At 26.9% G+C, this 72,089-nt stretch overlaps 4 protein-coding genes across 4 annotated transcripts; all 4 read right to left on the bottom strand.

The window, feature by feature from the left end:
• Positions 1 to 983: 983 nt before the first annotated feature.
• LOC145838927 (kelch-like protein 36) lies at positions 984 to 2,063 on the bottom strand. Its single transcript, XM_082946546.1, has one exon. It carries the CDS (start codon positions 2,061 to 2,063, stop codon positions 984 to 986), a length of 1,080 nt encoding a protein of 359 aa, XP_082802672.1.
• A 21,148-nt stretch (positions 2,064 to 23,211) lies between these two features.
• On the bottom strand, positions 23,212 to 26,511 carry LOC145838926 (uncharacterized). The gene is made up of 5 exons (XM_082946545.1): positions 26,436 to 26,511; positions 25,221 to 25,454; positions 24,757 to 25,005; positions 24,137 to 24,370; positions 23,212 to 23,393 (listed from the first exon to the last, which is right to left on the bottom strand). The coding sequence occupies exons 1-5, from the start codon at positions 26,509 to 26,511 to the stop codon at positions 23,212 to 23,214; spliced, it is 975 nt and encodes a 324-aa protein (XP_082802671.1).
• A 20,239-nt stretch (positions 26,512 to 46,750) lies between these two features.
• On the bottom strand, positions 46,751 to 59,935 carry LOC145839542 (uncharacterized). Its single transcript, XM_082947142.1, has 10 exons — positions 59,849 to 59,935; positions 57,468 to 57,534; positions 54,513 to 54,568; positions 54,116 to 54,256; positions 52,967 to 53,079; positions 52,863 to 52,906; positions 52,681 to 52,799; positions 52,339 to 52,438; positions 47,621 to 47,753; positions 46,751 to 47,178 (listed from the first exon to the last, which is right to left on the bottom strand). Exons 1-10 carry the CDS (start codon positions 59,861 to 59,863, stop codon positions 46,830 to 46,832), a joined length of 1,137 nt encoding a protein of 378 aa, XP_082803268.1. The 5' UTR covers positions 59,864 to 59,935; the 3' UTR covers positions 46,751 to 46,829.
• On the bottom strand, positions 59,934 to 60,354 carry LOC145839545 (transcription elongation factor 1 homolog). Its single transcript, XM_082947145.1, has one exon. The coding sequence runs from the start codon at positions 60,335 to 60,337 to the stop codon at positions 60,086 to 60,088; it is 252 nt and encodes an 83-aa protein (XP_082803271.1). The 5' UTR covers positions 60,338 to 60,354; the 3' UTR covers positions 59,934 to 60,085.
• Between the last annotated feature and the right edge of the window lie 11,735 nt (positions 60,355 to 72,089).

The following is a 72,089-nucleotide window of genomic DNA, read 5'->3' as shown; positions in this document are numbered from 1 at the left end:
ATGAGAATACTGATGCAATTTAAAAAAAGTTTAGATAAAGAAAAAATAAAGAGAAGAGAAAAAACTCCTGATTCAATGTTGAATAGAATTGATAACAGAACTATTTAAACCAGTACAAAGTTTTTACCTATTTCTTAGTGTATACAAATTTTACTATCATTCAAAACTTGCTTGATTTTTTTTTATTTTGTTAAACTTTATCCAACTTTAAAAACATAAAACACAAATCATTTTTAGTACTTATGATAGTTTATTTAGAAGTAAAACGAAAATAATGAAGTAAAAGATTTTAGATAAAAAATAACCACTTTAATCTAACATTTAATCTATTTGTTATTAAAAAGCAATCTGCACTAAAAATTTGAAAATATTAATAGAAAAATTAAGCTTTTTGTAAAATAAACTATAACATATATTAAAAACTGCAATTAAAATTTTAAATCCGGTGCAATATCTTCAAACCTTATTTTAAAAAAAGCTATTAAAACAACTAAAAAAAAGTAAGGACGTGTTTGAGCTATTCGAAAGTAAATGTTAGTTTAAACATTTAAAAACAAAACTTACCCATGACAATCTACATTAAACATGTTAGTTTGATACTATCTGAATTTCGGGTGCAAACTTTTCAAAATCGGTAAATTCAAATTCCGAAGATTCAAATTCTTTAAAAAAAAAATGCTTAAAAGGCAACAACTAACCTGAAAAATAATGTATATTTTTTCTTAATTATAAAATAGTATTTATTTCTCATTAATATCGAAATGCAGTTTTTTGGAAATGGCTAAAATTAGTTTGAAAATTTAGTTATTTTTAGTAACTTTAATTTTTATTTAATATAAAAAATTTAGCAAATAAAAAAAAACGGTTTGTAGATATTAATAAGGCCTGAAAATCTATTTACAGTTTTTTAAAATTATATTATATATTTTAAAATATGGCCTCTTAAATATTTTCTTAATTGAATTATATTGTAACCCCGGATTTTACAACAGCTTGGGTATTTTTAAAATACCATAACCAAGAATACTACTAGTCGCTTCGAATGCTATTCTTGTCCAATCATCCTTGTCCACGTCATATTCAGCCATCATATTTGATGCAGCTTCAAAAAAAAATACTCTACGGCCTACACAAACAACTTTGGGAAACAAACACTTGTAGGAAACACGCTTCGGACGCGAGTGTATTCTTTGAAACTGGTTGCTTAGTCTGTCAAACACTTCTTCGCCTTTCAAACAGCTGAAGATAAACAGCTTGCTCCCGACCGCCACCTGCTGATGTTTGGACTTGCTGATGTTCATTTTTGGCATGCGACACCAAGTGTCTGTAACGTGGTCGTACTCTTGAACCATTTTTGTTGAGAAGTTTTCTCCGACGGGCATTCCCCCCGAAACGACGATTCTGCCTTCAAAAAGCGAGCACGCCGCAAACCACTTCGCCTTGATCATTTGCTTCAGCTTCGTCCATTTGTGAGTTTTCGTGCTGAACTCAACGCAAGAGTTCTCGTTCCCTCCGTATTCGCTGTTGCCTCCCATAATGTAGACTTTGTCCATTAGAGCGCAAATGCAGTAATTGTTGGAGTGGTGATAAGGGCTAGAAATTTTTTCCCACTTGTTATCTGCGATAGAATACTTTTGAACAAGTATTCTATCTCTCCTATGGTAGTCGTCAGTGCCGAACAAGTAAACTTCAGCGTCAATGTAAAACGCTTTCAAACATGTTTCAAGTGCCATTTCGATATCAGCAAGTTTTTTAACATTTTTAAAAGTCACGCCGTCTATTAGGCACACATCTTTTTCAGCTCTATTCGGCTTACATCCCCCACAAACCAGTATGTCAAATATGCCTTGATCACAGTGCCTTGAAGTAAAATATTCGACCGGTCTGTTCTCATAAAAGCCTTTCTCGTCTTGTAAGATCTCTTGCTTTAACAGAGTACCTTCTTTGGTTGTTTGAAAAAACAAAAAAGTGCCTAAAACTTTTTTCAATGCTGGCAAACTAAAAAGAGGATAACGAACTTGAAGAAAAAGACTTCTTGCAAATTTCGTTCTTTCTTTACTCATACAAGTAAACCAAGCATCTGCTGCTTTTAAAACCTCTAACTCTGAAGTAACATTTAAGTTAGAATCAGAAAGAATTTTGTAAACAAAGTTAAAATCTAACTCCAAAAAGTTTTTTGTTTTTGAAATTGTAGTAAAATGACTAACTGTGTAAGAATAAATAAGTTTTAATAAGTTAGGCATTTTGTAAACCTTTGCTATCTGATAGAACACTAATACGTTGTTAAAGTTTATCTTGTCTTTGATAAACTTTACTGATTTTTCTTTCACACTAGAAGGTATAAAAAAATTTAAAATTTTTAAAGCTGGAATGACATTGCATTTGTAAATTGAAACTTCGCCTGAAAAAATAGATAATTGAAATAAGTAAATCAAGCACTGTATTAATTTATGAAAAACTTGTACTTAAATAATTTGTACATAGTTAGAAATAAAAATTGTTTGTTATGACCTTCTGTTAAGATTACAGGTTTTCTTACATGCTATGCAGTTAATTTAATCTTGATATGTACATAATTTTTGTCCAAGTTGTTAAATTTTTATCAAAATAGTTTAAATTAAATAATAAATATTAACTAACTGTTTGTTATAAATAGTCTATATAAATTGGAAATTATTGAATTGAAGCTTACTTTTATATTAATTAGCTTATATTTATTTTATAATTAAAATATCGATTAAAGTAAAATAAGGAGCAATATTTGTGATTTAATTTTCTTTTCATTCGAAAACTAATTTCAAATCAACTTAATTTATAAACAATAAGGTTTTTATTCATTATAGATAGAAATTAATAACATTTTATAGGCTCTGGACTTAAAACATTAACTAGAACTTTTTTTCTAATTCAATATATTATATCAAAATTTTATAAACAATTTATTTTGTGGTATCGCATCTAACTCATTAAAATTTTTAAATTCGTAATCTAGGAAATGAAGTATTACTATTTACATACTAAAACACTGTTGTGGGTTGAAAGTAAATTATATATGCAGTGTTACTTGAATCAATAAGAACTCTATAATAAATTTATTTAATGTTAATAAGTAGTTTATTTTCAAACTACTTTGAAAATGTAGTATAATATATTAAAACAACTTCTTACATATTTTATCGAAGTCTTTAAATTCATCCGAGCGGTTCTTGAAGTTTTTTTCTAAAGCATTTTGTTTACTTGACTTAACAAAATTCAATTTTTCCTTAACATCAAAAGTTTTAATGTTGTTAATTGATTTTTGATATGAAGTTACAACTTCTTCTGCATTAAGATCAATTGTTTTTGGATCTCTTTTTGGCACATTGACAAAGTCATTTTTCAATAAGTTAGTATGCATAGCAAGTTTTTAATTTATCTAAAAACAAGTAAAAATTTTGTTAGTCATATTTTATGATGTTAAATGAAAAACACTTAAATCGGAATAAAATTTTATCTAAAGTAAGCTCTGCGAGAAAGTTAATTTAAATAATTTAAACAATCAGTAAATTAATCAAAGTCTAAGGTCTAAGTTACATTTTTTATTAAGTAAAATATTGAAAAAAAATTATTCTGAATAGTCTCAAAAAGCAAAAGGGTTGATCATGCCAATTCGATCATCAGACTACAAGTTTCGGTAGACTGAGACTGGTTTTGTCCTTATAAGGACTCATCAGTCAGTCAAAACCGAAAAACCTGCAGTCGTCAATCTACAAACGGTTTATAAACGAATGATAGTGGGTAGAAATGTCTGGTTCCCAATAATTAATATGCAGTATTTACTATATACTATAGGTCTTATTTTCAGTATAAAGGTCTTATACAACAACTCTATCTCATAATTATGATAACATTTCCTCATATACTTGTGTTCTGATGACTGGTTTTGTGACACTTAACATTTAAACAATAATCATTAAACATTTAAAAATAAAGGAGCATTTAAAAGATACATTTTATTACAACAACTTTAAATTTAGACAGCTAATATTTGTTAGAAAACAAATATCATTAAACAAATGTTCTACTATAGAAGTTTATTTGCAGCATTAGTAACTGCTATTGTCTTATTGTTAGTTTTTAAGCTCTAAAAAAGTTTAAAACACACTTAGATGTATTTTCTTTAACCACCGTTTTGATATTTCTGGAGGTCTGTTTTACTTGTACTACTCTCATTGTAAGGTTATTAATGTTATAATAGTCATAATTAGATACCTATTTTGTTTAGTTTCTAATTTATAGATTATAATGCTATTTTAGTAATAAAAATCTATTTATACAATTCAGATAGACAGTTTCATTGATGTATCTATTATAAAAAACAACCACAAAACACTACATAAATTCTCTGTTATAAAAATATCAATTATTTTGTAATAACGTTGAATTAAATAAAAATGTATTTCAAATTAAGTTTAAGTAAAAAAATACTTCAAATTTTTAAACTTATCCAAGAGTACTAAAAGAGTCTAACGCAAAAATACTTATAACAATTAAAATATTGTTTAGATAAAAACCCTTAATATTTTAATATTAAACATACAACTAAAATCCAATCCAGCTAAACAAATAGGTCTATTCATAACTTATAGCAAGATCTCAATACAAACACTGTATCATAATAACACTAGTAACTTTTTTTGTTATGTTTTTGTGAAGTTAAGTTAGTATTTAAACGCTTCATTGATCGGCACATTTTGTAAAACTCAGCATTAATTTATTTGTTTTCTTTTTAAATTGCAATTATGATTTTAGGAGTCTCCAGTACGTTTATGAAGAAATACAGTAAAAATATGTAAAAATATTAAAAAAAACATAGGGATTGTTTTATTTGTATACCGATAAATTTTTAAACATTTATGTTCGTATTGTAACCCATAAACGTAGGTCACTCAAATATTAAACTTGTACTTAAGCAAGTTTGTATCAGGGGCGTCGGGTGGGGTTATGCATTGCTGCAATTGCACCATCTTAAAATTTTGTAAGAAAAAAGAATCTATAATGTTTTAGTTTTTTTTTAGAATAAAGTCTCTTATAAAAGTTCCAATTTAGACAAAATTACTCACTAAACTGCTGCAAATTCTTAGCTGACTGCCGCAAACGAACTTAAAAAAGCAATATCTCTTCAAGAATTACTGCAAAATTAATATTTTGCTACTTCAACGGGTTATAGTTAAGTCTATGTACCCACATAAAGTTTTTAAAATAAACAGACCACTTCTATTGAAATAGGATAACAAAAATAGAACAAACTTATTTAAAAATTGAATATTTTACAGAATTAGATAAAAAACCTAGATTTAAGTCTAAAAAATTTAATTAGTTCTTTTTATGTGCGTACATGAACTTAAGTATAACTGATTATTAATATCACAAATTCAATAAAATATTTAAATAAACTACATTTATATGTATACAAACATTACATTTTTTTTTTAATTTAAAATAAACTTTTACTTTACTGTTTAAGAAAAATAACTTAAACTTTTATTATATAAGAATTTATAAAATTGAAAGTGTCACATATTTAAATAAATTAATTAAACTTACTTGTTATAGAATTATTCTTACAGGGTTGCCAAATGTTTTTGACAACGTTTCCCTAGGTTTCCTAAACTACCTCCGGGTTTTCAAACCTACACATTTTTGGGTCTATTTTTAGTTTAAAATTAAGTTTAAGGTTTAAAAACCGTGTTAAACAGTATAAAAGCATTGAAAAAATACTGTAAACCTACTTCAAAGGTGTATTTTAATAAAAAAATTTTGATGATGGCAAAGTATTTTTATCTATACGCTAGATTTTTTGTGTCAAATCTAAATTTTTCTACACTAACATGTAAAAATTATTTCAGGTTTTAAAGTGATTTTTTGTTCAAAATTTCAAGTTTTTCCAGGTTTCTTTTTCAAAATTTCTCAAATTTCAGGTTTTCCAGGTTTTTAAGCCTAAATAGTCAAATTCCAGGTTTTTCATGGTTTTTAAGTTTTATTGGCAACACTTGTTTTTAGTGGTTTTATTTATTCACTGTTTTAGTTTTCCTAATAAGGTTTCTTTTGTACTTTCCTAGTAGGAATTACCACATCTCAAAAGTTAATATGAACTTTCTAATTTGGTAAAAGAAAACTTGTTGCTCAATTAAAGATGTATGAAATAAGTTCATTAAAATTATTCTAAAGTAGATGTTATGAGCGAAGTTTTATCTTCAGGTATAGCAAAAATAAAATTGTTTTTACACTTGGTAAATATCTATTTTTAAAAATAATCATCTAAATACTCTGTAAAGTTAAAGATTAAATTAAACTCTTTGTATATAAAATGATTTTAAACTTCTTTTCGAGCTATATGGTTGCCATGCCACACACTTAGGGTACTCAGGAGAACTTAAGGAATTATTCATTCTAAAAATATCAGGGTGACTCATAAAAACTTTTATTCTTTATAAAAATGTCAGGGTAATTTTAAGATTTTAAAAATAACAGGACAGTTTTTTATACACTTGAAATGAGTTTTAGTTGATTTAGTTTTAATATTTTGTTAAAAGAAGTAATTTTTTATTAATTTTTTTCAAGAATTTAAAAATCTTAAAATGACTCAGTAGAGTTTTTTTGACTCGATGAGTGGCAAACCTGTATATACCAAAAGAGGATTTCTTTTTTAATTTTATGCACCACCTAAGAAAAACACCACGCGATGCGACTGGTGTAGTGTACAGTGTACACTGTACACCACACTATAAACCATAATTATATTCCAGACTTAACATATACTTAATAATACTTAAGCTAATTGATACTACTTATAAAAACTAGGCATGAATTTTGTTAGTATATTTTATATTAAAGACCATATCAAACACTAAAAAATAATGAACACCATACTTTATAAAAACACTTTAGATGTGGTCAAAACATTTACACAAAAACTAAATCTAACAGATTTAGACTTTAATAAAGTATAACAAAATTAAGAATAAACTACTTGGAATTTAAATCAAAAAACTGCTTATAAGAAATAACAATGCTTAAAAAAGAACTTTACAATAAACAACAAATAATAGAAATATCTACAACTACATGTTAGCAGCAGCAAGGTGGTCTAGAAATGAATGTCACTGCCCAACTCGGAAACGGCTCTAAATTTCACTAAGATAAAATTCCACGAAGCCAAATTTGCACAAAGCCAAATTTTTATGAGGGCACAAAATTGTACAAGGGAACAAAATTTCACGAAGACGATTTTGCATTAAGGGTCAATTTTGGACGAGTTACATTTTTGCACGAGAGTAAAAAAAAAAGTAAATAAACAGAAAATTAAAAGTAATAAAAGAAAAAAAAGTTACTATAGAGGGTAAAGGTTAGGGGTAATAGTGATAGTAAAAATAAAAAATAATAAAAATTATAACATAAAAAACTAGTAATAATATATAAAAAAAAGTACTGACTTAGGGTAAGGTTTAGGGGTAACAGTGAAAGAAAAAAAAATAATAGATTAAAAATAATAAAATTAAAATAAAAATCAAAAAAATAAAAAACTTACTGACCAATGGTTAGGGGTAGCAGTGATAGTAAAAAATAAAAAAATAACAAAAAATAAATAAATTGATTAAAAAAAAAAAAAAGTTTAACCCGTGCAAAATTGTCTTCTCGTGCAAAAGTGTGTTCGTGCAAAAGTGACCCTTCGTGCAAAAGTGTCTTCATGCAATTTTGTACGCTCCTACAATTTAGACAGCTACCCGCCTTACTAAAGTATACATATAGCTTAAAATTGTTTAAAAAATATCATACTAATTTTCTCCAACTGTAATTTTATTCTATATTATTCAGTATTGAACTAAGTTGAACAACAGTTAATTAGTATTTCATTACACTATTACAGTATTGATAAAAAACTTTTTTTTGACTAAATTCTGCATTCTATTTAATAATTGAAATAGATAGTAAAGTTCTATGGTTGTTATTAAACTAAGTTGAAAAATACTTTGAAAGACTAAACATACCAGCACATTTAGATTACACTATTTTAACTTAGCCTGTGTTACTCCTAAAATAAGAAAGAAAAAATAAAGAAAAATTTGATTATTAAATAAAAACTTTGCTTAATTAAAAATGTTAATTATTTCTAAGACATGCTTATAAAAATTTTAAATGTTTGATATTAACATATACAACCAAAAAAGGCCATAGCAACATAGATACATAAAAAAGTTTCACTTTTATAGTTTATTAAACGACAAAAAGAGCTTTCGGTTATCGAGTCTTTTGTGATGTTTACTACTTTATAAAGCTGTAGTAAAGTTGAGTAATAATTCTAAAAACTGAGAACGTTAAAATACATTTAACATAACAAATTTATAGTTTAAACTAACTTAAGAAATAAAAAGTAACACAAAAATAGTTATTAACTAAATATATGGAAAGCTGTCTAAATTGCACGAAAACACGAAATTGCACGAAGATAATTTTGCACGAAGACTAACTTGCACGAAGATAAAATTGCACGTAGACAAAATTGTACGAAGGTTCACTTTTGCACGAAGGTACATTTTTTCACGAGCAGACAATTTTGCACGCAGACACTTTTGCACAAAGGATCATATTTGCACGAGTGACAATTTAGCACGGAGGGTCAGTTCTGCACGGATTTTGTTTCTTTCCCAGGGACGGGTCTAAATTGCGCGTAGACATTTTTAAATGAGGGGACAAAATTGCACGAGAAGACTCTTTTGCACAAAAAACTTATAAAAAAAAAAGATTCATAATTAGAAAATCTAATTACTAATTAAAAGAAAAATACGAAAAAAATTATATAATATTTCAAAAATAAAAAAAGATTTAATTATAAAGTTTAATAACTAAAAAAAATATATTAATAAAATATTTTAAGTAATTTAGTAAAAAAAAAATATAAATAAAAATTAAGTAAAAAATAACAAATTAAATAATAATTATACAAAAAATTATAAATACATAAAAATAAATGTATATATAATAATTTTAAGTAAGAACAAAAAAAATTTGAGTAAAAAATAAAAACTAAATGTTAAATAGATTAAAATAAATAATAAAAAAAGTCAGCATTTAAAAAATTAAATAACTAAATAATAAATAAATTTTAAAAAAATTAAAAAAACAAATAAGATTCATAAAATTTAAAAACTAATAGATTAAATAATAAAAATATTAAATAATTCTTGAAATCAAAATTTAATAAAATTAATGAAAAAGTCAAAATAAATGAAATAAATAAATAACTAAGTTTTAAAGAAATAATAATAACTAAAAAAGTCAAAATGAACAAATTAGACAGTAAATAAAAATCAATCAAAAAAAAATACTATAAATAGAAATAAAAACTAAACTATAAAATTAAATTCTAACCGTTATCAAAATATAATTACCAAAAAGAGGTTTTTTATTTTAATAAATTTTTTTTGTTAAAAATATATATATTAACTAATTGTAGCTGTTGTATTATTTCGTTTGTTTCAGTTTAGTCAAAAGCTTGTATCTCCTTTTTCTTCGAAAAACGTAAGAAGAAAATTGCTTCTGTCAGTGCTTTTTTGCAAGTCTGGGTTAGATTAAGAGAAAAAACAGAGCAGGAGAAACTTAAGAGCTAGTTAGAGTAAAACGCGCGCAAATAGTGATGCAACTAAAGTAAAGTTTAGAAAATAATGATAAATAAATTATGTTTAAAACTTTTATTAAAAAAAAAAGTATAATTTATGTAAGAACACAGCCGTAACAAAACTTTCTGTACAATGCACGATAAAAATTTCATCAGACGGATTTTCTCCTTTCTAAATTTATTTAATTGTCTTTTATATTTCGCATGCTCGTTTTTTACTGTGCAAAAGTATCTTCGTGCAATTTTGTACGCTTGTGCAATTTTAACACCTACCCATGTAAATATTATTTATTTATCTTAATTTTTAGTTTTGTTTTGTTTCATATTGAAGTTTAGTATAATGTTAATTTAATTTAAGTTTACACCAATACATGTTTATTCTTTAATAAGGGATATTTTTATTTAATTTAAATTCTAGTTTGATTTTTATTAAAAACTTTTCAAATTTATATTAGTTTGTAAACACAATAATTTAGTTTCAATTAATAAAACTATTTTAATTTAAAAAAAAGAAAAATAAATGAGATTAATATAAACTTAATTAAATTAAAATTAATTACGCTTATACATGCTTATTATTTTTTTTATAAAATATAAAGTTTTTTTTTATTCCTGTTTAGTTATTTTAAGTTAGTATTTTTTTGCGCAAAACTGTCTCTTCCGTTAAATTACCTTCCGTGCAAAATTGAGCTTCCGTGCAAAATAGTCTTCGTGCAATTTTTCCCCCTCGAGCAATTTTGTGCCCGCGTGCAAACTAGTCTTCGTGCACTATTGTACACTCGTGAAATTTTGTACTCGTGAAGTTTAGTACTCGTGAAATTTAGTAACCTCGTGCAATTTTGTCTTCGCGCAATTTAGACCCTTTCCCAAATATATACAGTTAATGAATGAAATTTTTACGAAGAAAAAAAAATGTCGAAGCTCATCTTTCAGGCTTAAATTATAGACTTTTTGTAAAGTTCCAAGATTAAAATTTTTACGTCCATTGATATAATTTTAAAGATTTTACACTGTGATTTCAAAGCAATTCAGATAAATAATGAAATGGTGACTTATTTTTGTTTTTTTGTAAACACTTATTCACTACTTGAGCCTGTTATTTTATCAAATAAAGTACTAAAAGTTTACAGCAACTTATAACTTCTTTCATGTATATTCTAAATATAGTTTATACTTATATTAAAAGTTTGTATATGTGATATTTATGTGATAGTAATCTTTTTTTTAACTATTATGCTTTATCACAGTCAACTTTTTTTTTCGTACTCCAAGTCCTCAGACCAAACTTTTTAAGCGTTTTTAAAGAAGGATGTTTGTTACTAAATCAATGAACTTTTATTTTCGCAGTGTATTGTAAAATTAACTGTTTTTTTAAACTTTAGGTCTGGTTTTATTTTGAAACAAAAAAATACCTTGTTTTAAAAAAAAGGTCAGAATTTGGCTTGATGTCAATTTATGGACGAGTAGATCACTAATTTTAAACAAAATTATGATCTACTTTATCCGGACGTATTCTAATTGTTTTACATACAACTATACATCATTACATCTCTTTTAAAATGTGACCCGTAAACTAATTTGTAGATATCTAAAACAACTTCGTATGTTTTAGGAATTTTAGATCTAATATAAATTAGATATAGTAAACTAGTTGGTTATAGATTTTGTGATGTTATACTTTTATATATATATATATAAAATCAAAATAAACTTTTGCTTGGGACAGCTGTTTCTGCGTTTAATACGCGTCTTCAGCCAAGTTTTATTCAATGAAAAGCAAACTTGTAAGTACAGCAATAAAATTATACAAAATTAGGTATTACAGTAACCTCTCGCTTATTTACGCACATTGTGTCCACAGAAAAAGTGCGTAAAGATATGAGAGATCGTAAAGATACGAGAGGTATTAAATATACTAACTATAATGGCTGTTTTTTGATATTTCTTCTAGTTATAAACAGACTGGAGACTTATCCATTTTAAAAAATTTGTTTACTTGATTTATGAATATGAAAATAAAAGATGAAACTATACATATACTAAAAAAAGTATTTAAATTTATATAAAATAATAATACTTGTATAAAAATTTTACTAATTTCAATAATAATAAACAACTGAGATTTGTGTTAATTGTAAGCTCTACATTTATTAAGTATCACTGCTACCTTATGCTAGGAAGTTTCATTAGATTTCTTTTTTAGATGTTCATTTATATATAGGGCAAAAGTGCTGTATTATTTATTTATGTTTTAAACTCTCATTATTTCATTATACTTTCATTATTTAACAAAGTCATATTTTTTTAAGAATTTTAATTTAATCTCTTGTTGTTAACAAAATTTCTTATATACTGAAGTATTACAAATGTTTATTAGTTAGTCAAGGAACATAATTTTACAAAGTCTAAAGATCTATTGAGGTGAGTTAGCATGTAAAAACATATTTTAAGTTAAAAATATACAATAAACCTAATTTGTGCAATATTAAAGCAAATTAGAATTTTATTTTTAGCATTTTTCTAGAATTGTAAAATGCGTAACTAAACGAGAGTGCGTAACGTCATGAGTGCGTAAAGATGCGAAAGGTTACTGTACGTAATAAAAGATAGTTGATTTTAGACAAATTTATTAACATAGTTTTTAGATAAATTGTTTACGATAATGTATGCAGCCAGTTTGTAATTCGTTTCTTTTGTTTAGAGATTCTGATTTATTAACTTTTAAAATTTTGATTTTTTCCGCATTACACAATTTACATCCGTTTTTTAAACTATATTTATTTTTCGTTCTTGTTAATATTTCCCACTGAATTTTAAAATTAACTTCGTTATTTTTTAGTTTCCAAATGTACTGCGATAAAGTTGTCGTGTTTTTATGTTTTTCGTGTTTGAAGCTGTACTTGTGCTTTGTGTGGCGATTCTTGAACGATAGTCCAGTCGAGCCAACATAAAATTTGGTCTGGTTTTCAGTTTTGACTGTAGCTTTATATATAATATTTTCCATTAAGCAACTTCCATTTACCATAGGGAAGTTTATATATATACATATATTTATAAAATAAGGTTAATGTTCAAACTTGAACACCTTCTACTGAGCCCACTTGAAGGGCTTTTAAATAATTTAATTTTTGATTTTGAAGTATTTTATAGTAAATTAACTGTTGTTTTCGTTAACTTTAGTTATTTGATTAGTTAGATGGTAGATCGATTTTTGTACTGAACATTTGTAATGTACAATGTTCAATTCTTACGTCATATTGTTCTTGTTTTTTTTAAACTTTTGCACCTTTGTTTACCAAAGTGCTTTTTATTTTAAATTTGAACTGGCTGAAGATTAGAGACAATCTTTTTTGTCTTTATGAAACATATAATCCAGCATTTTTAAAATCGTCATTTCAATAAATTATATATATATTATATATATGGTTCACATTATATATATATATATATTGTTTATTGAACAATAAAAAGACGTTCAAAAACTTTGGTCTAAGAAGCTGGTGTACGAAAAAACTTTCGACTATCGAGTCATACACTACATGCTTAAACAATTTCTTACAAGCTAAAAAATTAAAACATTTTAATATAAAATTTAAAATCTAAAAGAAATAAATCAATCAATAAAATGAACGAATAGAAATAAAAATTAAACGAAAATAAACCAAGTTATGTGCTTACCTAAAAAAGTTTTATTCATAATGTTCAAAAAAACTTGTTTATAAGACAAAAATTAAAATACAGTCTAAGCCTAAAACTCAAAAAAATAAAAATAGAAGGTAAATAACATTTCTAGACCTAAAAAACCAACTAAAACTTCTTCATAAAACGAGATAAACACTACTTATAAACATGAAAATAATTGAAAAATAGGCAAAGGTAAAGTTGTAAAAAGATGAATTACTTTTACGTTGAATTATGTCAGTATTTTATGCTGAAAGTTTTTTTTATTGGTTGAAATACTTGAAAATATTAAATTATAGAGTATAGCGTAAGTTTAGTTTTGCTTTCTTTATATAAAAATATACTTCAACCGTTTGACCGAACCCCTGATTATTATCTACTCACTAAATTTGTGCATACAATCTTAAGAAAACTAGTTTGACATGACAAAACGAATGTCAAACTTTTTACATTTGCTAACCGGCTTTTAGATTTTTTATGCCGTACTTTAAAAATAATTAGTTTATTGTGAATGTCAAATTGCCCAACAAGTGTTCGTTTTGCGGCATAAATATTTTTTTTAATTTTCTTAAACGCGGCCAATTAAATCAGAGGTTTGATATTTCTGGTGTAGGCAGATTGTAATAAATATCTGTTGTCTTAGCCACTCACTTTTTAAAAGTGTATCAAACTAATTTAAGTTCCAGCGGTTTATCTTTACCTAAACTTGTTTCTTAAAGAAGTATTTATCTAAGATTCGTGAGCTATAATTATGTTATACAAACAACTAAGAACAAAAAAATTGTGGAACAAGTGTTAAACATTAACTATCCGTAAAAATTATAATGTACCATTATAATATCGTGATTCAAGTTAAAAAAAAAATAGTTAATTTGTTAAAAAAAAAAAAAAATGTTATTTAAGTTTTATTTATTCACCTTTTAGTTTTTTTTTTTCTTTTTTTTTGAGTATTTTTTTTACTCTCGTACAAAAATGACCTTCCATGCAAATTTGACCCTCGGTGCAAATTTGTCTTCGTGCAATTTTGTTCCCTCGTGCAAATTTATCTTCGTGCAATTTTGTTTCCTCGTGCAATTTTGTCTTTGTGCGATTTAGTCCCCTTGTGCAATTTAGTAACCTCGTGCAACTTTGTCTTTGTGCAATTTTGACCCGTTCCCGTAAAATATATACTTCAATTGTTTGACCGAACTCCAGCTTATTATCTACTCGCTAAATTTATGCATACAATCTTAATAGAACTAGTTAGACATGACAAAACGAACATCAAACTATTAATTAGATTTTATTATGTAACACAAAACACCAAGAAAAACAAAATTACTAGTAGAACAAATGTAAAACACTAACTAACCGTAAAAATAATAGTTTACTATTATGCTATTATGGTTTATTGAACGACGAAAAAAAGACGCTGAAAATGTTTGGTCCTAGGACCTGGTGCACAAAAAACCTTTCAGTTATCGAATTGCACACCTATTGGATACCTTTTAACATCTTGTGCAGGACTGTAATAGCGTGGTTCACATTTTTAATAAAAAAAACTATTAGTTAATACATTTTTCAAAAACTCAATATTGTAAGATAAAACTCATAACATGATTTTGTTGTTTTAATAAAAAACATTTAACGATAGACAAATATATTTAAGACGTTATTTTATTTTACAAGTATGAAAAAATTTATTCTAAAGAATACAAAATAACTTCGTTACGTATACGTATTTTTTGACTAAGATGTAATTCAATAGATTAAAATTAGTTTTCTCTAAAGCAAAAAGTAATTTTTTGTTACTATTCAAAGTTTTTCTTTTGTTCTTTCGCAATTTTAGTTTTTTTACTGAAGCTATAAAAGTTAGACTAATTCTTCATAATAGAGTAAAATACTTATTTTGGTATTTCGTGTTATTTAGTATGTATATTCTCGAGATACTTCAAGCTCAATATCTAACATCTTAAGATCTTCTTGAAACTTCTTCAACACGTTTACTACACCTTCTCTAAAGTTAAATCATCGGGAACTTCACTAAGATAGTCTAATTATAAGTGTTTATTAGAAAAAAAATCCTCTTGCTATAAAACAAAAAATGTCTAGCAGAGTTTTTATTTTTAAATCACAAAGTTACACTATTTATGACTAGATGATAAACAAGATTTGTATCAGGTTATAATATACTAAACTAAAGTTTAACAGGTTTTTGAAATATTTAAAAACCTGTTTATAAACTGTGTGAAATGGCAACAATAAGTAATATTTTTCATATTAAATTTTTATTTTTATCATTGATAATCAAATTTCATTAATAGTACTAACTTGTTTATAAGTATCAGTTATCTTATATAGAATAAAACTTTGCTAATATACTAAACTTTTTTACTTATACTATTCAAAAGATAGCGAACAAAATTTTATAAATAGATGTAGTAAAGTAAGTATTTAATTTCGTTTTTTTTTTATCATAAGCTCAGTAACTTTATTTTAATTACTTTTTGTTGTTTTCGCAATAATTTAGAGACTATAAAAATTTATTAAAGTTGTAAAGCAGGTGAATGCAACTTATGAAACTAAACTCTTATAAAAATTTATTTTGAGCTGAAGTATTTTAAGTATAAAAAACATATTCAAAGCATATACACTTTAAAACAATTCTTACAATGATTTATGTTATTCTAGTCAAAAACAAGAAACTTAATCATTTAGTTTAATGTAAATTAAAAACTATATCTACATGTACATATTGAGTTTTATTTGAACTACGACAAAATAGAATATGACTACATGGACCTACACTTGTTCTGCAACCAAGACTTTGTGAAAGTGTCGAAAGGCGTCAAAACGACTTTGTGCTTCGGGGAGCTCGATACAGAGGTGAGCTTTCTGCCAATGAGCTTCTTGGCTGAAGCGTCGAAAATGCACGTTTTGGAAGGTGAATTTGGCGCGTATCATCTCGATGCGTATCTCGTTATAACAGAGACAACATGCAGCAGTAACTGCAGGCTAAATTAGATCAGAGAAAAACTTAAATATTTTGTACTAAAGCAACAATGATTGGCTGTCAGAAAACAATTTGATATTAAAAAAAGATGCTGAATTGTCTAAAGAAAAAGATGGTTATATCAAGATCACTAAGGATTGAGAGAAGAGAAAAAGGAAAGTAGAAAAAAGATACTAAAATTATTGCCAGGAAAGATATGATTTGTTGAAGCAAGGAACACCGACTATTCTTGAAAACAAAACTGTTCAATGACGTCATAATAAAAAACAATGAATAAGATTTAAAAAATGATTTTGAAAGTCATTTTTAGTTTGTTAGTATGTTTGTTATAATAAATTAAAACTAAAAGCTAAAATTATAAGTAAAATAAGTTTAATTTTATCCGGTCTTTAGAATCAAAAGAGGCAGACTGCCTTCATACCAAAATTTTAAAATAAGTTTAAATACAAACTATGATTTGTTTCTTATTGTAAAAGTTTGTAATTAATATTAATAAATTGTAGAAAAGATCATTAATTATAAACTTTTTAATAAACTTCATTATTGCTTTTTGATTTTGAGACTTAACCAAAATTTAAACTTTTTTATAATTAAATCTTAATATTAAAATTTAATTTGTTTTGTTTAAAGTAAAAATTTGTTTTTAAATGAAAGCTTTTATAAAAAACAATCAAGCAAAATTTAAAGTTTTCACAGCTATTACAAATACGAAATGGTTAAAAATTTCAATAGTTACGTCCCTATGAAAATGCATCTCAACTAAAGCACACTTAGTACTTTTCACTAATTTTTTTTTAAGCAATGTTACTTTGAAAACTAACTAGAAGAAAAAAGAAAATTATATACATTTTTTATTATTACTCTTGTTGTTATATTGATTTTGAAACTTAACTAAAATTTAAAATTCACCATAAATTCAATCTTAATATTAAAATTTATTTGTTTTGTTTTCTAATAATAATTTTGAGTAAAAATATATTTTTTTTAATTGTTTAGATGCTACTTTCCATGACTGTCACGTATCTTTTTAGATTTCTTTAAGCACTGACGAGGTCTATGACTGAAACTTAGTTTGTAAAATAAAGTCTTGAAAGAATAAATTCATCAATTCTTCTCTAGTAGTCGAGATCTCTTTATTTTTTTCTATAAGTCAAAACATATAATAAACCTTCTAAATAAGAAAAAAAATCATAGTTTGTATTTAAAACTTATTTTAGTTCAACTATATATCTCAAATACTTTTAAACTTATTACGTTTTAAAAACCCACACATGGTAAATATTTTGTTGCGAATCAAAAGTTCTGAAGGAAACTACAACAATTGTTTTTAATTTATTTAATACTAAGTTTATTAATACTAATAAAAATAGTACTTAATGATAGATTAAACTAACAAAGCATTTCAAATAAAATCAAACCTTGGATGTACCTTTAGGATTTAAAGAACTTTAAAAATTAGCTTAAAAATTTCAATTTAATTTGTAATATAGTTTAATACAAAATAGTTTGTCAAAATAACAAAATTTACTTCTTTCTTTATCTCTTTAATTAAAAGGTGTTTATCAGAAGTAAATTTTCTTTACTGCTTTTTTATTATTAATAATTGTATACTGTTATAAATCCAGTGCTGTACTAACTTCGCATTTAAGATTGTTTGTAACCTCTGAGGGAATTTAAGACTTTTAAACTATTTAAACTTATTTTTTGAGTACTATTCTAAAAATAAAAGTTCCAGTTTACTAAAATTTAGCTTAATTTGAAATATACGCATTGCAAATATCTTTATTACGCATTGCAATTTAAGCATTGCAAAAAAAAAAAACTTTGCAACTCGAAGTATCTTATTTACTTAGTCTGGATTATTAAAATAAATTTTTATGTTAACTAAAAGCTGGTTTAAAAGTAAAATTAATTAGTTTTTGATCTAAGAAAGAGCGTTTTAGTTAGTACTTGTTTAAATAAACATACAAACAGCTAAAATGATATACTTAGTGTAATGTTTTACTATAAAAACATAAATCTAATGCACAAAATTGTTCTAATTTACGTGGATTGTACCATAGTTGCTGTAATAAGAGCTTTAATAAATTTAGCGGTTGTAAGAAGTATGATTTTTCAAATCAGATGGCCTTACGTCTAGCTCTAATAAGTTAAAGGCCGAAAAGTAAAGTTTTGAAATTTCTAGATTTATAAAACCTAAACATTTTTACTGACACTAATTATGTTTTAATAGAAAATTTTACTGTATTTACCAAACAATTATGCTAGTTATTTGCATTGTTAATTGAACACGATAAAATTCATCGATTAAAAATATGGTCACAAGAACTTCTTTCACTCATTTTTGAAATATTTTTGACTAATGTAGCATATCTAGCAGTTCTAACATTATACAATTCATACATGCTTTTTAAAAGAATGATTAGAATAATTGTAGTACAGTTTTTTGAACGACAAAAACAAGTCGCTTAAAATATTTTGTAATAGGACAAGGTGCACGAAAAAACCTTTCAGTTATCGAGTCGCACATTACTTGGATACTTTTTAAAGTCTTGTCATTGACGTAGTTGCATACTAGGAAGTTATATTGCATAATTGCATGACATAGTTGCATAATAAATCCAGCACATAATTGCATAATAATTAGAGTAAATAGCATAATAAGAAATTATATTTGGACAATATTGCTATTACAAAACTTTGATTGAAACTTGATTTAAAATTGATTGGAAACATAAGTAAGTTAATACAGGAAAATTGTATGTTTGTAAATGTTTTTTGACTAATTTTAACACATTTAATCTTTTAAAATCAAAGTTTCAAAATTAATAACCTAAATATGTTAAGAGATTACTAATTTAATCTATTTTGTAGTTTTTAAAATCGAATTAAACAACTTCAGAAAATATCAAACAAAAACTTGAGACACCATCCATTCAAAAACATTCATATTGAGTAACATGTAAAATATATTTCAATTAACTCTTATCAACTACTTCTGTTCGCAACTGATTTTATAATTAATTTTTTAGTAAGTAAGCAGTTTTAGGACTTATCAGAAAATACTCAATTATTTAATTAACCAAAATCAGTTAAATAAGCATACGTAAAAAAAAAACAATAAAAGTAATAAAATAAGCTACAAGTTAGACAAAGAATTTATAAAAACTTATAAATATCAGATATATAAACATTCTGTTGCTTTTGCATTACTTAGGTCTAAAAGTTTTTATAAACAAAAGTTCTAAAACGCCTAGGTTGTAAGTATTATGTGCTTTACTTAATATTTAAAAATTTTATCATTATAGTTGTTTACACAATCAAAATAGTTTTACAAGTGTTTTGCAATCGCCGACGACCTATTAGATGGTCTATTAAAACCCGTGTTCATCCAACTTCAAAGGGTTTTTTAAATATGTTGATCTCTTCTAATAAAAAATATCTGGAAGTTCTGCCGATATACACACTATCTTAGTGGCGTTTTAAGTTATAAATGACTTTACTTTTTCTAGATCACCTGTGAAATCCTAATAAATTCCTTTTAAAGATTTTTAATAAAATGGCTCATTCTTAGCTGTACAGATCTAAATAAGGTAGTTATAAATATATAGGGCATTTTCTTATTCCTAATATTGATGAACTAATTGGCAAAATTTAAAATTTATTGTTAAAATAATTAAAAATAAAAATTTGAATTTTAAATTAAAAGCTTACTACTGAAATAAATAGAGATAATTACTTAACTTTCTTGGATGATTATTAATCAGTTTATAATAATTGTGCACATCTACTTTGTTACTTACTATTGTTTACCGAAAACCAACTTTTGTTGGCCAATATATTCTTTTTCAGTCGTTTTATTCTTTATCCCAGAAAGTTGACTTAATTTCCTGTTTGGTATTTATAGCGCACAAGATTTATAATAAGTAATTGTTTAATGAAAAAATAGAGAACATTAAAAGTATTTACTTAAAGAGCTCTAGGTTATCCGTACATATCATCAGGAACACAATTAACAATACAATCTCTAAACTGGAAAGACTAGGAAAGTGCCTTAAAAAATCTAAGACTGCTATATTTAGGTAAAGAAGCAATAGCTCTTGAAAAGAATGTCAAAAACATTGTGAACTCTACTTTTAGATCTGTACAACTAAGAATAAGCCATTTTACTAGAAAATCTTTGAATTGAATATATAAAGATTTCACTACCGACCTAGAAAAAAGTAAAGTAATTCATAAGTTCAAATGCCACTGTCATAGTGTGTATAACGGCAGAACTTCCCAGAGATTTTATATTAGAAGAGACCAACATATTTCAAAAACCCTTAGAAGTTGGGTGGACACGGGTTTAAATAAACCATCCAGTAGGTCGTCGGCAATTGCTGAGCACTTAATAAAGTGTTTTGATTGTATAAAGCACTATATTGATAATCATTTTAAAATTTCAAGTAAAGCACATAAAACTTATAATCTAAGCGTTTTATATTTAACTATCGACCGACGGAAAGTTATTACTTATATTACGCGAAGCTGGTTATTATCTGACTCCTAGTGCGTTATAAATATATCGGTGATGTTACTTAAATGTTTAGAAATGACTTAGCTAAGTTATTTAGCTAAGTCGACTTAATGAATTGCGAATTAAACTTAGACTATATTTTAATGCTTAGCCTAATTAAATAGTTATATTGTTAGAATGCTTAAACTAATTGTATATAAGAAATCGAGTTGTAGAAATAAAAGCTGTATTATGATGAATATAACCTGCGATAAACACATTAACAAAACATAGCAAACTATACAAATAACTACTTCAATTCAGAGGTTCATACAACAAACAGTCGCCTTCGTACGAGAAGTACGAGGCTAACACAACTTTTTAAGCACGATATGATATTAATACAAAGCTAAAAACTAACTGGCAAAAAAACTAGCGCTTTACTGAACTTAAGCATTTTCGATTTTCAGAGAAAAGGAAGAAAAGAACAGTGCTAGCTGTAACATATAATTTTTACTTGTAAAAACGTTAAAACTTAAGTTATGCAAGCAACAGTGTGTTTATAAATCTAATGTTTATAAGTCGTTATAAGTGTTTTGTCTAGTATGTCGCTTATTTTGTTTTATTTATTGCTTTAATTTTATCTAATTTTTCTACGTATGCTTATCTTAGTGAAATTATTAATTCATTTAAAACTATGTCATTATAAACTGATATTCTTACTCTAATTAATTTTGCTTAACTTAATAATTGAGTATTATCTGACGAAACCTAAAACTGTTTACTTAAACTTTAATTTCAAAATTAGTTGCTAACAGAAGTAGTTGATAAGGGTGAGCTGAGATATAACTTAATTGTTTTCTCAACAAAATTATTTTTGAATTAATTGTGTCTTAATTTTTGTTTAAGGTTTGTAGTACTAAAAATTTATTTAATTTCAGCAAACTGTTTTCAGCTACTGTTGTTACAAACTCAAAATTAAACTAGCTTTCATCTGAAAAGATTTTTTCATAATATAATTCTGTTACTTTATTAGTCCTTCAATTTTTTTTAAATAATAACATCAGTTTAAAAATGCACAAAGTTATGTCCCATAAAAAGAGGTTTTTAATTAATTATTTAAGTTTGTTAACTTCATTTTGCCAGTAGTTAAGAAAAGTATGTCCAGGTGTTTTAATATTTCTTACAAGTTGTTAAAAGAACAGTTTCTTTTTTGTACATTTTTAGAATAAAATGAATACTTTGGTAAAAAACTGTCTTAAATAGTTTAAAAGTACTGTAATGGTATTTTAAATGTAATTAAAAAACTTCTAAATAAAAAAAAGTTATTGTTTACAATAGATGTTTTGTACCTAATCAGGATTTCATCATTGTACATAAAAAATGTTTAAAATTCAAGATTGTTGTACCAAACTCCAGATTTTTTTTTACTTTAACTATCAAATTTTAAATTTTTTAGCAACCAGTAAACTTTAATTCATTACTTGGTAAATTTATTAAAATTAATGTTATGCTAGTTTTAAATGTTTAATAAATCATTATTTAATATAATTTGTATGAGAATAATTTCTTTGTAGGCTTTAAAGTATTTTCAACGGTTTATAGCAAAAAAATTCTTAATGATAGACCACAATTGAGCTAAAACTATCTAAAGTTTTAAAATTTAACTTTTTTTGTTTATGTACGCCAAAGTTTATTTAAGCAAGGTTTGTAGATGAAAACTGAACAAACTATTTTAGTACCAAGATGAAAAGATGTCTCTTTAATATTTACTTTAAAAATATTTTTTATGATTTGGCCAGAGGTATTGCCTCTTAAACTTCTTAGTTTAATTGTAAAGAACTTGAATTGTCATTTAGCCAAGCAAGGTAGGAAATATAGCAAGCTATAAGTATTTCAAAAACATATATACATAACTAAACATAATTTTATGGGATAATTTGTAATTGAACTTTAAAAAAATGTAAACAAAACAAATTTCCATATATTAATAAGTTGTTTCTTTATTTTTTATACATAGTTTATTAATATATAAAAATTTGTTTTATTTGCAGTTTTTAAATGTTTAATTACAAAGTACCTTTAAAAAAACAAAGCAAATATTTTTTAAAGAAATTAATATATACTTGAAGGTTTATAACCATTTAATCAAAAAATTTTATTTAACTTCTTAGACTAAAGATTGAGATTTTTACATTTCTATTTAGAAAATTTTAAAGCAATTTGTTCTAATTAGTTTTAAACTTTATTGTATTACAACGACATTATATTTAAAAACAACAAGTAGTTTGTAGCAATCTACTGCCAAAGTGCGCACTTTGAACACAAGCCAAACGCGCGTACTCAACAGAAAGAGCGAACTCGAGCAGAAGGTTTAACAAGTTAAAATTGCTTGTCGAAACCGAGTTGACCGAAATCCGGTTCCGGTCGAATGACTTCTGTTTCCATGGCGAGGCGCTGGTGAAAGACCACGGTGCTGCCGTCACTCACTCCTGCCTCAGCCAGAGATGCAGCCGACAAGAAAGCTCCGTTGAACTCCAAAGCAATGTGTTCCGGGCGCGTACCTGTTGAAACATAGTTTAAAGCATGGTTTGAGCACAAAAACTTGTGAAATACGTGAAAAACGTTTTTTTTTATCAAAGCTATCGAGTGAATGAGTTTTTCTAAGCTTTTGGCTATTGAAAACGAAAAGCCAAATTCGTAGCGTAATGTAGTTGTACTTAAAAGAAAAAAATGTTATTTTTAAAAAATTTTGTACAGTATTTGTATACTTTTAAACATATTTAGTGTCAAAGATAGTTTATATGAATTGTAAACTTGTGAGCTAAAAACTTTATTTGCAGTGTAGATTACTACAATTTTCTCATTCCACATCAATATGTTTAACAAAAACCATAAAGAGTTGACACATGTTGACTTAAAACACTTTATAGTTTGCCCTTTAAACGTTTTTAAATTTAAAGAAACTATAAAACTTTTACCCTATATTTATTTAATCTCTTTCTTTGTCTTTTAAATCGTACTAGTAGCTATAGTTTTCCTGGACAAGACAGTAAACTTTATCCGTGGTGTATGACTCGATAACCGAAAGGTTTTTTTGTACACCAGGTTATTGCACCAAACTTTTTGAGCGCTTGTTTTGTCGTTTAACAAACAATAATTTACTTGTCAAAAATTTTCTTGATAATTTTAATAAACAATATTGAATTTACTGACTCTTTGCATACAGTCTCAATGATACAATAAGATTAAATTAGCTGTTTTTCAAGAAACTGTTAAAACTAAAACATTCCGCTCATAAACTGACTGAGCTTATCCGCAACAATTTCTTGGACCACACCCACAGGAACCTCGACTGGAACTTCCAGCACAAAAAGCTTGTCACCCCGAAACTGCTGCGCAAATATTTTGCTCGCTCCCCGGCGTCGCGACCACACGGAAATCCGAGATCCGTCAGTGACGTCATAATCGGCGAGCGTCGCTTCCGGCTCAAGCTTGACGTCATCGAGCGTCGCCACAAACTCGTCGTTCGATGCTAAATCTGAAACATCGATGAAACTAATAGTCTAGTAGTCTAGTATTATAATAAGCAGCCTATTAACGTATGGAAAACTTTATAAAAGTTTTTTTTATGTACGGTTTTATTTTAAAACGTAGACGTGGAATTAAATCGGAGTATTTAATTTTTAATTTTTTAATAAAACATACAAATGGTCAAACTCTTCTTACTTTTTATTAAAACCCCGTTTTTACGTTATGAACATTACAAAAAATACCGAAAACCGTACAAACAAAAGCTCCTTAAAATATAACTTTAAGCCATACTGTATTAAAATCATTAAAAAAATATTTTATAAGCTTCATCATTCAAAATTTAATTTAAAAAATGCTTGTTTAATGTAAATTGATTTTAAAAAATACCCTCACCTCCAGTTTCGGGAAAATACCCGCAAGTAGACCTGATGACGTCAATAATTTTGTCGGTTCGCTGAACATTCATTTCCCTTCCGTTTCTCAGCCATTCGAGCGAGCATTCGACTTTTATCGATTGCTGCTTCAAACTGAACTGGACGGTCGAGCTCGGGTGGTAGTCGCGCTGCAAACCGGACAGTTTCTTTCTGTCATCGTCCAGCACTGAACCGTTGATTTTTAGTACAATACTTTCACTTGTGAAACCTTGAAAAAATAATTCGGTTAGTTATACTATCAAAACAGTACAAAGTTACTTATGGGAGGTTTAGGTACACATTTGGTGACACATTTGTAAGTAAAACGCACTTTAATTCATAATGAAAAAAATGTTTATGAAAATGTAAAAGAAAACAAATATAATTATCGTTAGTAGATTTAAACTATGAATCAAATTCGTAGACAAATGTGCTACTACAAACCAGTTTTGTCTTCAACCATTTTTTTGATGTCACCAATCGTGTGGGAATCGTCAAATTCAAAAGCAAAAAATCTGTCACCAGAACTTTCCTCGATAAAGACATGTTTTGAAGCTACTTCGCTTTTTTGCCAAATAAAAATCACGGCTTTGTTCTGTATGTTGTAGTCGTCTAATGTCTTTTCAACGTCAAGCTGTTTGTCAGAGGAAATTGCAACTATTTCTTCAAATGCTTGTACTGAAAATACATCAGTTTTAATATGTAAAATATATAGGTTGATTTTTGCCGATCTACCGATGTAAAGTTGTTACTTAGTTACGCGAACCCGGATATTAACTGACTTAACGCGTTATAACAATATCGGTGACGGTTACTTAAATGTTTAGAATTGACTTAGCTAAATTGTTTAGCTAAATCGATAAATGCAGTGCGAATAACCTTAGACTATCATTAAGCTTAGCCTAAATGATTTTGTAAGATGGTTAGAATGCTTAAACTAATTGTATATAAATAAATCGAGTCTTAGAAACAAAGGTATATTTACAATGTATAAAAACTGCAATAAAAATACAACAACTGCTGACTGAAAGACACAAAATAAGCTACTTTAATTCAAAAGTTCATATAAAAAACAGTCGCCATCGTACAAAAGTACGATGCGAACACAACACTTGCAAGCAGTAAACGTGTTATCAGCTAAGACGTTAAACACTAACTCCCAAAACAAGCGCGTTACTGAATTTAAGTGGTTTGAATAGTTTGAGAGAAAAGAAAGAAAAACACTGCTTTCGACTGAGAAAAACACTGCTGAAGTGTTACAGATTATTTATTTTATTTTTTTTACATTTGTTTGCTGTATACAAAACAAGACAATTTTAAAAGGATTTAGGAGTTTTATAATTTAAAAAAATATTCTTACAGGCAAAAGCACAAACTTACAACTTTGTAACATACAGTTACACATTTTAGTTTTGAAATATACAGTTAATTCAGTTTTTTTTTTTTGATAAAAATCATACGTTTAAAATATAAACAACTCAAAAATAACATATTGATCAGTCGAAATTATAATAATTTAAATTATATTAATATTTAATTAGCAATATATTTTAATTTTACTAAAAATTTAAATACAAGCTATTTTCTTACAAATAGACGCCGCTTCTAAAAGATTACGTCCCCTATGAAGTACTTCTGTAAAGCATTGTTTTATTTTACGACTTGAAAGTGTTACAAGAGACCAAGATTCACCCAACTTTGGCACATTTATTTGAATTACTCTTCTTTCAGACATGTTATGAACTTTTTTTCTTTAAGAATTAGGTAAAAACAAAATACTAGCTGAATAATATTTTTTAATTACCAGCTTTTAGATTAGGGCTGGGCAACGTTTTTCAATAAACGGGCCGGATCCGGAAAAAAATTAGTCATTAGCCGGCCGGAGCACCTCGAACTAGTTATTTACCAGATCCGGTATCTGGATCTAGCCGATTAATGACTTTTTAGATCCGAATCCGACTAGATACTAATTTTAAATCGAGATCCGGATTCGGTCGGATTCTAGTTTAAACAAAAGTTTTGGATCCGGTCGGAATCTAATTTTACAGATACAGTTGATCACTTTTTTGAGTCCTTTAAATTCACAAAACTTTTTTAAGTCTGTCAGCTTAAGATGTAGATTGAGACATGTCACATGTTCAAGTAATAACTATAAATATAATTGACATTGTAATTGACAAAGGTACGTATATAGAACATCGTACTTAAAAAAATACTTTGCTTGAGGTAATGTGACAAAAAGATATTCCAACTAAGTTAGAACAACACAAAATTTTAGGACAAAATGGTGTATTTATTAGTACACATTAAATTATAAAGTCATTTTTTAGCATGTTTTAAAATTCAAGTTCTTACAGTTTTGTTTTGTAAAATATGATACAAAGTTTTATAAAATTTTTATAATATTGACCCTTTGTGGACCTGTCAATTTGCTCGCGGGCAGGTCATTTTTATTTCCGGGCCGAATCTTATTAAAATTAAAAAAACGGTCAGGGGCCGGTCATTTTCACTCTGCGGGCTGGATCCGGCCCGCGGGCAGTACGTTGCCCACCCCTGTTTTAGATGCTTGGATTTTTCTTAAACATAGGTAAAACAATTCTGTAGTTTAGAAACTTTGATAAAATAAATAATTAGTATACAAAGTATACCAGTGGCGTCGCGTGGTATTTTTCCAAGGTGGTGCAGAAAAAAAAATCGAGTTGCCGGTGCTTGATTTGCCCTTACTTGAGCTGCCTCTGCTCGAGTTGCTTCTGCTCGAGTTGCTTCTGCTCAAGTTACTTCTGCTCGAGTTGCTTCTGCTTCAGTTGCCTCTGCTCGAATCACCTTTGTTTGTGTTGCTTCAACTTGAGTTACCTCTGCTCTGCTTAGCTTTGTTTTCATTTTTTGTTTACAATAGCTTTTGGAATGATACTTATGCCTGTGCTGTTTTAGGAAGTTTTCAACTTAGCTTACTTACCGCAAGATATTGATTTTGCTGTAATTCTTGAAGAAATTTTGTTTTTTGAGTTCATTTGCGGCAGTCAGCTAAGAGTTTGCGGCAGTGAAGTAAGCAAAAATGGCGGTTTTTTAATTTTGAGTTTTATAAGAGATCTTGTTCTAAAAGATAACGAAAACGTTATAGATACTTAATTTTTTCTTACAAAATTTTAAGGTGGTGCAATTGCGGCAGTGTAACACCCCACGCGACACCCCAGGTGTATACTATACACTACCTACAAGTTAGTTTCAATAAACTTAAGTAGCACAGCTTTAATCTATTATTCCGCCTACGTTAGCTATAAATTTTTGTATCTTGTCTTATACTAGGTTGTTGTGTTTATGATAATGTTTATGATAATAAAAAGCATTATATTTTAACGATCAGATTAATATAACAACTATAAAGGTGCACGACTATTAAAACTCAGACACTTCAAGTTCCGACAATTCAAGTTTTTATAATTTTTTTTTTATTTACATCTCGGTAATAAAAGTTAAACAACAAATGCGTTCTATCATCATGATCTTAAAAATTAGATCTATGTCCACATTTGTTATTTTCTAAAAATTTAAACTGTTTTTTGATATATGGCTAAAATTAAATTTAAAATACAGTAACTTTTTTTGATTTTGAAAATTTTATATTAATATATATTTTTTCAAATTGTTTTAATATCAAAATCTTATTAATTAGACCTACAAGAGCTTGTTTTTTTTTTCAAATATATACTAGTTTTTTAGATGTAGTCTCTGAAAAATAATTTTAAGAGTTTAAATTGTCCGAATTTAGTTGTTGTGTAACCAACAATGTGCTATACTCAAATTTAATTTTTTATTTTTTTGCGAATTATGAACAAAAAGAAGCTTGTTTAAGTTCATCAGCAAGTAAGTATTAAAAAAACTATAAACAGTAAAATAAAACTATTTATACGATATTTAAACGATATTGTCTTGGAAATGACATTAAAAGGAGTCTGTGGTGTGCGACTCGATTACCAAAAGGTTCTTCGTGCGCCAGGTTCTGGGACTAAATACTTTGATTATCTTTTTTGTCGTTAAATAAACTATAATAACTATTTGCATAAAAAATATTATGTAGTTTGTCTACACTTGTTTTAACAATACTGTCAACATAAAATACTGACTCTTGTTACTGCTTTATTTTTAAGTATGTATAATTATAAAAAGCTTTGACTTAAATTTTATAAAAAACATTCTCTGCAACCGGAGCAAAAAATAACAAACGAAATGTAATAATACTTGTGTACACTAGTGCTTATACCAAGTAGTGTTTTGATTAGTCATATATGTTATGACTTTACTATGAGTATAATATGCAAACATGACTATAATAAGCATTGAGTAAACACCAGATAATAAAATGCAACTGTTTTTTGTTAAAGTAAAAAATAATATTTTAGTTTAAATAATTGGCAAACTGGAATCTGCATACTAAAAATGGAAAACAATTTTTTGATAAAAACCAACTACTATCAGAAATTATGTTGTATAAAACAGTACAGCAAAACATGTAAAAAATTGTCCTGATCGTTTCAAATTAAGTTATAATAAACAATGAAATTAACCGCACGATAAACAACAACAGCATCCGAGAAAATCCTACGACCGGTTTCGTCCTAATTAGGACTCATGAGGCAGGAATAGTCGCGAGAAACCGTTGCTGTAATCTAATCAAGCGGGCTTAAATACGAAGTACTAAAGCGACCGTTTGTGGGTAAAGTCCGAAAAATTGACGCAGGAAAATCTTCACAGCCCAACGTCTTAGACATTGTCAGCTTAATGTGAGATTAAGGTCGAAATTAGGACGAAACCGGTCGTAGGGTTGTCTCGGATGCTGTTGTTGTTGATCTTGCGGTAAAGTTCATTGTTTATTATCGATGGCATAAAACATCTCAACTTTGTTGATGATGGCCGAAATAAACACTGGCTAAAACTGATAAAACGAGCGTGGAGAGTAAAATCTCACATTAAGCTGACAATGTCTAAGACAGGGTTTCCCAAACTCATTTTCAAAATCGCCCCTTTTTCAGAAATTTAGAAAATAATCGCCCCCACGATTTTACAAAGTATTTTTTCTCTTGAGTACAAACTTTTGAGCCGAAAAAGTTGTGTTCGAAATATAATTTAATCTGGTACTTCTTATGCACGCACTTTTGGGCTGTGTCAAAAGTAGGTTACAGGGCTTGAGAAAATAAGTACATTTGTTTTCTTATAAGCCCAGTAAAAAGTATTAAAATACTTAATTATTAAAAGGCCTTTTGTAATCTGTAATAAATCCTGTTTAGATATGAATTGTTTGAAATTAATGAAACTTTTAGGGTAGTGGTGGACAACTTTTGTAGTCAGCAATTCATATTTACTAAAAAACCTTTTATAGTTTCAACTCGTTAAAAAATGTAATTGCAGGCTGCATATTTTAAAAAATTAACATATATGAAAATTAAAAAACTCGAGCAAAGTCGTAATAGAATTATTTAGTATTATTGTGATCTAGGAAACACTATTGTGAACTGAAAACCAAATTGAAAGTGTATTTCAAAATATTAAGTATCAAAAGACTAAATTTTGTTTATTTTGCACAAGTAGTTTTCAAGTTACTTAGCGGGTCGAAGTTTGGCTGGATCTTAAACGTACGTTACCCATCTAAAATCTTAACTGAAATCTGACATTATAATGATCTCTCATATAACGATTTTTAGACTTTTAGAAGTTAATACTAAGTAACTTATTTAAGCCGCAAAAAATATTTGAATTATTTTTATAGATAGGCATATTCTAAAATTACTATACCAGAGATTAAAAACTATAAAAGAATAAACAGTTTTTTTTACACATAATAAAATAAATATTAAAACATAATTTCTGATCTAGTTTGAGGAAGTTTGAACGACTGGTTGATTATCTCACATGAAAAGTGGTTTCATCAACAGCTTCAGTTAATGCAGTAAAATTATTATTTTCAATACTAAGATATATTATAAGCAAGTTAGTTGTCATGTAAAAAACTTAATATTAAACTTTTTAAACTATATGTTTTGTAGTAGAATACCATTAAATAGTGTTTGACTTGGAACAACCTTTATATAACTAAACCTTGATTTTATCATTATCTTTTTTCTTAATTAAAATTCAAAAAAAATCAAAAATTTAACAGTTTATTCTATGAACAGAAAGTAATCGATTGAAAATTTATTTTAGTGAGCTTAAAATTTTGTTTTGAAAATGTATTAGTCTTTTTGATGGCTTATTTAATAATCTTTAAATTTTTTTAGAAGAAAATAGTAAAAAACTAAAAGCTAAAGTTGAACTATTAAAATAAACAACCTATTCTAGTTGCTAATGTATAAAACATTAAGATAAAACAAAAAAAAACAGTTGTATTAACAGTTTAAAGTTCCTTAATATATAAATAATAATAACAAATCAAGTTAAAAAATAAAATTAGGTTTAAGAATCTTTTAAATTAAAAATTTGATGTCATTTTAAATAGAGACTTCAAATTTGTACTCTTTTAAAACCAAATAAAAATTTTTGAAATAAAAACATTAATGGTTATCAAGATTTTTTTATTTGTACAGCTTAAACAAGTAATAACAAAAATATGTCAAATAAACTTCTTTTAAACAAATACTTTAATCACTATGCTATAAAAACTTTTAGTGTAATGTAAACAACAAATATAAACTAAAAAATTAACCAGGTCAAAATAATACTATTAACAGATTTAAAAGAACATAAACCAATTAATAATTACAGTAGACTTCCGCTTGAGTTCGCACCTTGAACAAAATCAAAAAGAGCAAACTCTATAATTACTACCATCTCTTTTTACAAAATGATAAATTTAAATATGTTATATGCAATAACGTTAGGAATAAACATGAAATCAACTAAAACATAAAACTAACATTCATTAATAAAATAGATCTATATAGATATTAAATGTGTTTTATGTTTTATTCATACTTAGTTAGTAATAGACTTTATTTAAGTTAAATTATAGAAAATATAAATTTGCACTGTTTTTTGGGTAAAAAGTGCGAACTAAAGAGGAAGTCTACCGTAATTAATGTTTATTAGGCATTATGCAAACCTGTTGTAGAATAAATAACTTAATAAAGTTTTATTATAAAAATAATACTTAAATACAATACAAACCAGGTTAAATAACAAGTATTTTAAAAGATCAAATAAAATATAAAAACTTTCATAAAATAATGTCTGCTACTGAAGTCTAATATAATGTGAAGGATGAGGTTCATGATTGCTTGCAAGTTTTTCTAATCTGATTCTTAATCAGTAAATTAACGCCTTTTTTACAAATATCTAGATTAGATCTTTTGCTTAATATGTTGATAACTGAACTGAAAGCTTTCTCAACAACATAGCTAGAAGGAAAAACTATAAACAACAATCTAAATTCCTCTCAAATGATTGGACACTTTTGCCTTAGGTTTTGTTGAGTCTAAAAACTTTCATATCGTTCTCTGGAAAAATTTATTTTAAGTTCACGGTCAATTTGTAAGTCTAAGAAAGTTTCCTGTACGTCGTTTACTTCGAAAAGATCTGCCTCGAAGGGATTTATATTTTTATCTATATGATAGTTTTTTTGTGTCAAATCGAAATTTTACTACTTAGTATGTTGAAATTCTTAAAAATTCTCGATTTTTTAGGTTGTTTTTGCTTAAATTGTCAAAATCCAGGTTTTTCCAGGTTTCTAGACAAATTGGCAACCCTGTATAGTTTTATTTCTTAGTCTTACTTAGTGACTTTTCGAAAAATAATTAGAAATATCATGAGGTGATAAATAATAAATATAATCTAGATTTTTACAAACCATTTATGATCCCAAATAACATATATTTCAGGTTATAAAATGTCGAGAGGGTTTCCGATCGTCTATGATCTATGTAATTATCAAATAAGAAAATATATGAATGAAAATATGTAATTTATTGTGAACATAGTGCGAAGTAGGAGTCATAATTACTTGATTTTTTTCTCTATATTTTACATAAACTAAATAAACTTTTTTCGTTTAAGTTTTACCTCAGGGTCAAAAATTTAATAGTAAGCTAAATTTAATAAAATAGCAAGATATTAAATAAAAATTTTATGACAGCCCAAAAATTAAAAATCGCCCCCTTTTCGCCTCCTTAATAGTTATCGCCCACCCTTTCGCCCCCTTACTAATTATCGCCCCCAGGGGGGCGATATCGCCCACTTTGGGAAACCATGGTCTAAGACGTTGGGCTGTGAAGATTTGCCTGCGTCAATTTTTCGGACCTTTCCCACAAACGATCGCTTCAGTATTTCGTATTTAAGCCCACTTGGTTAGATTATAGCAGCGGTTTCTCGCGACTATTCCTGCCTGATGAGTCCTAATTAGGACGAAACCGGTCGTAGAATTTTCTCGGATGCTGTTGTTGTTGATCGTGCGGTGAAGTTTATTGTTTATTATCGATGGCATAAAACATCTCAACTTTGTTGATGATGGTCGAAATAAATACTGGCTAAAATTAAGTTATAAAAAGAAAAATTATTAATTTTTTACTATAGAGTTAATGCAAGTTGAGTTAACAAACTTTGATTGTGCTTAAAATGTGAGCTCAACCGGCAGACTAATCTATTAAATAACTTAAAACATGTTCAGAAAAATTTACTTTAATAACTGAACTGTTAAGTTTGATTATTTTAGGTTAATGTTTGTATATTCTGTTTGCAATTACTATTTCACAATTTTTAAAGATTTTAAAAGTTAAATTAGTTTTAATTTAAAATACACTTAGAAGTTTTCTTTGAACTTAAAATATTATTCTTATAATAAAAGTTTTACATATTCTTTTCACAAGTCTAAAGACAACCTGTCTTTGAAATGTACCTACAAAGAAATTGTAACAAGTTTTTGTAGTTCGTTCTTTTATGAAAAAATACTAAAATATAAAATAAACAATTTTATTTTCTAAGTTGTTTAAGTGTGTTTTATAAAACTTTTATATTTTTCATAACTTTTAAGAACTCAATTAAGCTCCTTATATAAATTAGGAAGAATATAACTTAGTTTAAGTTTAATAACTGTATGACGTTATTTATTACAATAGTAAACATTTAAAGTTATAACTAATTACAGTTTAAAAAAAAATATGTATATTTAAAAAAAATTTCAAACATTATTAGCTTTTAATTAAATACATCACACGTATAAAACACTCTCTAAAGTTATTTGTGACAGTTTAATACGTATTTTTTTACTTTTCATCAGAAAATTACAGTAGAAAAGAACAGAAACCTATGGTTAGTCTTATCCCTAAAAGCAAAAAAGTTAAAACTGGCAAAGTAATTAGCGCAATAAATAATCAGTGTAAAACAGTCTTATTCCAAAACAGTCTCCTTTTTATATTTTAGGTGACTTTAATTTGCCAAATATAGACTGGAATATCCCAAGCACAACCTACAATGACTGTCACAAATGTTTTATTAAATTTTGTACAGATAATCTCCTTACACAACTTATTGACTCACCTACCCATAAGAACGGTAATATCCTCGATTTACTGCTTTGTAATTATATGGCATTAGATAGAGTTAAGTTTTATTTGGTTGATTCACCTTTAACAAATATAAATGATCACAAAGTTATTTTGTTTGGGATAAGTGTTCACAAAAGTAAAAAACCATCTCCTAAATCACTCTATCCAGATTTTCGTAGAGCAAATTTTGAGAATATTAATAAATTTTTATCAGAAATAAATTGGAAAGTTCTTTTTAACAACTCAAAAAATCTACAAATGTTTTATGATAAATTTATCAAAACAATAAACTTTTCAATCAAACAATTTGTGCCTTTAATCAAACAAGACAGAAAAATGAAAACATATCCTTCTGATATAAAAAAGCTATCAAGAGAAAAACTAAAACTCTACAAACAATGTAAATTAGATAAGCAGATGATACAAAAATACAAAACTATATCAAAAAAATATGAAAAAGCAGTGAAAGTGTTCAACATAGAACATGAAAAACGTTTTTGCCAAAACACAAACTCAAAAAAAAATTCTACAGCTATGTAAAATCAAAGCTCAAGTTAACACCTTCTTTACCTGTATTAATTAATGAAAATAATTTTCCAATAATATCAAAACTTGATAAAGCCTCTTTTTTAACAGGTCCTTTCAAAAGGTATTTATTAAAGATTGTGATGACAAAAATTTTAAACTTGTTAGTAAAAATTGTTTGGAAATGAAAAACTTCTTCATAAGCAATGATGAAATAATTAAGTCTGTTAATCATTTAAAAGATAAAATAATCAAAAACATTCCTTCATATTTTATTAAACGTACTATCTATTCCCTAATTCTTCCAATTTCACTAATTTTTAATTGTTCACTAGCTACATTCTCTGTACCAAACCAGTGGAAAGTCTCATATGTCATACCAGTGCACAAAAAAGGTAGTAAGTACAACCCTTTAAACTACAGACCCATTTCTTTGACAAGCAGTTTTTGTAGAATTTTCGAACATATAATTTCTCTAAAAATACTTGATCATCTTTTTTCACATATTCTATTTTCACATAAACAGTTTGGTTTTCTACCTAATCGATCACCTAGTTATCAACTGTTGAATTGCTTACACTCATGGTTGGTTTCATTTCTAAGCAATAAGTCAACTAAAGTTATTTACACAGACATTCAAAAGGCTTTTGACTCTGTATCCCATTTTAAACTAATAAAGACTTTAACTCAATACAAAATTTATAAAAGTTTAGTTAGCTGGTTCAAAGAGTTTCTTGAAAACAGAACCCAAAAAGTAGTTATTGGTAACACTTTTTCAGAGTCTTAACCTGTTTTCAGTGGAGTGCCTCAAGGAGGGGTTATTGGCCCACTTTTATTTATAATTTATATCAATGATATAGCTTTAGAAGTAGATGTTGATAGCAACATAAATCTCTTTTCAGACGATACAAAAATTTTTAGCCATTCTAACACAATTCTACAAAAGTCTTTGGATAAAATTTATCATTGGCTAAAAGAAAGAAAACTAGTTTTAAATCCTAGTAAATGTCAGGTTCTAAACATTCAAAAAAATACATTTAGTATCACTTCTGAATTTAGAATAAACAGCATAAGTTTACCTTCAACTAAAGTGTTTAAAAATCTGTGAATTTTTATTGCTGAAAACCTAAAATGGAACCACCATATCAATTACGTTTATCAAATTGCATCAACTATTTCTTTTCAAGTTTTAAAAAGTTTTAAATCTACAGATATAAACATTCTAAAAAAATTTATCTCGTTTACATTCGTCCTAAGTTAGAATACAACACACCAATTTGGTCTTCATACTTAAAGAAAGATATTAACCATCTTGAATCCATTCAAAGAAAAAATATACAAGAATAGTCTTCAACCATTTCAACATATCATACACATTATATTTTGATAGACTCTCAAAACTTGGTCTTTAGAGTATAGAAGGATTGAGTTTGACTTAATTACTTTTTTCAAACTAATTAATAGTGAAACTACAATTAACTTACAGTCTATTTTTGAACCTCATAAATGTACTTATTTATTGAGATGTAACAACAGAAGATTTACATGCAGACATAATTTCAATAATAATGTTTGGCATAATTCTTTTTTTTTATCGTTCAGTTGAATTATGGAACAAGCTTCCAAACGAATTAGTTTCTTGTAAAAAAGTTGAGCATTTTCGGTTAAGGTTAAAAAAGTTTGATTTAAATAAATATTTTGTCAGCAAAATTCATAAGTAATTTTTGTTTTTTTGTTTTTTCTTCATTAACCACTGGTTGTATTTGTCTAATTTGGTTTAACCTATAGCTTTATTTTATTAGCGGCGCCTTTCCTCTGTGTATAACAAAACCTGTTCCTTAAATACATAGTTAATTGGCCTGTTAAAGTGCTTGGGGCCTTGGGTTTTTAAGTTTTGTTTATAGTCAGTGTTCTCAACATTTATCAGCTACTACGAAAGTCCAACAAACGCTGAGTTATCTGAGTATTAAAGATTTGAAAGTAAATATGAAGCAGGCTCTCCTAACAAAAGTGAAACACGTTGTTCAGATAAAAGCGGTTCTAGTTATACGAATAAAAGTGTAACAAGTTGTATAGATAAAGGTTAAACCAGTTACTCAAATGAAGGCTGAACCAGTTGTTCAAATAATGTGAAGCCAGTTGTACGAATGAAAGTGAAACCAGTTTTAGAGAGAAACCATTTGTTCGGGTGAAGTTGAAGTAGGATATTGTTGTTCTCTTTTCGGAAGCACCGGAATTATAAGTTTTGTGTTATAACTTTTGTGTTTTTATGTTAATTTTAAACTTTAATTAGTTAAACTAAGTGTTTTTTCATTTTCAATGTACAATTTTGGTTTATTTTTGTCTTTTTGTTGTATGTCTTTTTGTATAAGTGGCCTAGGTTTTGATGCCCGGGTCCTTCGTATGACAATAAACTTACAATAATAAAAACAATCATTAATTAAACTAAAATACTATTAACAAAAACAAAATGGATTATTCAAGTAAATAAATACACTTTATAATCAAATTCCTTTTGTTTGCACAATTCTGGTTTCTTTAAAGAAATAGATTTAGCCCCTAACTTAACGAGATCAAAAACACTATTACAATGATAAATTATTTTAAATCTAGATATCTCATATTTCCTAGCACAATCTCTATTAATTATTAAATGTTCTGCAACTGAATATCTTTTAGCTGCGTTTTTGGTTGTCGTTGTCTTAATTTCGGCTTCTTCTTCAATAAATTTTAACAATTTTATCAATAAACTGTAGTATAAAAGACTATTTACCTCATTGCAAGTTGAAATTTATCGAAGAATTAGAAGAACCTTAAATTAAGACAACGACACGATAACCAAAAACGCAGCTAAAATATATTCACTTGCAGAACATTTGATAATTAATATAGATTGTGCTAGGAAATATGAGATATCTAGATTTAAAATAATTCATCATTGTAGTAGTGTTTTTGATCTTGTTAAGTTAGAGCCTAAGTCTATATTTTTAAAGAAACCAGAATTGTGCAAACAAAAGGAATTTGATTATAAAGTGTCTTTATTTCAGTCATTTTGCCCTTTATCTCAAAAACTCGGTTTAATTTCCTGTTTGGTATTCAGAGCACACAAGATTTGTTCGAAAAAGTTGTTTGAAGAAGAATTAGATAAAATAAAAAAATATTTTTGAAGCTCTTGGTTATCCATCGCATATAATCAGAAAGACAATTAACAATACAATCTCAAAATTTGAAAAACCTGTTAAATTTGGTCCTAGTAAATGCCCTGTATATTTGAAATTGCCATATCTCGGTGAAGTAGCAACTGCTCTAGAAAAGACTGTAAAATACACTGTAAACTCCACTTTTAACTCTGTACAACTAAGAATCAGTCATGCTACAAGAAAGCCCTTAAATGGAATTTGTAAAGACCGTACTGCCGATCATGAAAAAAGCAAAATAATTTTTATGTACAAATGCCACTGTGACAGTGAGTACATTGGCAGAACGTCCCAAAGATTCCATATAAGAAGGGACCAACACGTTTTTAATTCCCTCAGAAGATGGATGGACACTGGTTTAAAAAAACCATCTAATAGATCATCAGCGATTGCTGAACACTTATTAAACAATTCAGATTGCGCAAAGAACTATAGTGATAGTAACTTTTCAATTTTAAGTAAAGCTCGTAACGATTATCACCTAAGTGTTTTAGAATCTTTATTTATAAAAACATGTAAACCTAATTTGTGTAAGCAACAATACGTTTATAAATCTAATCTTTATAAGTTGTTATAGATTTTATTTGAATTTTGTCGCTTATTTTTTATTTTTTTATTATAATATTGCTTATCTTAGTTAAATTATCTTAGTAAGTACTTATGTAATTAATATTAAATAATTATTACTAACAATTTGTGTGTATATGTTTTTGAAATACTTTTAGCTAGCCATATTTCCTACCTTGCTTGGTTACATGACAATTCAACTTCTTTACAACTAAACTCAGAAGTTTTAAGAGGCAATACAGCTAGCTAAATTATAAAAAATATCTCTAAAGTTAACAAATATACAATTTTCCTATTTCTATATAACAACTTACTTATGTTTCCTATCAATTTTAAATCTTATTTCAATCAAAGTTTTGTAACCGTAATATTATCAAAGTGTAACTTTTTATTATGCTATTAATTCTTCGTATTATGAAATTATGTGCTAGATTTATTATGCAATTATGTAATATAACTTCTTAGTATGCAGTTATGTCATGGACAAGACGTTAAAAGGTATCCAAGTGGTGTGTGACTTTAAGTGAAAGGTTTTTTCGTTCAACAGGTCCTAGGACCAAATATTTTGAGCGCTTTTTTTGTCGTCAAATAAACTATACTATAATTATTCTCATTACTGTTTTAAAAAACACGTATGTGTATAATTTTAAAACTGTTAGGTATGATACACCAGTAAAAAAAAATTAAATGAGTTAAATAGGTTCTTGTGACTTTATTTTTGATTGATGAATTTTGTTGTGTTCAACTAACAATGCAAACAAGTAACATAATTGTTTCGGTAAGTACAATAAAACTCTCTTTTAAAATACAATTAGTGTCAGTAAAAAGTCAAAAGTTTAGCTTTTTAAAATCAAGAATTTTCAAAACTTTACTTTTCTGCATTAAAATTTTAGATCTAGACGTAAGACCATCTAAATTAAAAAAAAAAACATTTCTCTTACATCTGCTAAACTTATTAAAGCTCTTGTTATAGCAACTATGGTACAAACCACGTAAATTAGAAACATTATTATATATTAAATTTATGTTTTTATTGTAAAACATTACACTAAGTGGTTCATATTAGCTGTTTTTATTTTTATTTATACAAATACTAACTAAAAAGCTCTTTCTTAGATCAAAAACTTATTAGTTTTACTTTTAGGTCAGCTTTTAGTTAACATACTGATTTTTTTAAATAATCCAGACTAAATAAATAAGATACACCAAGTTGCAAAAAATTTTTTTTAAGATATTTGCAATGCGTATGTTTCAAGTTACTAAACTTAAGTAAACTGGAACTTTTATTATTAGTATATTATTCAAAAAAACTCTAAATAGTATAAAAATCTTAAATTTCCTCAGAGATTACAAACAGTTTTAAATGCAAAGTTAGTACAGAACTGGACTTATAACAGTATACAATTAATAGCAAAACACAAGCAGTATAGAAATTTCACTCTTGATAAACACCATAAATTGACAAATTATTTTGTATTAAACTATATTACAAATTAGATTGAAATTTGTAAGCTAATTTTTAAAGTTCTTTAAATCCTAAAGGTACATCCAAGGTTTGACTTTATTTGAAATATTTTGTTAGTTTATTCAATCATTAAGCACTGTTTTATTCTAAATACTAATTAACTTAGTAACAAATAAGTTAAAAAGATTTGTTGTAGTTTCGTCGATCACATTTGATTCGCAACAAAAGATTTACCGTGTCTGAGTTTTTAAAACATAACAAGTTCAAAAAGGATTTGAGATACTTATTTGAACTAAACTAAGTTATAAATAACAACTACGATTTGTTTTTTAGTTTAATACTTTATAATTTTACTTTTTCTGTAAATCATTTATAAATAATAATAGCAAATATAGTAACAAACTAAAAAAGACTTTCAAAATCATTTTTTAAATATTATTCATTGTTTTTTATTAAGACGTCATTGAACAGTTTTGTTTTCAAGAATAGTCGGTGTTCCTTGCGTCAACAAATTATATCTTTCCTGGCAATAATTTCGGTATCTCTTTTCTACTTCTCTTTTTCTTTTCTCCCAATCCTTAGTGATCTTGATATAACCATCTATTTCTTCAGACAGTTCAGCAACTTTTCTCAGTATCAAATCGTTTTCTGACAGCCGATCATTGTTGCTTGAGTACAAAATATTCAGTTTTTCTTTAATTTGATTTAGCCTGCAGTTTCTGCTGCAAGTTGTCTCTGTTATAACAAGATACTCGTCGAGATGATACGCGCCAAATTCACCTTCCAAAACGTGCATTTTCGACGCTTCAGCCAAGAAGCTCATCGGCAGAAAGCTCACCTCTGTATCGAGCTCCCCGAAGCACAAAGTCGTTTTGACGTCTTTCGACACTTTCACAAAGTCTTGGTTGCAGAACAAATGTAGATCCATGTAGTCATATTCTATTTTGTCGTAGTTCAAATAAAACTCACGTAATTCCTGCTCAAGTTCTTTAAAAAATTTTAAAGTGGATTCGTAGCCAATTGAGCCGTGTTTCAGGTTTCTGTATAGCCGAACTATGAACTTCATGTAGGCGACAATGACTTTGGAGTAAGCATCGTCCCAGCGCTTCAGTTTTTTGTGGAGTTTTCTGATGAATGCCTTGTTGTTTCTGCGCTCCTTATTTTCTTTGCTACTGAAAATATTTCTAAATTTTAACATTTTTATAAGTTTTTGTTAAAAAATCAAGTCAAAGTGTAATAGTACTTACTGCAGAAACCAGTTTCAATTTTTATATATAAAATTTTTAAATAAAAAACACTAAATTATTAACTATCTTGTTATTGACTAGATTAACATAAATCATTGAAAGCATTGTTTCAAAGTAAGTAAGCTTTGAATGAGTTTTTTATATTTAATAAACTTCAGATTATAATGATTTTCAAGTACAGTTTAACTTCAGTAGTTTTAATCACCTGCTATATAGACTTTAAAACCTTTTACATTCTCCAAACTTTTGCTAAGTCTATAAAAAATAATCAAAATAAAATTAAGAGGTTATAATAAAAAAACGAAATTAAATGTTTAATTTAATAATTCTTTATAACTCGTGTTTAATTTTGATTATTTAATTTATAACGTATTATTAAAAGTTTTGTTTGCTATTTTATGTTAAGGTTAGGTGAAACAGTTTAGTATATAAGCAAAAATTAGTTTTATATAAGATAACTGTTTTTAATAAATAAATTAGAACTATTATAGAAGTTTGAAGAAGAATGATAGAAATAAAATTGAAGCAGAGAAAATCTTACTTATTGCTGCCATTGCACACGGTTTACAAACAGGTTTTAGAATATTTTGAAAACTTGTTAATCTTTAGTTTAGCATATTATAATCTGATACAAATCTTGTTTATCATCTAGTCATAAATAGTGTAACTTTGTGATTTAAAAATAAAAACTCTGCTAGACATTTTTAGTTTTATAGCAAGATGATTTTTTTTCTCTGTCGTTATAAACACTTTTATAAGACTATCTTAGTGAAGTTAACAAGGGTTTTACTTTAGAGCAAGTGCAGTAAATGTGTTGAAGTAGTATCAAGAAGATCTTAAGATGCTTGAGATTGAGCTTGAAGCAAGAAATAAGAAAGTATCTCGAGAATATAAATACTAAATTACACGTATCACAAAAAACAGTTCTTTACTCTATTATGAAGAATTAGTCTAAGTTTGGAGAACGGGTCAAAATTGCACAAAGACCAAATTTCACAAGGGCACAAAATTGCACGAAGAAAATTTTGAACTAAGGGTCAATTTTGCATGAGTTACAATTTCGCATGGAGGGTCATTTTTGCACGAGAGTAAAAAAGACAGAAAAAAAAAAGATATAGAAAAACAGAAAAAAAAAGAATATAATTTAGTAAAAGAAAACAAAAAGAAAAAAAGTTACTGACCAAGGGTAAGGGTTAGGGGTAACAGTGATGATAAAAACAAAAAATCAAAATTAAAAAAAAAATAATAAATAAGAATAAAATAATTAAATACAAAAAAAAGATACCGACCGAAGGTAAGGATAAGGGGTAACAGTGGTAGTAAGAAAAAACTAAATAAAGAAAAAAAATTCAACCCGCGCAAAAATGTTTGGTGCAAAAGTGTCTTCGTGCAACTTTATGCCCTCGTGCAAAACTATCTTCGTGCAATGCTGTATGCTCGTGAAATTTTGACAGCTACCCAAGTTTTTAGACTTCGTAAAAAAAAATAAAACTTCAAAATACGTACAAAAAAAAAAATTGAACACTAACAAAAAATTACTTTTTATTTCATATAAAACTAATTTTTAGCAATTATTTTAGATCTTAAACAAGAACACGTTTTTTTCAGCGTTTTGTTTGGATACTTTAGAATATATTTTTTGAACCTTGTAAAATAAAGTAACTACTAAAATATATCTGTCTATTGTTAAGTGTTTTTTATTAAAACAACAAAATCATCTTATGAGTTTTAAATAACAATATTGAATTTTTTTAAATAAATTAACTAACACTTTTTTTCATTAAAAACTTGTATCACGATATTATAATTGTACATTATGATTTTTACGGATAATTAATGTTTAACATTTGTTCCACAATTTTTTTTTAGTTTTTGTATAACATGATTATAGCTAACTAATCTTAGATAAATACTTTTTTAGGAAACAACTTTAGGTAAAGGTAAATCGCAGGAACTTAAATTAGTTTGATACACTGTTAAAAAGTGAGTGGCTAAGACAGCATATATTTATTACAATCTGCCTACACCAAGAAAGAACAATCCTCTGATTTAATTGGCCGCGTTCAAGGAAATAAAAAAATTGTTTATGCCGCAAAACGAACACTTGTTAGGCAATTTGACATTCACAATAAACTAATCATTTTTAAGTACGCCATAAAAATCTAAAAGCCGATTAGCATATGTAAAAAGTTTGACATTCGTTTTGTCATGTCAAACTAGTTCTCTTAAGATTGTATGCATAAATTTAGTGAGTAGTATAAGCAGGAGTTCGTTCAAACAATTGAAGTATATATTTTACGGGTCAAAACTGTATGAAGACAAAATTGCACGAGGGCACAAAGTTGCACAAAGATAAATTTGCACGAGGAGACGAAATTGCACGAGGGAAAAATTGCACGAAAAAAAAATTGCACCAAGGGTCAACTTTGCATGGAGGGTCATTTTTGTACGAGAGTAAAAAAAAACAGAAAAAAACTAAAAGGTAAATAAATAAATAAAAAGTTACTGAACGAGGGTAAGGGTTAGCGTTAGGGGTAACACTGATAGTAAAAACAAAAAAATAAATAAAAATAAAAAGAAAAAAAAAATAATTCAACCCCTGCAAAAATGTCTCCGTGCAAAGTGTCTTCGTACAAAAATATCTTTGAGCAATTTTGCGCCCTCGTACAATTTTGTACGCTAGTGCAAATTTGGCAGCAACCCTTTTTTTAAATATATAAAACAATACTAAAATTATACTATACTCTAAAATCCAAAAGTAATTATAACAATAGTTGTTAACTGTACTAAAGAATGAAACTTTTTCAAATATATAAACTTTTGGTTTTAGGACTTTGTGCACAAAAAACATTTCAGTTATCGAGTCGCACTACAGATAACTTTTAACGTCTTGTCCAGGACTCCAGGAAATCATAAAAATATTATTAAAATGTTCAATAACATAACAAAAACTCTAACTAGCTATTTTACTATATCTACTTTATCATAAAACTAAAATTTCTAAAACATACGAAGTAGTTTTAGATATCTACAAATTATTTTACGGGTAATTTTTTGGAAAACATATAATTGTGTATAGTTTTATGTAGAATAAATAGAATACGACCGGATAAAGTAGATCATAATTTTGTTTAAAAGTAGTGATCTACTTGTTCCATAAATTAATATCTAGCCGGATTTTGACCTTTTCTTTAAAACAAGGTAATTTTTTTGCTATCAGACGAAAAGTTTTAATAACAGTTAATTTTAAAATACACAACGGAAATAAAAGTTCATTGATTTAGTAAAAAACGTCCTTCTTTAAAAGCGCTCAAAAAGTTTAGTCTAAGGACTTAGTAACGAAAAATAAATCGGTAAACACCACGCATAAAGCTTAATGTCTTGTCCATATCTTAAAATATGACAAAATAACTATTAATTAAATTTGAACATGAATCAATCAGCATACTTTTATCAAAAAATAAGTGTCTATAGGATGCAAATTGAAAATCAATTTTTGGCCTTTGTACTTTTTTTTTGTAACTTTAATAAAATTTAAAAAGTATTAAACACTAACTCTAAAATCTAAAAGCTAATTAACTTGATCATAACTAAAACTTGCTTGCTTATTTATCAGTAAATTTATATAAGTTATAGGTCCAATATTAACTGTAGTTTTTAATAACAAAGAATTTTTGCACCGTGTTATTATTAAAGGAATGTTTATTTTGTCTGAAATAACATCCTTTAATGTTTTCATCCTTTTTTTCAAAAATTACGTTTTATGCTTGTGCGGGAAAGATTTTTATAGATTAACATATTTATAAATATAACAAGAGTTATCATCATTTAGCCTAACCTCTATAAGGTAGTGTAGACTACAAACCTAAAGTATTATAGTCTTTATAGTGAGAAGATTGACAAACGCAACATAAAAGTTTTTATTATAAGTTTTTCAGAATGATAAAAATGTCGAAAACACAACTATAAATCTTAGCAAGTCAAAAAACTCTAAATAACCATGTTTCAACTTAACGGAATGAAACTATTCTAAATAATGAAAAAGGGGATTCATTTGGTTTAAGATACATTTTTATAGTAACAAAGTTTGAAGAAGTGTTGAAAGGCAATACATTTGTTTTATAGATATGAAAAATTTATCAAACCGGTCAATTACTACTATTTATGCTAATGTCAAAGAACGTTCTACATCAAAGAGTCATAAGTGCTTGTAAACCTTTAAAACATAGGTCAACTAGTGTTTGTAAAAAAGTATAGTAGCAGGGGCGTCGCGTGTAGCAGATGTTACTCCTACATAAATATTACAATTTCTTGTAGTTATAAGCAACTGTTAAGTTTATCATTTTCGAAATAAAATTTGTTAACAAACGACTTGCAATATTTTTATTTTACTAAATTAGTTTTTCCAAATATCAAGTAAAGATTTTCTTTTAATACTTGTAAACTTTTCGCACCCCTAAAAAAAAATCAAAGCGTCGCCACTGTCTTGTAGTGTGTGTTTGTTTGAGCTTGTTGCTCAGAGATTTTGACTCTTGGCGGACTTTCTGTTATAAATTGAGTGCTAGTATTTTTATTATAGCGTTTTATTTCTAAAATGTACTTACTTTTGTATTTTTCACCTCTTAAGTTGAATCTTATCAAAAAACTGGATCCGGAAGACCACTATGTAAAACTAAAAGTAACACTATATGACATGAAATTATAGAATAAGTTCACTTTACAACTTCAATTTTTTTTAGAAATTAGGTACAAACAGTTTTTAAAGGTAGCAATAACTTAGTTTGAAAACCATATTTATGAGTAAAATTGTCTTAATATCAACTCCTATTTTCTGCTATTTTTACTATACCACTACTAACTTAACTAGATGGTCTAGTAATCTAGTGCAAGTATTTTAAACAGTAGTATCATAAGTTAAGATCGCGGATTACTTTTAAAATGGCAGAAAAATTTAATGGTTAAACACCTCAAAAAACTACTTATATATTACTATAATTTTCTTTTTCAACAAAAGTATAGGTTTTAATTTGTAATATAGTTACAAAAAACTGCTTAAAAATAAAACAGACTGTGTAGTAAAGTTTTTTTTTTTAATTTACCAAATTTTATGCATATAAATATTAATCACATATAAGCAAAATTTAACTTGTATTATTTCTATATTTTATAATTCTAAGTGTTGTTTGTTAAATAAACATTTTAATGTAAATTATATAGTCACAATTCTTCGAATAATAATGGCTATTGTAAAACAATTTGTTTATATAAACAACTATTTAATTTGCACTTTTCTATTTAAAAAAGCTTTTTACTTCAGTAAATTGAGCAATCTTTTTTAACTTATGATAAATAAACAACGATAATAATTTAATTGAAATTAAAAAGTACTAAACACTAGTGTTCTATAGCTACAAAAAATATTATAAAAAAAAAATATATATATATACAAATTACATGTACCGAATGATAAAAGTTCAAAGGCATAATAATTTCACAGTGAATCAAAAAAATCAAAAAATAAGTTACAGGCTGACAAAACTTCTGAGTTTGTTCTGCATTTCAGCGATGTCTTCATCGAGCATCGTCAGTTCGTCGCTGAAATTTCGCTCCTCGTCTCTCAGACAAGAAGACGAGGTCGAATTATCTGAAGACTGAGAAACTTGACAGTTGCCCGAACAGCTTTCGTCTCGATCTTGGTACAAAACGCGCATGTTGCCACCGTCGCTCAACCAATGCGCGATGTTGGGAGGTTCAGGGAGCGATTTGATTGGTCGGTGCAGTTTGAGCATGACTTTTTCTTGCATGTCCTTTTTGTGGCGGTGGTTTTCCTGCAGATCGGCGAGAAGCCTTTCCACGCTACTTTGAAGTTGCCTGATGAAAAAAAAAGGTTTTTATAAGAGCGTATGTGAAAACCAAGCTTTATTCACTTTAAGCTAATAAATATAATTATGAGCACAGCATTTTTTTTATATACATAAACTGCACTTTTATTGATTTAAATATATACCTGTTTAGTTTCTAACAAACAGCTGGGTTTTAAAAAACTTTTGGTTTATTTAATATTAGTACAATAAAAACTACACATAAACATTTTGAAATGCACAGAATACTTTAAAACTGGATAGTTTTTTAAGATTTGAGAGTCACTGGTACAACTCAATTATTAAAGTTATTTTTCACAAAAACAGTTTAAATATTTTTTAGTACATGTTTCATACTTATCATAATTCTTTATAAAGTATTTCAACTTTTTTAAAATCCACAGAATGTTATATAAAAAAGTCAGTTAAGTAACACTAAAACTAAAACAAACTTATTTAAGTGGTTTAGTCTGTTAACTTCTTCGTCTTTTTGCAGATTTTGTTTATACAACTTTTCTCTTTCTTTATCACAACTACTTAAATTCTTTTTTAAGTTTTTTATTTTTTCTAACGCGGTATCGACCTCTGAAAGATAAATTAAAACATAATATTTTTTTTTATACTCATCAAATAAATAAGTAGTTTTATAACTAATATAAGTTATTAATTTTGATGCTTTACAAAAAAAACTTTTCAAACTTCCCATAAGAGATAAAAACATTTTTTTATATTACAGAGAAGATTTAAAACAACATAAGTAATATAATATAAAAACAATTTATGTGAGATAAAAAATTTTTTGAGTGAGTTATTAAATTTTAATAACAAAAATAAATGCACAAAACTGCATAATATTGATAAAAAGCTCAACTTAATAGTTTTTGTAATTAATATTTAGCTGACTACTTTTTTATGTTCCAAAAAAAAATCTAAATTAATATTATAGTTTACATAAAACATGTATAAAGAGTCCAATAAAAAAACTAAAAAAATATACCGCTTTAGATAATAAGAAAACAGAAGTTTAATTATAATCACTTTTACTAATGTAATTTATTTTCAAAATGAATTATAAAAAGTTCTCAACTTAATTTTATATAATAAGACAAATTTCCAAAATTTTATTTAAAAAGATTATAAATACATATCAATGTTATATTCAGGTTTTCTAAAGATCGTTATTTGTGAATAAAATCTTGGATAGAATCATTTTATACTATTTTTACATTAAATTTTTAAGATGACATCACAATTAAACGGTTAAATAAAATCTGTCAAAAAAGATTAAGTTTTTTCAAGTTTGAGTATGTAAATTACTACTACTAAAATTTTGTCTGTTTATGTAAATTCTACCTGGTTTTCTCGTGTTAAAATGGAATAGTTTCAAAGTAATCGGTTCGTTTAAAGTCTGCGTTTGTTAACATGTTCACAAAATGTTGTTTGTCATTTAAGATAAGTTCAAGCCAAAAGTTCACGCTTTTCTGTAGAAACAAGTCATTTTTCCTAGCCAATGGACAGCTCTATAAGTACAGCACGTTCACAAGCTCAATAATTTCCAAGCAACCTCCCGCGATGGACCAAAACGCGGTCAGGCGCGACTCTTCGTTCATCTCCAGCAGCACCTCGTCGTCAGTGCTGGTCAGCAAAGTGAGCAACGCGCCGCTGACCAATTTGGACGAAGACACATGGCACGAACTGGCGGGAAAAGACGAGTTCAAGAACTGGCTGCGCATCTGCCTCGGCCTGAAAGTGTGCATGGAGTTTCTCGCACCGCACATAACTTGCGCCGTGGAAAAGAGCTTTGCCAAGTTCGACCGCGTCCGAGAGTCACAAAACAACAAGAGGTTCACGAAAGAAGAAGTGCACAAGCTGCGAGGCATGAGCGCCAAGCAGCGGGAAAAGCACTTTTACTGGCAATGGGCGCGCGAGATGCGCAAGCAGCACCGGAACCAGAACGCCTCTGTCAAGTGGCTGGCCGGCCACGCGCTCAAGTTCTCCGACCCGACCAAGTGGCACTGTCCCGACCAGGGCCCATGGGACATGGCGCGGGTGTACATGACCGGGGGCAACATGCTTCCCAGGGGCAGCAGCTGGAAGTCGTTCGACGCGGCCGCGCTTTTGCTCTACATAAAAAGCAACAGGACGTGCGACGACTTCATCGAGGACATTCAAACCGTCAGAAAGCTGGCCGACGTCCGTAACGAGATGATGCACTGCCCGGGTTACATGTGCAACCGGGACCGCTTGGACGAGAACTTCGAGCACATGTTCCAGCTGCTGAGGGACGACAAGCTGTGCGAGCTCGGTTCTTTAAGCTCGACCGAAGACAAGCTGCGGCACGTCAAATGCGCCAACCTCAACATACTTTTGGGCGACGCGAACGGTGTTCTGTCGAAAATTGATAAAAAAGAAATGCCGTTTTGTAAGGAAAACAACTATGGTAGGCCAGAAAAATTGTCTGTTCGTCGCACAAAATCCGCGCCGGTGAAAACTACACAAACAAGTAACATGAAAAGCGAAAATCTAAAACTTTGTGCGCTTACCCAAGTTCATAAAAACTCGCAGAATTTGAAACAATGCTTAAAACAACGTTTGAAGTCATCCCAGGAGTCTCTTTTCAAATTGATAAAACGGCAAAAAAGCACGGACAGCGCGTCGTTTTCCTGTTCCAGCAAAACTGGCAACGGCGGTGGAAACAAAAGCACGGGATCAAGAAGCAGAAATGGTAACGGCGGGAAAAAGGAAGGTTCTTCGAGCAGCGGCGGCGGGGGAAAAGGATACTTCCAGGACAAGCTGAGGCAGGCTTTGAAAGCGCAGAACCCGGATTACGACGCGAGCTTCGACGTCGAGCACAAGAAAGGAAAGTTCTACTGCCAGGTCAAGTTCACGGCCAGGTTCGCGGCGATGAACCGGCAGCCGAAGATGACGGAGGAGGACGCGATCGAGGCGGCGGCGGTGCAGGCGCTCAAGCAGCAGGGAGCGCTGATCGATGAAATCGACCCGTGCAAGAGCCTCGACCTGCTGTGCCGCGCCAAAACGGGGCTTCCCCCGGTCTACCACGTCGCACCCTTCTCCCAGAAGCACGTGTACGTCAGCACGCTGCAGTTGTTCACGCCGTGCGCCACGAAAAAAGACGTTTTTGTCGACGCAAAAGTGTCTAGCAAGAAGGAACGGAGGGAGGCGGAAGTGGAGGCGGCGCAAGCGTGCTTGCAGGACCATAAGAACTTCCACAAGATGCGCAGGCGCGACTACAAGCGCGCGCTGAAGGAACACTGTGTGGCGAACGGCGGCACCATCCCGATCTACGGGAGGAGTTCTCCTTACACAACCACTGTGACGTCATTCGTGCGCAGCAAGCTGACGCTGGAGAGCAACGATGACGTAGACATTCTCCTTCCGGATTCCGTCGTCGACTTGTCGCCGCTTCCTGCAGAGGACGAAGCGCAAGCGAAGGAGAACTTGGCGAGGTTGGGAGAAGTGGACTTCGACATGGCGGAGTCGGTGTCGCTGGTGCCGATGCGCAGCAGACAGTGCGCTGAGGAGTCAGCGGCGAAATCGATGCTGAGAAATTTGTGCGGTCAAGAAGAAGACGACAAAGTTCCTGCAAAGAAGCGATTGGAAAGCTTCTCCGAAATGGCCAAGTGGCCGCACGCCTTCCACACGGACAAGATAATGTGCCACCAGGAGCTGCACGACTGCGTAGTGGTGAGCAGGTGCCTGGGTAAGGGAAGTAGCGAGTTTGTGATCGCGGGCGACGGCAGGGGAAGGAAGTCGGCGCACGAGGCGAGGGAATCGGCTGCTAGGAAGGCGATCTTCATGATGGGAATGGAAACCAAGTGAATTGTGAAAAATTTAAAAGTTTGCATGGATGTTTGTAAAGAGATTGAATTAATCATTTTGTTAAATATATTTTAGTTGTAACTAAATAAAACAGTTGTTGTCTATAATAGTTAATTTTTGAATTAATGTTGAACTTAACTATTGAAAATTTAAGTAGTAGTCTTTGTTTACAAAAATTCAAAAGAATTCGTAAGTACAATAAATGTAAGAATTTGAAAAAAAATAAAAATAACTTTATAGTTAAAATATAAATATATATCAAATACCTACTTATTTTTTACTTTAATTTGTTTAGTTAAATGTATAGTTTTAGAAAATAATCATTTTTGAGTACATGTACACTTGTACAGCTTGAAAAACAATTTTGAACAAAAGCAGTGTTTTTTATACCTTCCAAATTGGTTTAAGAAATCTTAAGCTAAAATAAAAATAAAAAGTAGAAAATATTTTTTTTTTTAAGTAGACTGGTTTGAAATATAAAGAGAATAAAACAAGAAGCTATATAACCAGATAAACAAGCTGTTTTTATTTATAAAGTGTTTTAATTCCATATTTTATTTGTGACCACTGAAACTTCTAGTAAGAGTTTTTGTTTATTGATATAATATATTTAATATAATGTATTAGAATTTCTTAATAGAAGATTCGCAAAAATTGGCCAAAAATTTAGTTTTGTTTATAAATATTGATTAAGTCTATTGTTATTGTTAAACTAGAAACTAATTATCTAAAAACTGAACAATACTAGAATTTAATCCTATAAATCATTTGAACGTTTTTTCAGCAAAGTAAACACTTTTTATACCTTTCAAATTTCTTTAAAAATATTAATTCAAAACAAAATTACAAAAAAGAAAATAATTATAACAAGTTAAATAGTATTATTTATTACACCAACACATGGTTCTGTGTGTTAACGAGTTAGTAAACATGTGTTAGTGTAATAAAGAATAAATACTGTATAATCTGTTATTAGTATTGTATATTCCAGTGAACGGACCTTTGTTAAAAACGCTTAAATTAATATTTTTCAATAGTTAGACAAAAAATATGAACTTATATCTTATATAATAGTATACTGGTTTTAATTTGTTCGAATTGAAAAAAAAAGTTCATATAGCTTGACAAATATATACTAGTACAAATACTTTATCACTTTAATTCATTAAAGACAACCAATTAGTAATTTATACTCATATAAAAGATAAACATTCAAAATTTAAAGTTAATCGTTTGTCAATAGAGGTCCTAGCGAAGCAAGTTCACTGGAATATATGATAACAAATTTCCACATTATAGCTATAGTTTAATTTAAAAAATATATATATACCTCTTTTGATTACTAAAGTTTCATTTTGAAAATGATTTTCTTTTGCACTGATGTTTACTTTTTCATTTTCTAACTCTATTTTAATTTTGACTAAGTCTGCCTGTATATTAAAACTATTTTTTAAATTCGGTATTTCCTAAACTTATAAAAAAAGTATAATAAATGTTTGGACAAAATAATCATATATGTTATTGAATTACAGCAAAAGAATCTTTATTAAAGTAAAACAAAAAAATTGTCGTTCCTTACTTTGTACCAATCAATAAAATACTTAAAAATACTTATACAAGCCTAATATAAGTAAATAGTAAAACACTTATTAATTATAAAACTCTAACTCACATTTAAGTTTCCATTTTGCTGATTTAAAACTTTGTTTACTTGTAATGTGTTTTCGAGTTTATTTTTTAAAACTTTCAGGTCATTTCTCAGTAAGGAATTTTGATGTTGTAGTACACTAGCTAAAAATAAAGATTTATATAGTATTTGAAAGCTTGTTATTAATAAAGCTTAAAATAATTTACTTGTTAAGTTAACTTGTTCAGCTTTTTGACTCGGGCTTCCTTTTCTAAATACAAAACTTTGTTAGTATATAACATTTTTTATTCGAAAAATAATTAAAACTGACTTAGTTTTGGACTTTTTATCGCCATTTATATTACCTTTTTTAGACAACTTACAACTTTCATTTTTCATCTTTTTGTTGTTTTGGAGTTTGTTATGTTTTTTGTTTCCAGATATCTGAAATAAATTTTATTTTATTGTACACCGTAACAATTTATTAGTTGAACACAAATTAAACACTTGAAGCTAACTAAAAGTGGCTAAATAATGCTTATTTTTGTTTCTTGAGTTTCATTAAATTTAGACTTATATTAAGCCTACATAAATAAATAAATTGTTAAAATAATTTTGACACAATTATAATTTTTTATAACAAAACTACTTATCCAAACTATTTAAGTAATTATTAATTCGTTGTTAAGTTTATAAACATGTGTTTACAATATTATAATAAATGTATAAAGAAACATATGAAACAAAATCAGTAAAGTATAAACAAAAACTAGTGAAACAAACAACCATCTATAGATTTATTAAAGACAAAAATCTTTATATACGAAATCTATAGATAAATGAATAAGCGTAGGAAAAATGATAAGCGTTGTAGGAAAGTGAATGTAATGCAATGATATATAAAGTTGTCTGATAACAAACAAAAAACTATTTTGGTAAGTTCACAGCTTGATATAAACAAACAACTTATTTTTATGGTAATTTTTCAAGAACTGCACACTGGATCATAGACGGAATAAAACAAGAAAAAAGAGAGAGAGAAATAAATCTTAAGGAGAACTACACTACCAATTAAAAAAATTGTAGATATTTTTATACTTTGAAATATTCACAAAACAACAAAAAATAATGAGAAGACCAAATAAGGGTTCTTCATAAATATGTGTGCAATTTTTTTTTCAACACACTTAAATAAAATAAATTTGTAGTTATTTATTATTTTGTAAGGCCTTAAAATAATAAACATAGTGAATGATTTAAAAAAAAAAGTTATTAATGATACTATTCTTTCTGCTGTGTTTCGTTTAAATTGATGTAACGTTTATTAGTTTAATGTCAAGAAAAATTTGTATAAAAGAAAGAAAAATGTTAAATAGAATAAATTAAGAGTTACCAGTTTGGTGTATTTCTTGTTAAATATAAATTGTAAAACTTTAAGACCTAACTATCAAATGCAAAAGTATATACAATCTTAAATAACCTGAGTTTTAGTAGTTATTGTAGCCTTTAGATTGCTGGCATCGCGTTGGGATTGATTAAGAATTGTAAATGATTTATTTTCTCCTTGGCAACAATTCATGTCACGAAGCAACTCAATGATGCTTTCTTCAGACGAGTTTATCTTTAGATATATAAATATAACTTTTAACAATACAAAAACTCAAATAAAAATTTTTGTAACAAAAACTTTAAAAATTTTCTATTTTGTGGTCACTTTGCTTATTTGTGTCATTGGCAATTTATTGTAACAAACCAAAAATAAAATATCACAATAAAATTTATTAAAAAAAATAATAAAATAACTTAGCAAAAGCGTTTTATAATAATCAAAGCAACTTTTTAAAATACTTTCTACATAACAACTAACAGAAACTAACAATAACGGAATTGTATAAACTTGTTTTCGGAATAGGTGTGGAAGACCTAATGTTTTCTAAAAATTTTATGTTTTTTTATTACGAAGTATATAATAATAGTCTACGATTAATAAAAACTCACCATATATCAATTCTACTTATTTAGTGTAACTTAACTACTATATAACGTATAACAACAATAGAACGTTCATTAAAAAAGTAAAATAATTATTTTTATCAAAATTAAATTACAGATAAACACACTTATAAAGCTATTAACATACTAATCGAACTAAACTCAGTGAATTAACAGCTTTGTCAACATACAGAAGTCTGAATAAAAAGGTTAGTCAAAAAGTAGCTGTGTTTTTAAAGCACAATATTTTTTTAACATTTTATCTTAATATATTATGTATTGTAGTATGATATTTTAAACTTTTAAGATACCATTTGCAATATTAATTATACAAACAAAAACAACTCGTTTACTTTTTAATTTTTATTTTATACAAACATTTTCGACCTAAAAATATATGTCGTGACAAACTGGTAAATTGAGTTGGAAATTAGTTACTGGATAATGAGCTTAAAAAGAAGTTTAAGAGATAACAATGTATACAAAAAAGATTTAAACAAATTAAAAATTTTAACTTGTTTGTAGTAAACATTTCCTTCACTTTTACCACTTATAATGAATTTTAGGGTCTTTTAAGAGGTGGGTGTTACTGCCATAACTGTAAATTTTTCGCAACCATTTTCTTGTTTTTACTTGGTTACGTAAAATTACCGTGTTTATGAATTGAAGTATATAACTTTACTGACTTAATATAAGGGATACATCAAAATATTAATACGATTTATAAATATTTGTTGAAGCCTAAAACTATAGTTAGAAAATTTTACTTAATCTGTATTTAATAGATTAATTGAACAATTTTTCATTTTGAAATAAATTGGTATACTTTTTTTGAACTGTGTACCGCTACGCGGTAATTGTCTCTTTTTTACTTTCTTCTTTTTTCTCAAGCGAGTATAAATTCAATAGTCTCGAGTAATTTACGGTTCAGTTCTTTTAGTTTTTACTGCATGGCAGCGGTCTGAACTCAGTGCAGCGAAAAGCTGCACTTAAGTTTTAATGGTTTCAATCGTGTTGTCGAATTGATGTCGATTTTAGAATACTTTTTGAGTTTGGTTTAAACATTTAGTGTTTAGTTTCTTTTATTCGAGATTGTCGTCTTTTAAAAGAATTGATAATTTGGTTTATTAGTGTAATGTTGTGCAGTTTTTTATCATCTTTTCGTTTCGCAAATTCATTGTAAATATAATCATTATCACAAATTCGAACTCAGTTTAAATTAGTATAAGTAACTGATTTATAAAACATTTAGTAAATAGTAAGTAGTTCATATTAGTTTACTTAAGTCAACTATAATTTAAGCGTTATCTTGGGGACTCCTATTATACAAGTTAGAGCGCACGTTGCGTAATAAATCAGGCCAATAGTGTATAAGTAGACCCGGTTAGCGACAACTGTATGAATAGGAACTAATTTGGTAAATTGGGTTTGTATTAACTCAAGTTGGTACTGGTTTAGACAGGAAATGGTTTGGGTGGTAATTAATTAGGGTATAAATTTATTGGGTAGGAAATAAATTGGATTGATATTAATTTTTAGAGAATTTATCTGCTCCAACTGTACAATTTTAAGTGATCACTTCTCAACTTCATAAAAATCTAACTAGAATTACTAATAAAATGTGATAACTGTGACTAAGAAACTCATTTTTAATTAACATAATTTTAACCTTTCATTTAGACCAAAATAGACTACTGTCTCACTAAAACTACCAAACCTGTAGTCGTTACTGGTAAATTTTACTGTAAAAACTTTATGTAACATGTTTAGTGAAAAAACTGACAAACAATTAATATTTTTTAACTTTAGATTTATTTTTTAAAACTAAGGAAACTTTTTTTTTAAACCTTGAGGTATACTGTGTGAAGTCTTAAAAAAATGCTTCAAAAAGATTTGCAAAGCTTTTTTTTCTAAACCTCTCTCGTCAAAATATCTAACTCAATCATTTGAATAAATAAAGAAACATTATTCTCATAATAAAGTATAAACCAAATTGGCTTAGTTTAACAATAAACATAGAATTGCTAAACGTTCAAAAAAAATTTCCAGGTTTTTTAAAATTCTTTCAGGTTTTGAAATTACAAGTTTGTTAGCCCATTTTTAAAATAAAACTAGATTTAAGATACAAAACTGTTTAAATAGTATAAAAATGTTGAAAAGATACCGTAACTCTACTTTAAATGTGTTTTCAAGTTAATTTTTTTTTGTATTTGATAGATTTTTTGTATATTATCGAAATTCCATAACTTTACATGTAAAAATTGTTTTCAATTCTAGGTTTTTCAGCTATTTTTGATAAAAATTCTAGGTTTTTCCAAATTTATTTTCAAAATTTTTCAAATTCCAGGATTTTCTTGCTAAAATTGTCAAGCTCCATTTGTTTCCAAATTTTTTAACAACCCATCCTTAATTACAGCTATATGATACAAGTTTCAAAAAGTAAACTGATATAATTAAGTAAGTTTTTATTAGTTTTGTGATATGTTTTTAATTAAAAAATGTTCTTCTATATAAATACTGAAACATAAGACAACTTTAAACAATTATTTTAATTTATTAAAAAACTTTCTGAATATAACAACTCTGAAAAACATTTACATAGTATTTCTAAGTTTGCAAAATAAAAATATTTTTTTTAGAATAACAAGTATCCAAAACAATTTCAATAAAAATTATTTAATAATACACTCTTTTAAAAAAAAATTTTAACGTTCAGCTTAGGTTAACATTTTAAAGCATGAAAGTCTTTATTGAAAAATTTTCAACTTTAATTGTACAATTTTAAGTAAGTATTTCAATCTTCGAATTATTAAAATATTTTCAAAAAACTAAAATTTTACCTGGTTCCTTAAAAGAATTTTTAAGCAAGTTGTCCTTTTTTTCTATTTCAAGTCTTTTATTTCTAAACTGTAATAAAGTTATAAATAGCTTTTGAAAATAACAACTTTTATATACAATGATTTTAATAAAAGCTAGTAAATCTTATTTTTATCTGATTTTGTTATAAGATAACACGATGTCCCAAGGTTTTTTTGCTTTAAATAGATTTGTTATAAAGGTAATATTAGATTTAGATTAATGATACTATTATAAGTAAAAAACAGGCATATAATTTCTTCATAAATTTTTATACAATATTTGAATTGTTCTAACTATTTAACATAAATCAAAGTTATTAAATATTTATTTGTCTCAAATGGATATTAAAATATATGTGGCTTTATTGAGGACTAAAGTAAAATCTACAACTATTTTCAATCAGGTTTTAATTTGTTGACTTTTATCAAAGCTATAATATTTTGTTTTAAGTTTTGAAAATTCGAAACAGTTTTTGTGATACCTACCAGAAACATAAGAGTTCTATAAGATCTCAATGGAAGATTTAAACTAAAATTTGCATTGAGAATAAATTGTTTTTAGATTTCTAGAGCAAACTTTAGATTTCTTTCTTTTTTATCATAAGGATGTTGATTATTTTCTATTATGGGACATGTAAATTTTAATTGCAGAATTTAATTGTTTCGAGAAATGTTTAAATTAGGTTTAAAGTTTTGAATAACCTAGGTAGGGAAAGGTAACATAATTTTTCTAAGAGAATAAATGTAAAACAATTACTTTTGATACCTTTGTACAGGAACTTCTTTTTAATTGACTTGTTATTAAAACTTGAACATTCTCTTAAACAAAAAATTGAAGTCTTACATTGACAACTACTGGCGTGGCTAACACACAAACTTGATAAACTTTTTGTTTAAGATTGTTTGGATTCCTCGAATATGATCTTAAATAAACACAATGAAGTATAGTTTATTAGTTTGACGCGATGTTTACGGTTGGTAATTTTAAAATGTATTAAATCTATTGTAAGAAATAACATGATAAGATATTAAGTCGTAAAGACCCATACAATATGAAATATTTAGTTAAAACTTACACTAATAAGCACTAAAATTTTTTAAATTACATATTTAAGGATTTTTTTTTCCATTACTGTTAAGAAACAAACTCAATAAATTTTCAACAGAACAATTTTCGAATAATCAGACTCAACAATATTAATTTTTAATTTCTAGACAGACTCAAAAACATTTCTATTAATTCTCAAACAGGGACTTGTTTAAACAAAACTTATGATTTAATTGATTTGAAATTATAATAATATTTAATTATTTTTTTTACTTTTGCTGTTGTACTTTTTAGTATTACAAATAACAAACATATCTTTCTTAATTAAATCAAGTTAAATTAGTTTATAAAGCCTTTTTGTTTAAACATGTATTTTGAATGGTGAGACTCGATAGCTGAAACAAAATAGCTACTTATTTTTTTATTGTAAATTAGTTAAATTTGTTTAATAAATCTAGACTATTTTTCAGTAACCGTGAAATTTTAGGGAGATTTACTCAATTGAATTAAATATTCTTAATCAACAGCAAATTTTTCAATTTTTTTCGAGGGTTGTTTATATTATTTTGAATTACTGATACATAAAACAACACTAAAAATCAAGTTGATAATTACTTCGTAAAACTATTTAGAACAAAATTTAAGTGAAATTTAAATAAAGAGTTCCAGATTTTTTACAAACTTACATACTCAAATAATACTAAATTTAATACAATAGTATTAGGCATTCACACTTGAAAAATATAACATACAGTTTTAAATGCAACTCAAATTGTTTAAAAAAATTGAAGGGGAAAACTCAAAAAGTAATTTGTATACATTAAAAACATAAAAAACCTCCCATAGGTCAAATTAACAACATTATGATAGAAAAAAGAATAAAACTTTTATTAACAAAATCTTTTTTATATCACAACAAGTTGAAACTATTTTATCCATATCTTAAGGGCATAGGGGGGTGAACACCTTTTTTTGTAATTTGATCTTATTTTATATAGTTTTTACTAAGCTACAAGATGCTTTTTACAGATAATATTTTTTTAGATACAGCCGGTCAAAGTCTGAAGCAACAATGGGTTCCTTATGGTAGGCGCAAACTAAAACGGCATGATTTAACTAAATTAAAAATGTATTTATGTTTTGACTCAGCTGCTACAACCTTATAATTTTACTCAAAAGTTAGGAATCTAAGAATTAAATATACCTTATAAAAAATTAATTTAAGTTTGCTATTAAATTTGCATTAAAACATAAGAAAACAAATAAATTACATATTATTTTTTACAAAATTATATTAGAATAAATAAACACTAACTATATTTGATGACATCTTGATGCCTCTTTATTCAATACGAGCTTTAGCACATATACATTCACAATAAACATTAAGCTAACCAGAATCTGCAAAACACATAAAAATAATTAGAAAGTTCACAAAAAGCAAAATACTAATTTTTGTAATCACAAACAACAATTTATTAACTGAAAGCATAAAAAATTCACTATAAGTAAAAGTCAGTAAAAGCTCAAAGTCCTAAAATCCAAAATAATTTCACTGGTTGGCACTCTCACAAGCATCTATCCAATCACTGTAAACGTCAATGGGTTCGGACAGGTAGTTGATTGTGGTCTGGTACTCTTCGGTGCAAACGTTGCAGCAGATTGCAGCAGTGTTCCTGTCTCTGTCCATTTTGACTTCACACGACTTTTCGTGATTACAGAAGGGGCAGGCAAAAAAAGTTTCCAGCTTCTCAATCAGCTTCTTTTTTGGTGCAGGCTTTCTCTTTGAACGACGTCTTCCCATTTTTAATTTTAATTTAATAACCTATTGGATGTTTATAGAATGTTATTGTTAAGTATTTAATGTTTGCTACAATTTGAAAAGTTTATCTTCAAAGAGAAAAAGTATATTTACAGTAATAGCTTAAGAAAACTTTTATTCAATAATGTTCACTAAATTTATGTTTAAATGATACTACATAAACGTTAGTGTTGTTTATTACGGTTTTTTAATTACACAGTAACAAATACTGAATATTAATGGATAGTATCATCATTATATTGGCAATTAAACTAGTAATGATGTTTACTAAACTTACCTTAAAATATTAATTGCTAAAACTCACTTATATAACTAATATTTAAATTCATGAACATTAACTATTTATAAACTAAAATTATAATTAGTTTGTACATTTCATAACTTATGTCCGGCACTATTACTCCTAACTCACTTAACTACAACTGATTTTATTACAAGCCTTTTGCTAAATAACAATTTTTTACAAGAATTTTTCTGGTGTAAGTATCTCACTAGTTCCAATTAATAATTAAAAACAGTTAATATTACTTAGTATTTGATAGAGATTTATTTTCGTATAAATTTATTTCGCAAATTAAGTTTTGCTCAAAGAGCTTATCAGTGCATTATAGAATTATATGTTAAAGTCATATTTATAAAGTAAATTGTTAATTAAGCAATTTTTTAAATGTGGATCAAAAACAATACAAACCTGAACAAATTATTATCTTAAACAAAAACTAAACAACTACTTGAGTATTTTAAGATGAATTTAATTGTGCATCATCTAAGTTACCATTCTTTGAAGCAACAACGACAACCTTAGTCAGCTGTAGCTCTTTTTCAATTTATGCAGTTAATGCAGGGTTATAAATTTTTGAGACAAAAAACAGCCTGATTAACTAAAAACTGGCTCAAGTAGACTTTATTAAAAAATTCTAAAAATGAATAGTTTGAACTAAAAAGCAAAATATAAATAAAATTTTAATTTAACAAATTATAAAGTACCAAAGAATTTTAGGATTGCCACTCTCAGAATCAAAAAAAGTGTCCTGAGTGAACAAAAACTGCCCTGAAAAACCTTTAAGTACTCTGAGTCATCCTGAGTTTATTTTTCAAATCCTTTACCTTTTTTTTTGGCCTCTCAAGCAAACTACTTATACCTGATTTTGATTTTTCTTCTTAATAATTAAAAGGTTGTATGCATATGATTCTGCATTAAAAGTTCACTAAACTTATGAGAAATACTGTTTTTGAAGATTTAATGTTAAAATTTTAAATTAATTGAGATTAAAAAACAAAGGTTGCTTATAACTTTATGTAACTATGTTATTTAACTTTATAAAAATAGAAAGTTTTTTTTTGGCATTTAAATTGTTATGCTTAAATAAATCTTACCACACTGAGTACTGACATGAATGCATATTTATTAACTTTAATTTTGATTAAACAATTTATCATAAACTTAAATCATGATAAACACAAATTTCAGACTTATAACAAAAACTACTATGTTGATTCTAAGAACAGGAAGAACTAGTAACATGGCATGAATACAAATTCAACAAATATCAAATTCTTGAAGAAAATTGGTTATATAAAACAACAAAATATTGAAACTGGATAAACTAATACCATTCTAGATCTAGAAAAAAAACTATCATGAGAAATTTATAAAAAATCAAAATTGTCTTAAGTCATTCTGAGTTTGACAAAAAGTGAATATATCCTGAGTTCCCTGAGTGTGTGGCAACCATGATAATAAATAAGGACTTAAGAGAACTTTAGAAAAAAAAGTTTTAAAAGCCACACTGATTTCAAAACAAAATTTTTCAACTAGCTTGAGTGTGTGCAACTCTAGAGATAGGTAGAAAACAAAGAAAATAATACATTTTTCATTTGTAATCTGATACTTTTAAATTTTGAGCTTGATTGATCAAACTAATTAGCTAATTTTACAAAATTAAAATAAACTTTTTAGTAAAAAAATACAACAGCTGAATACTTTTTAATGATTTTTAAATTACTTAGTGCTACTAAAATAAGCTCAACTTTAAATATACATCTATAAAATCACTTTGAAGTTAAATAAATAAAAAATTGTTTACTTCAACTATAATCTGATATTTTTTTTAACTTAAAGTTTGATTTATTGTAAGATAGTTTTAAAAAAACTTACGAAATAAAATTATTAGAAACAACAGTTAGTATTAAGTTTTTTTTGTTGTTTTTAATAACTATTTAAATATATCATTTTATCAAATTGTAAGGAGAAGAAATCTCATTTTAAAATTTATCAAATAAAAGAAACATTTTTTTTTGTAATGTAATATCTTCAATTTATCCCTTTTTTTACTACAAACCAAGCTGAAAAATAATTTTATGTAAGAAAACAATAAAACAAATACTTTGGAATGTTATAAATGATTATAACGGCAAGATAAAACTAATCACAGGTTTAAAAGAAAGTTTCAATTTTCTTTCAAGGTTATCTGATAATTTTACAGGTTTTTGAAAGTTGTCCATTTTTGTGCAAAATCAAATTTAAGATAATAAACTGTGTTAAATTGGAAATAAATATTTAAAAGATACCATAATGCTAATTTATTTGTACTTAGTAATAAATAATTTATACAGTACAAAAAAAAGGTATATGATAGATTTTTCTTATCTAATCATTAATTCATTATTTCAAATTTAAAAATTGTTTGAAATCCTAGGTTTTTCCAGGTTTTTTAGCAACTCTGTTCATTTCTTGGAACTAAAGTATTTTGTAGAACAATACTTGTATCAAAAAAACATTGAAAAGCATTTTAAGTTTCTAATACTTTTATTAAGTAAGTAAGCAAATAAAAGTTAAGTTACAAAAAAACTAGCTTAAGTTACATAAAACTTGCCTGAGACAGTCTGAGAAAAAAAGTAGTTTAAGTTAAAAAATTAAAAAACTAATAATCAAGCTGTAATACCTTAAAACACAAAATTAATAAGAAAAGATTATAAAAACATAAGTACCAAATCCAAATTCGGATCTAAGTGCGTGTCTTTTAATAGTTGAAATTCTTTAGATGTAAACTGCTTGTAATGTAAATACAATAAAAGTTCATAATTAATAACTATGTATTATATTATTACTTATTTAGTGAAAAAAAAGTTTGAACTATATTTTATAATACCAACTATAGTAAAGGCCTAAAAAAGATTAAGAATCACAACTGTAATAAAAAAAATTGAATTCAACTTAGGATTACACTTTTACCATTACAAGAAAGAAATATAAATTAACTTAAGCAACTGTTTAAAAACATAAAACAAACTACACAAAGTTTTACTACAAAAACTATTATTTTCAAGTTGTTGTGAAGAAATAATAGTTTTTTGCTGGTTTTTGGCTTTTGCTCGTACAAATTACCAGCTTCAGAAAATAATCTTTCATTGACCTTGAGTCACCAAAACTTTTCAAATCCTTGAAAAAAAATAAAACACTTTTCAAAATCAATAAAAATCTAGTTTTTTAACAAAATTGGTTATTAAATAAAAAAGTATTGAAACTAAATAAACTAAATCTCATTCAAAGTCTAAGAAAAAACTAGCCTTAGACTTTTAAGTCTTAAAACTACCCTGAGATATTTTAAAAAAATTAAAACTACCCTGAGTCAACCTGAGTTTTAAAATAAAGTCAAAATACCCTGAGTTTTCCTGAATCTCCCTGAGTCTCTCAGAGCTAATCTAAAATTTAAAAATACTTTGCGTTTCCCTGAGTACCCTGAATGTGTGGCAACCCTGGATTGCTGAAAATAATAAAAGCTAACAGATAAATTAATAAACAATATATGGTTTTGTAAACTATACCTCCTTACTTAAAACAGTATAAAATTGGCCATATCATATATTTAAAGCTTTTGTCTCTAAAGATAAATAACAATTAAAGGTATCACTAATTGCTGAAGAGTATGATATAACTTCAATTATTTAAAATTTTGATTTTATAACAATCTTTCACTCCAATTATTAGAACTTCAAATAAAATAAAAATTATTAAAAATTATTTAAGATTTTATTATAAACTTTTTTTTTTCTTTAGAACATTGTTTTGAAAAAAAAAAATTAAAATATTTGAAGATATAGCATATATGTCATACATTAATATTATCAGTTAATTTAATAATAAAATATTAACATAAAAGTATTTAGCTAAAATATGCAAGTATCTGCTTTAATGTAAGATTTTTTTTTTTCTTTCTATAAATAATTGACCTTTATATGAAAAGTTTTAAAAAAAAACAACCTTATTATAATTGAGATTTTTTTTTAACTAACAGGCTAACCAAAATAGACAAAATAACATGACAATTTTTTTTTAATTATGAAAAAGTAAAATATATAAATCCTATTAATTCTTGTCACAAGTCAGTAATGACACAATTAAATAATTATTTAATAACATCTGAATGGAGACTAAAAACTGTATTAACCAAACAAAAAATAATTTAAATAATTACATAGTCTTTATAAACTAGACCTACCTACTAAATTTCCATAAATTTATCAATAAAATATATGTCATAAATTTCAAAGATTAATTTAAATTTTTTTTTTAAGATTAAACCTTAATTAAGATGTTTAGAAAAAAAATCCTGGTTAGGCCTGAGATATGCAGATAAGATTTCACTGAACTAAGGTGACCGTACTAAAATGAAATAAATTACCCACAAGTATATTTATTTTTTTATATTCTCATAGCAGAAAAGACAAAATGTTATTTGAACCAAATAGGTTCACAAGCGAACATAAAAAACTAATCATATGATGAATAAGTAAGAGCAGTTATCCAAAAAGCAGAGATTAAACACCTTAACTATGTACTTTAGTTTATTTGAGAGTTTAACAAAAATAATTTATATTAGTTTTTATACTGTGTGCAAAACTATAAATCAAAGTTGAGAAGGCTTTTGTAAGTGTGAAAAAGCACTGTTTTATCCACTCAAGCATGAAATCATTAATTAGTTTTACATTACATTTAATTTTTGACAAACAATTGAGTAAAATTTAAAAAGTTTTATGTGGTCTATCGGATCCAAAATTTAGGATCCAGCTAGATCTAATTTTTAGTCTTATTTTGATATTTAGGATTTAGCAAGATCCAAATATCATTTTGAAATTAGTATTTAGCCAGGTTCAAAAAAATTCGGATCTGAGTCCAAGTTTTGCATCAGTAGATCATACATAACTAAAAACTAAAAAACTTTACTGCTAAAAAGGCTAAATTAGCTTATAAAATAATAATTAAAAAAACCTTAAATCTAAAAAGAACAAATTTAAGAAAAACCAAACTGTTAATACTCATACTAGAAAGCTTAACATTAAGAAAACATCAAAAACTAGTATTTTTTCAAAAAATAAAAAAACAAACCTGAAATTTCTATTAAATTTAAACTAGCCTGAGTGTGTGGCAACTCTGAAATATAAATCATTGACACTTGTTTTTTTAAACATTAAAACTTACACATTAAATACTGTAAGTTAAATTAATGTTAAGTTACTTTTAAGATATAAGCAATCAAAGCTAAAGAGTTTACAGGGTTGCCACTCTTTGAGCCAAAAAATCTTCCCTGAGTAACCTTAAATTTCCCTAAGTTTCCCTGAGTATTTTTCAAATCTTAAAAAAAAATTTTTCTCTTCTAACACAAATTATTAATACCTCATTCTCATTTTTCTTCTTTAATAATAAAAGGAAGGTTGTATGTGTATGCTTCTGCATTAAATTTATGAAAAAAACTGTTTTAAAAAACTCAATCTTAAAAGGTTTAAACCAATAAAAAATAAAAAACTAAATTTTTGCACAACTTTGTGTAAACTTATTAGTTAACTTTTTACATAAAAGAAAAACTAAAAATAAAAAGTTTATTAGAACTTTTCAATAAATAGTTAACAACAACTTTCATTTCTCTAAACTGTTTCATTTTACTTAAGTAAATATAAATTTAAAACTTAAAAAACTACAATGTTAATACTAAGAATATTGAAGAACTAGCCGCAAGGCTAAAAAAATTCTAAATAACCACTTAAATAATAAAAATTACTACTTTTGAACAAAATATTGAAACTGGATTGACTAAACCTCATTTTAGATCTAGAAAAAAATTTCCCTGAGATTTTCAAAAACTTCCCTGAAATTTAGAGAACAAATCAAAACTTCCCTGAGTTTCCCTGAGTTAAAAGAAAAATGCCAAAATTCCCTGAGTTTCCCTGAGATTTTCTACAGTTTGAAAATTCCCTGAGTTCCCTGAGTGTGTGGCAACCCTGATGTTTAACAAGTTTCTTATAGAAAGCACACACTAAGAATATAAAAAAATCAACACTTATTTTTCATGGTTTTCCTTAACCATTTGAGAAATTTTTCTTTGAAATTTCAGGTTTCTTGCTCATAAAAAACATGAAAAATAAATGATTATTTTTGAAATCATAAACTTCTAAGAAAACTAAAAATCATTAAATTGTTATCAATACATTTTTGTAAGTTAATTTACACAATGCACACAACTTTAAAACTTTACTAACAAAAATTAAAAGGCATTACAGCAAAAATTTTATCTTTTCAACTAACAAAACTTAAAAGTAATGATCAAAATTTTATTTATAGTCATTCTTTTTTTTCTAGTTTCATTATAATTTTATTTTATTAATATCTTAAAGATACTTTTAGTTAGTCTAAAAAAACTTTTTTTTTTTAAACTTACTTCATTATTTATGTTATGATCTATAAAGACCATAAAAAAGAGTTTTAGATTATACTTATGCTAATCCCCATATAACTTTTAGCTCATTACTTCCATTTTTATATTGTTGTTTGTTTAAATGTTCTTACTTTTTAATTTAAGTAACTGACAACCTAACTTTAAATACAGTACTTTGTATTACAGGGTTGTCACTCTTAAAAATTTAGGCAAAAAAGTCAGCTTGAGTTTATAAAAAAATTGAAAAAAAATCTAACATCTGCCAAAAATTAAAAAAAAAACACTATTAAGGGCATATGGGGTCCACCTTGATTTTTACAAGTTGATCTTATTTTGTAGAGTTTTATCTGAGCTATCAGACATTTTAACCGCTTAAAAAAATTCAAAGTTTTTTTTAAGACATGAGCAGTCAAAGTTGGTGGAAATCTAAAGGAAAGCGCAAACTAAAAACAAAAAAAAAAGACCATTTCAGTAAAAATCTATATCCTCCTTCATTTTTTAAGCAATCTTCTTCAAATATTCACAAAAAGTGTATTATTTAATTTAAAAAAGATTGAATGCAGGATTTTTTTTTTAATCTGAAATTTTTATATTTTAATATTTCTAAAATTTCAACATTCGAAGTCTTTTAAACTATTTAAGGAACCTTTTCTGAAAATTTGAGGTCTTTATCTAAAAAAATGAAAGAGAAGATAGGTTTATAGTGATTTTTTAAATTTCTGAAAAAATTGACCCTGAAAAATTTGTGGTCAATACTTTTGAATCGTAAACTTTTTATAAAAATTACAATATCTCACAAGTTAAATAATATTTTTTAATTCTATAAAAACTGGCTTGTGGTTTGTACTCAAAGCTTTCATATAAGATCCAATGTTATTTTAGTAAAAAAATGTTTTGTTATAAAAATAAATGAATTTAATCTGTTAAGAAAGCTTTAATTAATTATAAAATGTTAAATTTTATTTTCTAGTAAACATACTAAAATAGTTTAAAACAACTAAATAAAGAAATAGTATAACTCAACATTTGTAGCTTAAAAATGTGCAGAGTTTGCTTAAATACAGCCAAATAAATAAAGTGATTTACTTAGTTAAAACAAAAAGAATCACTTGAATGAAGTCTTTTAAACTTAACTTTATTTTCTTCCTGCACACTATTTATTAAAGATTGTTCTTGTTAGCAAGCACTTCATCACCTTAAGTCATTAAAAGTCACACTAAGACTTAATGTACATATATATATATATATATGTTTATTTATTTTATCCTGAAATTTTTTTCAATTTCATTCACTTTTTAATGTTTTAACTTTATTAGAAAAAAGAATTAAGTACAGTTACAGTCCCAATGGAGTTCTTAAACAATGTCATAGGCAATCAAATTAAAAAAAAACATATTATGTTAAAGAAAAAAAAAGTTAAGTGCACTTTAAAATATTTATTCTTACTTTAAACTTTCAGTAAATTTTTAAAAGGAAGAGGTAAAAAGTTATTTTTTTTGCATTAAACTAAACCTGAGTTTTTTTTTAAATACCTATAAATTTTTTTAACTTGAATGAGTAAACTAAAGTATCCTGAGTGAGTGGCAAATATCCTGCATTAACTGATAGGAAAAAAAAGTATACACCAATTGGGGCACACAAAATTATAATACTATCTCAGTAGCTCCAAATATTTTTTTAACTAAAGAATAAAGATATTAAACTTTATAGCTAAATAGTTGAATAGTTTGAGTAAAGAATATATTCAAATGCTAAATCTATAAAAATTTAAAATTATTCAAAAAAAATTATTTGCTATAACAAATTCTATTATTATAACTTTTTGCTTTTAAACAAAATTAAAACAGAAATTTTTATTTAGTATACTTAAACTTTATTTAATTAAGAACTTAAACTTATACTCAACATTAACTTTTAAGTAGGGTTTTCTAGCCTATAAAAATATGGCTAAACATTATACTTTAGTAAACTATTTACAGTTCTTTTCAATGATAAATTACACTACATTTTGAAAATAATAGTTTTTTCCTTATTTTAATACAAATTCAAGCCTAAATAATTTTATGTATCCTGAATTAGTATGTGGAATGGCTATGTTATTTATGTTAGTTATGAAGTAGCAATAATATACAAACAGTGTTAAGGTACATTAGGCTGTTATCAATTACACAGTTTAAAAGTTTCTTTCAATTTAAACCAATTAGAACTTTACCAGCTTCAGTTTCGCATTCATTTAAAAAAAAATTGATCGAGATTGATTTATTTTAGATATTTTGTTTTATTTTTATAATTGCGTAATAAAAAATTTAAAGTATTTTTATATGTTTATAAAATTTATTCATGTCATAAAATTTGTTTCAAAATGTGATATATATCAAATCAACTATTTCGAAATATTTTTTTTTAATTCGTTATATATTACTATACGAATCTAAACTTACTTTTCTAGCTTACTTAGTACAAATACACTAGTTTTCAAAAACAAAATTTCGATAGTTAAAAAAAAAACTTTTTGTTTATCAGATTACAAATATTATTCAAAAGCTACTCTTTTTTAAATTTTACTTTAACAAATCTAAAATTACAAACAAAAATTGACGAGCGTGAACTTAGCTTGAGAGCGTTTTTTAGGAATTTTATAAAAATGTCCAAACTTAAGCCCAATTTTTTTCCTAGATAATTAAAAACTTTTTTCTAAAGAATGGTCCTTTGTCTTTATTTTTTTTTAAATCCTATGAATTGGGGTTTGACTTTTTGAGTGGGGCCCATTTAAAAATTTTGTGTTTTTTTTTTAAACAATCTTTTCTACAAAAACAATAATTTCTATTTCAATTTTTTTTTATTCCATAAGTAAGCCTGAATTAACTTTTCAGAAGATTCCAATTTTGCACGATTTTCGTTTTTCAGTTACACAACTTTTTATGCAAAAATAAAAAAAATTTTAGTATTTTTTACTTTTAACAGGTTTGTATAGTTATGTTTAATGATGTTAAGATACTTTTTTCCCAGTTTATCATTGCTTTTAAAATCTATGACCCATACAAGTTTTACCTAAATTCTTAGCAACGCTATTTGAGGGATTTCTTGCTCAAGTGCTAAGAGTTTAGGTAAAACTTGTATGGGTCATATATTTTAAAAGCAATAATAAACTGGGAAAAAAGTATTACAACATCATTAAACATAACTATACAAATATGTTAAAGATAAAAGTTACTAAAAAAAAATATATTTGTATAAAAAGTTGTATATCTGAAAAACAAAAATCGTGCAAAATTGGAATTTTGCTGAAAAGTTAATTCAGGCTTATGGTATAAAAAAAAATTGAAAAAAAATTTAAAACATCATTAAACTCATATTAATAATTATGTTTTTAAAAAAATTTGAAAAAAAAATATAATTTTTGGAGAAAAGATTGTATAAATAAAAAAAAAACACAAAATTTTTAAATGGGCCTCACTCAAAATGTCAAGCCCCAATTCATTGGATTTATTAAAGATAGGATAAAGGATAAAGACAAAGGACCGTTCTTTAGAAAAAAAAGTTTTAAATTAGCTATTAAGATAAGGAAAATAATTGGGTCTTAAGTTTGACGTTTTTATAAAATTCCTAAAAAACGCTCTCAAACTACGTTCACGCTCGTCAAAAATTGTTATTTGAAATCTTTTTTTATCTAATGACAATTTATTTATGCGATATAAAAGCTATAAATGTATGTATTCTTACTGTTTAAAAATTCTGTAAGTTTTAATAACAATATTTTAATAATATTGTTTATGGAACAACGAAAAAATCCCTTTAGATAGTTGATCCTAGGATCTACTAGTGCACGAAAAAACCTTTCGGTTATCGACTCGCATACCACTTAAATGCCTTTTAACATCTTGAACATGACTAATATTTAGTAATCAAACATAAATATCAAAAGTTAGCAACTGAAGGTATTTAAAAGCCAGAGATTTTATACAGTCATAAAAATAGTTAAAATATAAAAAAGCGCGAGCAAGATCTTTCAAATATGCAACCTTGAAAGAAAAGCAATTTTAGCAGAAGATAATAAACAATTACTAAATAAAAGACGTGATATTTCAAAAAACTGTGTACACAACCGACGGTTCTTCTTCAAATAACATCTTGGCGTTTTCTCACCTTTCATTTACCTTTTACATAAACACACACATTCACTTAACATATATTAATATAATTATTAATTACATATCCTAAGTAAATTATATTTTTATTATTTATATATTTGTTTCACACATGTCACTTTCTATTCTCTGACATTTTATAAATTCATTTTACCATCCGAATATAATTCTTCATATCTTTATGTGATAAGTTCTAAGTTTAATTGGAAACCTGTATTCAAATCACAGATAAACCGTGCTTTTTTACCTACTACGCCCAATAGAACGGCTAGAGGCTTTTTACTGCAGGTTTATACTTAGCATATAACTACCTTGTTGTTTTATGTTTTACATTTTAACTTTCGTATTAAACACAAAGTGTAATTTATAACACAGCTTAATTATTTAATATTTATAATATCTGTATAAGATCTTTAATTAAAAAACTTGACTTCTTTATAAAACAATAAATAGTTATTTCAATATTTTAATAATTATATACAATATATATGCAATTTTAATCATTGTTGTTTTATGTATGTCGCCGTAACTTAATCATTGGTCAGTGCTTTGTAAGCTTAATAACAAGTTTTTTTTTGTGCTTTGTTTTCTTAAATTTTCAATTTTTAAATTTGAACTAAATCTGCTTCTTAACTGCATCTAAATTTGATTTTGTTATAATTTATATTTAATCATTATTGAAATTTAATAAATAATATATACATTATATCAAGTTCCTGTGACTTTTATGGTCTTTACCGTTGTTAAATTTATTGATCTAATAATTAATGTTTGTTGTTTTATTTTTTATTCACAATAGATTACATATTACTTTTCATATTAAAGCGCTTTAATGTTTTTCCAAACATAAAGAATAAATTGTCTAACTTTATA

This window comes from Thalia democratica, chromosome 6 (assembly GCF_965202585.1).
Source record: "Thalia democratica chromosome 6, ktThaDemo2.hap1.1, whole genome shotgun sequence".
NCBI classification, from domain to species: domain Eukaryota; kingdom Metazoa; phylum Chordata; class Thaliacea; order Salpida; family Salpidae; genus Thalia; species Thalia democratica.
Note: the sequence above shows the minus strand (reverse complement) of the source record. Positions and strands in the feature narration are given on the sequence as shown.

What these genes read in the sequence shown, in the direction of transcription:
- LOC145838927 (XM_082946546.1), bottom strand. Translation starts at nt 2,063, where the DNA reads ATGAGTAAAGAAAGAACGAAATTTGCAAGAAGTCTTTTTCTTCAAGTT.
- LOC145838926 (XM_082946545.1), bottom strand. Translation starts at nt 26,511, where the DNA reads ATGTCTGAAAGAAGAGTAATTCAAATAAATGTGCCAAAGTTGGGTGAA. An exon ending in TCTTGTAACACTTTCAAGTC is followed by an intron (nt 25,455 to 26,435) that starts GTAAAATAAAAC and finishes ATGTATTTTCAG; the next exon opens with TACAAGCATTTGAAGAAATA. An exon ending in GTATTTTCCCGAAACTGGAG is followed by an intron (nt 24,371 to 24,756) that starts GTGAGGGTATTT and finishes TCGATGTTTCAG; the next exon opens with ATTTAGCATCGAACGACGAG.
- LOC145839542 (XM_082947142.1), bottom strand. An exon ending in AAATTCTTTTAAGGAACCAG is followed by an intron (nt 54,569 to 57,467) that starts GTAAAATTTTAG and finishes TAAAATTTTTAG; the next exon opens with AAAACATTAGGTCTTCCACA. An exon ending in AGCAAAATGGAAACTTAAAT is followed by an intron (nt 52,439 to 52,680) that starts GTGAGTTAGAGT and finishes TTTAATATACAG; the next exon opens with GCAGACTTAGTCAAAATTAA.
- LOC145839545 (XM_082947145.1), bottom strand. Translation starts at nt 60,337, where the DNA reads ATGGGAAGACGTCGTTCAAAGAGAAAGCCTGCACCAAAAAAGAAGCTG.